At 44.1% G+C, this 60,948-nt stretch overlaps 1 protein-coding gene and 1 long non-coding RNA gene across 4 annotated transcripts; one reads left to right on the forward strand and one right to left on the reverse strand.

Annotated features, from left to right (window-relative positions):
- Window positions 1-17,886: 17,886 nt before the first annotated feature.
- SUCLG1 (succinate-CoA ligase GDP/ADP-forming subunit alpha) lies at window positions 17,887-47,552 on the reverse strand. 3 transcript variants are annotated; one of them, XM_045808808.2, is made up of 10 exons: window positions 47,397-47,503; window positions 43,444-43,488; window positions 37,422-37,525; window positions 32,743-32,859; window positions 29,378-29,590; window positions 29,189-29,246; window positions 25,141-25,224; window positions 23,191-23,342; window positions 19,890-20,078; window positions 17,887-18,127 (listed from the first exon to the last, which is right to left on the reverse strand). In XM_045808808.2, coding segments are annotated over exons 2-10 (945 nt in total). In that variant the 5' UTR covers window positions 43,445-43,488; window positions 47,397-47,503; the 3' UTR covers window positions 17,887-18,100. The 3 variants fall into 3 exon arrangements, with proteins under 3 accessions (XP_045664764.1, XP_045664762.1, XP_045664763.1); XM_045808806.2 differs by lacking the exon at window positions 43,444-43,488 and having other exon boundaries at window positions 47,397-47,552; XM_045808807.2 differs by lacking the exons at window positions 43,444-43,488; window positions 47,397-47,503 and adding an exon at window positions 46,132-46,201.
- Window positions 47,553-47,687: 135 nt separating this feature from the next.
- LOC123799638 (uncharacterized) lies at window positions 47,688-58,067 on the forward strand. Its single transcript, XR_006781669.2, has 2 exons — window positions 47,688-50,282; window positions 54,077-58,067. It is a non-coding gene; the product is annotated as an uncharacterized LOC123799638 (long non-coding RNA).
- The last annotated feature ends 2,881 nt before the right edge of the window (window positions 58,068-60,948 follow it).

Genomic DNA, 60,948 nt, shown 5'->3' on the forward strand with positions numbered 1-60,948 from the left:
CCTGCTGAGAATCAGGGCTTCCTGAAGGTAATACCATTTGTAGGTATGTTTGCTCCTGGGAAGCCAACCTTATTCATCAATTCTAAGACATGCCTGTTTTGCACACACTAATACCTCTGAAATTGTGATGTATCTTATCATCAATGGCTTGTCGCTATTTAAGTGCCAGTGCTTTGCTCTTTCTTCCTTAGTGACATATAAAATAATGTTGTGCCTTGCAACGGATGGTGCCTTTGATTCAATTAAATATGTTAGGACTTCGGCAGGCTCTCTAATGCAAGCATGGTCAATCCATCTTTTTTTCTTATGATTTCCAAATATACATACTCCATCGGCAGCTATACACCCACAGGCTTTGTAGGCAAGCCCCTCTCCCATGTGACCAGGGTAAGGGCTGACATTTTGGTTACTCAACTACTGTGAAAGAGAGACAAGGGCCAAGAAGGTATTTCACAGGCTTTAGGGCTGTCTGTTTGCAGAGCTACACGAAGCAACTTGTCTGACCAGTCCAGAGTCATTGGTTATTAAATGAAGCCATTCTGAGGGGAAAGGCCAGTCCCACAACCATATCCTTCCGCTGAAATCCGTGCTGGGTGCTCTAAATTCTCAGCTTGCGCTTTTACCCATCCTGTTAACCAAGACACTTCTCCTTCCTAAATTGCGAGGGAGCCAGACCCCATCTAAATCTACCTTGAAATTTCCTCTTCATCAGAGAGAAATTAAAATCCAGAGAAGGACTCCACCTAGTGTGACTCATTAACCAAACCAAAAATTCTGGACCTTGGAATTTGCTAAAATGTGTAAGATTGTGGGTGTTCTAAACCAAGTCTCCGAGCTGCACGATATTTTGATTGTAAAATGTAAGGTGATTTCATAAGAAGAAATGTTTGAGAAACAAGAGCCAAATCTCTCTGTTCTTGACCATTTCTAATTTTTCCTGGGCTTCTGTGATGAACACACCCTAGGGTGATCCCCAAGGAATAACCTTGTATAAATCCCTCCCCTTGAGTGTGGGCAGAGCCTGTGACTTGCTTCTAATCAATAGACTATGACAGAGGTGATGGCATTCCCATGCCGGCATTACATTCTGTAAGACTCCTAGCAGAGTGAAGAGAGATGTTCTCTGCCGGCCTTGAGGAAGCAAACAGCCATGCTGTGAATTGCCCATGGGAGAACCATGTGACAGAGGATTGTGGGGCGATCTCTAGAAGCTGAGAGCAGCCTCCACCCAATACCCAGTAAGAAACTCAGGTCCTCGGTTATACCGCAAGGAAATGAGTTCTACCAACAACCTGAGGGAGCTCAGAAGTAGGTATTTTCTCAGATGAGCCTCCAGATAAGAATGGAGCCAGTCAACATTTCGACTGCAGACTGGTGAGACCCCCGAGCAGAGGACCCAGTCAAGCAATGCCTCCCAGGTTCCTGACCCATGTGAAGTATGAGACAATAAATGTGTGTTGTTTTAAGTGACTAGGTTTATGATAACTAGTTATACAGCAATAGGAAATTAACACAGGCTCCCTTCTGTCCCTCCACCTCCCCTGTTTCTATCATTGTATCTATGCTAACATGCATTCATTAAATTAGCACAGAGAGAGAGAGAGCAGACTCTGAGGATACAGCAAGGATCAAAACATACAAATTTTTTGCCCTCTTAGAGTTTATGTTCTGGCAAAAGAAAACAGACAGTAAGCATATAAATAACTATTCTTTGATCGTGGTAAGTAGTCTGAGAAATAAAAATAACCAGGGATGTTATTTAATCCCCCATTACTTTAGATTTGTTTTTAATTTCTATTCCCCTTTCCTGTCTCTTTTTCGATATGGATAACTACCCCTTGGGTAAAATAGCAAAATTCATTCTATTGAGTGGATGAACCAAGGGTCACTAATTTGCCAACAGAAGGATGAATTAATAGATGAAAGATAAATTACTGTGAAAATAAAATGTTCCAATGAGGCTGACAAAGTAACCATGAGCTGGCCCAGGGACTCTTACTAAATAAGAAGGTTTTAATCACATACACTTTCTCTACCCATTTTGCTTTTCCTTTCTACATAAAGATTTATACCAGCATATATTATCGCACTCAGACAGGGTCAACAGTCCCCATCAGGACTAACTAACCCCACCCCTCCTTTCCCCTCCCCTCCCCTCCCCTCCCCTCTCCTCTCCCACTCTCCTCTCCTACTCCTACTCCTACTCCTACTCCTCTCCTCTCCTCTCCTCTCCTCTCCTCTCCTCTCCTCTCCTCACCTCTCCTCACCTCTCCTCTCCTCTCCTCTCCTCTCCTCTCCTCTCCTCTCCTCCTTACCTCTCCTGTCCTCTCCTGTCCTCTCCTCTCCTCTCCTCTTCTCCTTACCTCTCCTGTCCTCTCTCTTTTCCTCACTGCTTGTAGGCAGTGTGGAGGAATCCGGGAACCATGTCACAGAGAAAACAAGTAGAGGAATGAGTTTTTAGCTTGTCCAAGTGACTAAGAGGAAACCAAACAAATGTGCTAACAGGAAACCAAATCAATGGGATCAAGTCACAAGTAGACAGATTCCAGACAACCATAATTTTTGTTTTGATAATTGGAATTTGTTCAAAATGGAATGATTTGCTTGAGAAACATGTCCCTAGAAGGATTCAGGCAGAGCCTATATGCCTTTTTCTTATGGTGGTTATGGGCCATTTCCACAGCAGCTAGAAAAGCTGATGATGAATTGATTTCTTACCTCTCTGTATCAGGGTTCAGCTACAGAGGACAGACTTCACTCTGGCTACTTTAAGCAGAAAGGAATTTATTATATGTTACTAGGTGGCTGGCAGAAATACCTGGAGAGCAGGTTTGAGGCTGAGATGTTAGGAGCAACTTTCCGAACCATACAGCAGAACTCACCTCTGAGGGAGCCTCTGCCATTTTAGAAAGACAGCTGAGGATTCGGGAAGCTGCTGTCATGTCTGCCACCTCCTCATACCGCCTGTGCCACCATCAGCACTACCAGAATGGAGGCGTCTGCCTGCCTGTGTGCACCCGGCCTTCCCCGTCTCACGCGGCCATGTCTGCCTGGTAGAAGCTAGGACATTTGCAGAGCCCAGGATGTAAGGAAGTCTGGAAATGCAGGCTTCGGGTGCAAAGGAAACTCGGTAGGATTTGGGGCTTCTGGGTTCTTGAACATATCCAAATCCTCCCAAATGTGGTCATTTCCGATGTTAAGTTCCTACTCCTTCTCACAATTGTTCCAACTTTCACATGCAATCTGATGAGGCTAAGAGCTCAACCTGCATTGTAATTAATCCCCCCCCCATCAGACTGCATAGCTACTTTGATTGTATCAACCCTACAACAGTAAGAGATAAGAGATTATTTTAGGGCAGAAGAAACTTACTAGGCCTCTGGCTGAGGCTTGAATGATTTTTAAAATCTAAGTTCTCTTTTTTAAAGTTTTCAAATGCTATTATAAAAAGCCCGCACAGGGCTGCCTGGGTGATGCAGTCAGTTGGGCATCGACTCTTGATTTCGGCTCCAGTCTTGATCTCAGGATCCTGGGATCGAGCCTCAGTCGGGCTCCTCGCTCAGTAGGGAGTCTGCTGGAGATTCTCTCTCTCTCTCCCTCCCCTCTGCTCCTCCCTCTGCTTTCTCTCTCCCTCTCTCTCTCAAGTAAACAAATAAATAAGCCAGCCAGCACATTCCCATGGCTACCCCAATACACAGTCACTCAGTCTGAGAGCACCATGATTCTAATAGGCCTTTTATTCCAGATGACCCTGGAATTTCTGTAACTGAAGTAACTTGTGTGTCTCCCTGCCATGGTCTATCAGTAGCCTACCCTCTAATGGTTACCAGCTCCTCAGGGCCTTCAAATCCAACCAAGTCATGTCCCCTACCCCAGATTCCCATCCTTGAGTTTCTGTTGCCTGATTTCGATATCACTCCCAGTTGCATGCAAACAACAGAATTCATTCTAGCTAGTTTTAGTATAAAGGAATTTAATGCTCATTTTTAGGTGACTTACAAAAAACACCAGAATAACTGAGCTGAACTTCCAGAAATGACCCTCAGAACAAAGCAGCATTAGCTCACCAGGGAGCTGCTGCTCTCTACCATGGTTGGGAAGCCACCTATTGGCACCAAGATCACTACACCTCTGCTGTGACCTTTGCCAGCAAATTAGGTACCATGCGTCTCAGTACCCACAAAGCTGGAACCAGACACTAGGGGTTCTGGGACAATTGCTACAGAAAAGTACTAAACACCTCCACAACTATATTTGCCTCGTGATGGTCACTTTGTCCTTCTGGTCTTGCATGGGTGTGTCTGCTTGGAAGAAGCGGGGTCATCTGTGGAACCCGAGTGGAAGGGACTATAGTAAATACAGTATTTATCTTTCTAGTCCCTATCACACAACAAGACATGATGCCTGGGTCTCATCCTCAAAGAATCTTCAGCCTGGCAATTGGCATTTTTAAAAGCTGGCCAGGTGATAATTAAAAGGAAATTAAATGATCAGATTAATTAAATTAATGTTTAAATGTTCAGCCCAAGTAAGAATATTTGCCTCAGCAGATCCCTACTCTGTCCCCATCTAGGCTATTCCCGGCCAGGGACTTAAGAATGAAGTTTTTGCAAAGAATCCTATGGTCTGTGGTATCAAGACAAACAGGAGGTTTTTTTGTTTTTGTTTTTGTTTTTCTGGTGAATAATGCCCAATCTGCATCACGCTTGGCTTCTACGGGGAAAATTAAGGCATGTGTTCTGATTAGAAGATTTGGCCAACTTTATAAAACAGACTGGTTGGATTTACATTACGCCAGTCTCTAGGAAGCCCAAATAGCTCATCCACACATTCTTTACATCCATTACAAAACAATTGCTGGGACACAAAGTGCGTCACTTGCCATGTTAGTGCTGTGAGGAAAACAAAATAGACGATGACATGTCTGTCTTGAGAGCTCTGTAAGCCTTTGCAAGTGACACAATTAGAGAGAAAAATTATGATTAAGTTATCGCAGTTAAGAAGTTTAAAGTGTTTGGGGTGCTCAGATACAAGGGTCAGGACACTATGGCCGAGGGGTCAAATACAGTCCAATCTTATTTATGTAAATCTAGCTGTATTAGAACACAGCTACACCCATTTATTTATATGCTGTCTCCGCTACCTGGGTGCTGTAACAGTACACAGACCGTATGACCTGCAGAGCCTAAACTATTTACTGTCTGCCCCTTTCAAGAAAACTTTATTGACCCCTGTTCTTGTACAATGACCCTGCTGAACGGGCCTCCATCCATGAGTGGCCTACCTCAATTTCCCATCGGAAGGTTTGAGGTAGGAGTGAGGTGGCACCTGACCCAAGAGCATCTCACCCAGCTAATCAAATACTCTCTTTCTTGAGAATTGGAACTGAGAGACACAGACTGTAGTCCAATCGTGATAAGTTCTTGAACTAAAGAGTAATTGTTGAATGAGGACCAGGCTCAGCACTACAGGAAGCCAAAGGAATGAGTAGATGATGGATGGGTGGATGGATGGATGGATGGATGGATGGATGGATGAAGTTGAAGTTCTATGGGAGAAGAAACGCCGTGGTAAACAGAAGAAGCAGGAGAACGGAACACTTGGTTTTCTAAAGAGTTACATGAGATGTTGGATGGGAAATACTTTTTAACTCTACTGAAATAGTTATGGGCCAAAGGACACATCAAGCACTGGGTACTTGCTCCTCGGCTTGAATTAAATAGCCGGAGAAGGTTGGTTCCAGGAAACAAGCCTTGAGTTGCTGGAGAGGATGAAGAAAGGCAGAGTGAGCAGATTGCTGTTTATCCCCGCTCTCCTCTGAGAAAGCCATTTCAATGATGCCTCAGTTATCTCAAAGTGATCAGTCATTAGGAAACCAAAGACAGAATGACCGTAGGATAATAAGCCAAAGGCTGTCCAACTGTGATTCCCAGACCAAGAGCATCATCACCTGGGAACTTGATCTTTCTCTCCTGAATACCCTGACACCCCAAATAATCAAGTTTCAAATCATCTTGGCCCCACTGCAGACCTCGTAAATCCTGCCTGCCCCGCCGACAACAGAAAAAGTATAGGGAATCAAATGAGAATCGCTGGCTCCCAAAGCCCTATTTCCCATCTGAAGTTTTCCAGTTTTCTGAGGGTTATTCCTTCCATGCATGTGTGAGAAAAGAAGTGGATTACAGCCTGGGACCAAGGCTTCTCTACTTGTTTGTCATAAAAAACTTAGACTGGTTCCAAGTGCTTGTCATTGCTACAGTCAAGACTCTATGAATCCCTCTTCGGCCAATACGCTAGCTGCGTCTCCCCCTCCACGCCAGTGGTTCTCAGCCCTGGCTCCACAAAAGAATCCCCTGGGGGCTCTTTTCTCCCCAAGCTTTATGGAGGTTAAATTGACAAGCGAAATTGGATATATGTAAAGTAGACAATGTAATGGTTTGATACATGTATACATTACAGGATAATGACGACAACCGCGTTAATCCACACATCCATCACGTCACCTAGTGACCTCTGTGCTTACGACCTACTCTCTTAGCAAATTTCAAGTACACAACACAGTATTGTTAACTGCGGTCACCATGCCGCACAGTAGACCCCCAGAACTTCCTGATCCTACAACTGAAAGTCCGTTCCCTTTGACCAACATCTCCCCGTCTCCCTCACCTCCCAGCCCCAGCAACTGCCATTCTACTCTCTGTTTCTCTGAGTTCGACTTTGATCTTAGTTTCTGCAAATAAGAGATACCGTGCAGTATTTGTCTTTCTGTCTCACCTGGAAGCTTTTAGAACATCTCCGTGGCGGACCCACGGCCAAGATCCCGCTGTAAGTGCTCTGGTGTGGGGGCCAGACATCGGCGCTCTTTCAGATCTTCCCCAGCAGTTTGAAGACCACCGCTCTGGTGTTTCAGAAGCTCTTTAGGGCAGCTGATAAAGGGAACGTGTTTCTTGCCTCCTCCTTCTAAAGCCTACGGCCAGCAGGGACGGGACGCAGAAAGCCGGAGCAACAGGGGCTCAAAGATTCTCTCTCCAGCTCAGCTGCTCCCTCAGAAAACAAAGCAGGTACCTCGGAGCGGACAGTCACAAAATCACGGCACGGATTCCGCACCAGCCCCAGGGAGAGGGTGAGAGGGTTTTTCCTAATTGTTATTATGTTTGTGAGCACTTGCCTATGTGCCTGACACAAGTAATAAAAACACACGGTCCTCTAAGAACAGGAACGTGCAGTGAAAGAGACAATAAAGACAAAATAAGCAAATAAAAACTAAACCATAAAGCGACGTGATTTTCACTCAGTGCCGAGGAAGCATTTGCTCATTTATTCATTAGTCAATGCGCACGCACTACGTGCCAGGCAGAGTCTAAGACGGCAAACGTGGGTGAACACAAGTCAGCTCTAGTTCCGGCCCTCGGGTTTGCGGGAAGACAGGTGGAGCAGAGAGACGCGTGCAAATCACCGTAAACCGAGTGTGTGTGATGATCTCAAGGGCGGAAGCCTGCAGGTGCTTCTCGGAAAGAGAATGATCAAGGGCAAGGAGGGGTCGATACGGAGTTTGAGGGGCCTGAGAAGATAGACCTGCAGGATGGCTGGGAAGGGCCTCGTCAGGCTAATTGTGTCTATGTGGACCAGGGGGGCACAGAGAGAATAAGAGGTGAGCTGTCCCGGAGGTGACAAAGAGGTTGACGACTTACATAAACTGAAGGAGGTGAGTGTGCTGCTGGGAGCGAGGTAGGGTGGGGGTGGGGAGTTGGGAAGCTAGAGAAGTCTGGGAAATACTCACACCAGTTGCCTCTTTTCAACTGAGGCTTGAAATACATGTTGATCAAAACAGGTCTCATGGAAATCAAAGGATTCCAAGGAGAACCTCCCAGGACAGGTCTGAGTTTTGTGAGGCCTGAAGCTTTTGAAGCTAGGAGGAAAAGAATACAATAAGGGGAACAAAAAAAAAAAAAAAAATGCCAGGGCCCCTAGCATAGGCTTGGAAGGGCAGGGGCAAAGTAGAGACTCAAGGCTTAAGTGTGGTTGGCTCCACGGGAAGTCTTCCAGAAATCTCCATTCCAGTCCTGGGCCTCCCATTGCCTGGAGTCAGGAGAGCCTCTCATGGAGCTCACTAATGAAAACTTACACCCCCGTTTGAGCACTCATTCCCATTCAGGCCGGCATCCCAAAGAAAACAATAATGGGGGCAGTCAAGATTCATTCGATCATTTAACAAATACACATGTATTTGCTAGCTTACACCTAAAGTGTATCACTTTGTGTTGAAAATTATAGGACACTTAATAGTCTATGAGCATGACCCGAGGAGACCTATCTACTTCACATCTACTTTGTACGCAGTTCTACACCGGACTCCAGGGATGCAGCTGTGAATTAGATGCACTTGGTCTCACGGATTGAGCACGTTGCACTTGCCTTAGCAATTCTCAAGGAAGAGAAGGTCTTAGGTCTCCTCTGTTAAGTCTAGGCTAACGACCTGGTTGGTCATGGTGTAATGACCTCCCGGAAAGTATAAAGTCCTATAAAAGTTGGACAGTCTCCAAGAGTCTTCCCGAGAGACTGCCTCATGAGAGCCCTGGGTGGGAGCGATCACCGGCATTCTGCTGCTCGTGCATTTCGCAGGCTCCTTCTATAACTGGCCCTCGTGCCAGATATTTTAGGTGTACTGAGCAATGAGTTAGTTTGATTTTGTAGGGAGAGAGAGAGCCTGGTGAGGAAGGAAGGGGCAGAATTCCACCCCGTGAGCTTGTGGTGTCTGTCTTTTCTACCAGAGAAGTCTGAGAGCAGGATGTCGCTATGGTGGTGAAGGCTGGATGCCCATGGGCTGCCCCGAGGTAACTCAGGGGATAATGAACTTCAAGAGAAGAAAGGAAATGTTAGGTCAGCCCTTATTTTTTTTTTTTAAATGCTTTTAGAGGGAGACACGTCTTCAACAATTATTATTGTCCACTTTGCAAAACTAGCCCGGTGGCTATTTCGAGTTCAGGCTGCAGTTTCAACAGGTGGACTGTGAATGTGCCTGCGGTGAGGTGGGGCGTACCTGAGACGCGGAACATTCAGAATCTGTGTTCTCTCCCTAGCCTCCCTTCCCAGAGTAGAGCAGTCTCTCACATAACATCTGTTCGATGACCTCCAAATAGCGCCTCTATCCGAACGATATGCCATAGTTTCAGGCAGACTAGTCCTAATCATTGTCCTAACTGGCTGAGCCACATTCAACACACCCCAAATTCTTTTTGCTTCTTTCCATTGTGAATTAACTTGATGGTGCACAATTACCCGGTCCAAGGTGAAAGCCTTTAATAAAACGTCTGGTGTGGTCTATTTTTTACATTACTCTGACAGGTTTTGGTATATGACTCTAGGTGACCGGGGGCTCTGTACCCTTACGTGTCACCTCCTGTCTAGATACAACAGAAATATAAGGTAATTTGGACTGTATTAGGGGCATAAAGAATCTAGGAAACCACACCTTAGAGACATCATCAAAATGAAGAATGCAAAAGGAAGCTATTTTGCTGGAGTTTGGCTTTTTATTTCTGAACTTTGCGCATAAAACAATCCCGTCGAGCCCTACAGAGTAGCGTCTAAAAAGTAGCATTTTTTTTCTTGAGTATTTATTGAACACCAAGTAGGTGTAGGGCATGACTCTATGAGACACATGGAGACATAAAATGCCAGCTCTGCCCTCCCTCCAGAAATATACAGTCTGCTTGGGAGGCATAAGATAGGGAGAGAAAAGACAAATAACAGACCGATCTGAACATCGTAAGCAGCACAGACACCTGGGCTACAGAAAGTCAAGCACCATGCACCGTCCCTAAGAGCTTTGGGGCAAATGGGAGATCGAAGAGCCCTGAAGCAAAAGGAGTGGAAAGCATTGAGGTTAAAGTAAAGGACAGATGTAGACTTGTAAGAAGATGGATTTGGGGCAGGAAGGGTGGTCCAAGTGAAAGAAAGAACATACACAGTTTATGTCAGTGTTCAGTGAACCGTGGGTCACCGGCCAAATCCCGACTGCCATGTTTTCGTAAGGGCTGCGAGCGAAGAAAGGGTTTTACATTTTTTGATGGTTGAAAAACCATCAAAGAAATACTTCGTGACACATGAAAATTCTATGAAATTCAAATTTCAGAGCCGACAAATCAAGTGACTGGAAGACAGCCATGCTCGTTCATGCGGTATTTTTTCTGACTTTCTCACCGCAACAGCGGAGTTGGGTAGTCACAACAGAGACTGTTGCTGGCAAAGCCTAAAATATTTACTATGTGGTTCATTACAGGAAAAAACCCTACCTCCTGGCTTAGCTGAGGAGCGATCACTTGAATGGATCAAAGAACAGGGGAACTGTTGGGGTCCAGGTAGTCGTGGGCCTTCTAGGCTGTGGACTTTCAACTCCACTCTCTTAACAGTAAGGATTCATTGAAGATTGTTGAGCAAAAACAGAGGAGGGGAGGCGTGAAGACAAAGACGGTCGAGAGATCTGAGGCAGGGAACAATTATGAGCACTTAGTTGAAGCGTGATGAAGACCTCAACGTGTTGCTTTACTATTCTCCTAAGGGTAGTTCACGTGTTCTCCCTGTTCTTCCAACCAATCTCTGCCACCCCTTCACTGTCAGCTGATGACCTCATCGGCATTCCATCGAGAGTTTTCTAAAAAGAGGAAGAAACAACTATCAACTCCGGCATCCTCCCACGTGGCACCCAAAAAAACCCCGAATTTTGTCTCCCTCCTGCTGAAAGAATGTGCCTGATCCCATCCCTGGAGAGCCGTCCTGGAGCTTTCAGAAAACAGTGCAAATCCAGACCTGTGCCCCAGGCACCGGCTTCACTGTGTGTTCCCAAGTCCCACTGCACTGAACGAGCATGACTCATGGAACATGAACACAAGCAACTTGGGGAGGTGTCATGGATTGAATGGTGCCCCGCACCCCCTAAAACATGTCTGCCTCCTAATTCCAGGAATCTGTGAATACTACCTTATCTAGAAAAAGGGACTTTGCTTAGGTGATTGAGCGAAGGCTCTTGAGATGAAGAGATTATCCTGGATGACCCAGAAGAGCCCTAAATGCCAAGGAAACCCAACAAACACCACAGCCTCTGGAAGCTGGTGGCTGTCCCCCAGAGCCTCTGGGGCCGGGGGTGCAGACCTGCTGACATCTTGATTTCGGACTCCGGCCTCCAGAACTGTGAGAGAATAAATTGCTCTTGTGTTACTGCCCAGTTTGTGGTCATCTGTTGCAGCAGTCCTGGGACGATAACAGAGGGCTATTTCTCTTACCCCTATTGACTTATTTGTTCCCATGCAGAAGATTCAAAATCCTAATACTAACTTAAATCACCAACTGCTTCAGAAATTAATATTTCCAATTCCAAGTAATCATCAATAATGTCCCTTCAGAGGTTGAGCTTCTCACCACTTTCACCATCACTATCCCCACTCCCACTCCCCACCTCGGCGCAGCCTCCACCGGGGCCCAGGGCCTGCCTCAGGCACGAAGTCAGGTGCCCGGCACAGGGCACAGTTGGCTTCTTTCTTCCCCCCTCACCATCTTCCACACGTGTTTCTCACCCTTCCAGCGTCAGAGTAGGACAGCAGGAAAGTTCTAACTTGACCAACACTATCATCAGTTGGCTTTGTTCTGTCCAGTCTTGGATGGTGTTTGCAGGTGACTCTTCCTCCCTTGAGGTTCTTTTGTCCTCACTCCCACCCCATCACCAGAAACCTGTGGCTGGCATCTCTCACACTCTTCTCTGGATCACTGCTTAGTCCTTCTCCAGCCGCTAGGAATCACCAAAGGCCAACCAGATCACATGGAGGACCGCCGTGCTCCCCCGGTGTCAAAATTAAAGTTCTTGCATAGCGAGACATCGTTAATTCCGCAGCTGAGAATGCTTCCCTTCCCGTATCAGAATACTAATGAGCAAAAAAAGCATTATAAGATAGAACTCCTTTATTGGGATAAAAGCCGTCAGCACTGACCTTCACATCGTCGCTCAATTTCCCCGTGGATTGCAGCATACCTTACCAAGATTTTGATCTTGAGCAATTTCAAATCTCGATTCTAGATCTGACAGAGCTGACACCAGATGCCCAGCCCCACAGGGCTTTGATGGAAGTCTTGATAAAGTGCAATTGATAAGGAATCCCGGTTCCTTTTCCGGTCGTGTATCCTCAAGCCTCCAAGTCCGCCTGGAATCTTCCATCCCAATTGTCTGTGGTTGGCTCATTAACGAGAAGAGTCTAGCTCTGTGACACCGAAGCCAAAAACAAGGTTCTCACCCCTGCCCTGTTCTGCATTACTCCATCTGAGGGCCATAGACTCTCCGACCATGCCCCCTGCCAGGCTGAGCCTATCCCACTTGTGGAATATATAAAACTCAAGGAAGCTGGGCCACCGTTGTCTTCACACTGTTTGAATACCTATTTCTGCATGTGCAGCTTCCTTGAAAATGCCGTCTGTTCTAAACACCTCCTATCACCTCTAACTGTTTCATGATGAATGGCTCAGATGCCCTCCTCACGCCCCTTGAGTGAGCCACAGGCCTGGGAGTCCGAATGGGCAACCCGTCCCAAATTTCAAATTTTGGTTTTGCCACCAACTTGGTTGCGATTTTAGTCCTAGGCTCCCTGAATTCACCTGCAAAACGAGGCTAGGTCGATCTTTTTTCAGATCTTTTCTGTTACAGCAGCTCTGTGTCGTCCAGGAGGCAAGGGACGAAGACAAACTGTCCGGAACCCACGTGAAGGGAATTCTTCCTGGGCCAGGGCCACCTGCCTCTGAGCCTCAGGTACAAGTCCGGTCCTGCCTGCTGCGCTCTGGGCAAACCTCTCCATGACCTCTGGAGAACCACTTTGAAAAGTCGGCCAGAGAGCAGCCTGGGACCAGGAAACTCACTCCTGCACCATTGCCTCCAGACTCTGGGAACTACAGAGCATGAGTCCTGGACTCTCTGAAAACATTGCATTGGCCCAGCCTCCTGACTTCTCCCCTCCCGCGTCCCAGGCCCTTCACCTCTCAGGCCCCAGGGTTCTCATCTGCACCTGCAGCCCCCCTTCCTTGAACACCCTAAAGCTCACTTCTCTTGTCTCATGGGACACTCACCACGCCTAATACCATGGTCTACCCACCAAAAATGCCCCTTTATCTTTCAACACCTTACAGAGCACACAAACAATTAACTATTTTTCCCCTGGGGAATACTATTTAGAATAGGGTGAAGTGCAAAATTCCACTAAAGATTTCCCTGGGGCTGTCAGGTGTCGCCTCCAAATGTGCCCATGCTGATCTGCCACAGTACCTGATATCAGCTTCCCTCCAAAATGGACTTGCTGCTGCCCTGACTGGGATATTGTCCCGGTGCGAAGCCAGGGTGGGTAAAATCGTGATTCTCCGTGGACCCCTTCCTATCCCTTCTCCACCCTTCTCTGCCCTGCTCAGCTCCACTCTGTGCCCCCAGGAGGCTGTACTATGCATGGCATCATATGGGTTTGCCCACCCCTGCCTTCCAAGTGGGTCCAGCCAGCCCTCGTACTGGTGAGAGACGAGAGGACAAGGAGGGGTGTGAGATCAGGGCATTCATTCCCCTCACTTCCACCATGTCAGGTCTTGACTTGGGCAGTGGTTTGGGATCCCCTTCTCAAGGCCACAGGCCCTCTCACAAAGCTACAGGTCTCACGTTGGGAAAACAGCTTCCTCTCCTTGCTAATGCAGGCACAAAGGTGGTCATGGCTTCTCGCTCTTTCTGATCCCAGGGCGCTTCACTTTTGAATGTGCCACCTGTCGGCCGCCTCCCAGGGACCACCCAGGGTGCAGAGTGCTAAAAGCCAAAGGGACACCCAAGCCAAAGGGATCCACTGAAGGGAACCAAAGTTCAAATACATGAGAGAACAGGTTCTAATGCCTGGTCCAGGAGCAAACCAGCAATCACAGTAGGAGACGCAGGGCCAGAAGGCCAGGAGCCAGAGAAGACAGGACCAAACGAACCAACCAGGTCAGAAACAAGCAAAGGGGCTTCCAAAGGGCTTGCCAATGGGAATCGTGCTCAACTTTCTAGCCAGCAGGTATGAGCTGCTCGCATACACAGATTGGCTTCAAGGAGGAAGGACACAATGAACTCTGTGACTTCCATGTTAAGTTCCTTCTCCGAGAGCCGAGTATTAAAATACAGGTGCCTCAGGGAAGACTTTAAGCCCAGGGCTCCATCCTGGTGCTCACGGTACACATGTACTCCTGGGCAGAGCGCACAGCATTCGTTGGATTCGACAAGGGGTCTGGGGTCATAAACGGTCATTATCTCCAGTTAGCTTTATCATCCTTTTACCACTCAGCTTTCTCCTGGGGCAAAAAAAAGTCCCACTGCTTTCAGGTTCATCAGTACTAATTTCCCATCGCTTTCCAAATTCTCCACAAGGCCCTGCTCCCTCACCTCCCTACTCCCCAGCCCAGGCCTTGCAATACAAATATGTAACACTTAGAACAAACGCCACTTTGAAAACAGAGGCAAAGCCCAGTAAATCCTCATAGCTCCACAGAAAATGTTTCTGCTCCTGTCAAAACACGGTGCAGGATGATAATGCTCTCCTGGGTGTCCCCTTATATGTCATAGTTGGCATCTGCCATCCACAGGTTCCATAGGAACACATCATCAGCTCAATTTTCCCCTGAAAATTCTCATAAGGTTGTGTGACACGAAGGACGGCACTGGTGGGACGATCACTGAGCTCCGGCTCCCCCACCAGTCTTGGGAGTCTCAACTCTGCACAAGAGGAGTTAGCATCGAAAAGGACCTCCAGTTTACGGCCGTGGCCTCTAGAAGGCATGCTGTACCGTTCTGCGTGCTGTGGGTAGGTTTGAGCTCTGTCTCAGTGTGTGACCTCTGCATGGCGTGGAAACGCTCAGAGATGAAGGGGCCCAGGCCTTTCCTCCTCTTTCCCTAGACGCTCGCCATCATTCCTGTAGCTTCTGTGACTCCTACACAAAGACAAGCCCAGGTGCCCAGAACTTGCGTGTACTGTGGTTTCCTTGTCCCCTGGCGGAAACGTCAAATTCAACACTCCATCTCGAGTTTCCTCCTTTTCTATCAAGCCAGGGCCTCTGCTGTCTCGCTGCTCAAGCTGGAAAGCGACTGGCTGTCTCATCTCTCATCCTCCCCTCCCCCACCCATAAGTCCAGTGACTCACCAGGTACTGTCCAGGTCACTCCTTACAGATCTCTCAGACCTGAGCGTCCACCCTCTTCTCTCTCTCCTGCCACATTCTGGCCCAAGAAACCATCAGCCCTCGGCAGCATTAATGCAATAAACCGCTGACGGCTCTCCTGCAGCCACACAGGGGCCAGAAAGCTTTCTCAAAAATGCAGGTGCAGCTACTTCAAATTCCTCAAGAGCTTTCGCTGCTCTTGGAATAAAGGGCAAAAGTCTCAGCTCGGCCTTCAAGATCTCTTCTCGTCTTAATTCTCCAGCTTCATCGGTGGCACATTCCTTCACCCTGGTCCATTTAAGAAAATAGAGGGAAAAGGGGACACATTGTGGCATAACCATGCGAGGGGGTAGAAGGCAGCAATTAGCAGAAGTGAACTGTGGCCACGTGCCTGGTCTGGTGAACATCACAGAAACTATGCTGAATGAGGCCGACATGAAGGATGCTACACGAGCTGGCCCCCTTCATGTAATGTCTAGGACAGACACAAGTAATCGAAGATGAATACAGTACACCTGTTGGGTAGGCGAGAATGGAACTTTCTGGGACGATGGAAATATTCTGTGTCATGAGAAGGGGGTGGTTACATAGTTTCATCCATTTGTCAGATGTGTTTGGTTAAGAAATAGCCATTTCTTCTTGGATATACGAGTATATCCATGAGTACATTTTGTCGCCACAAAACAACTGTAACAATAGCTCTGGGGGTCCTGAGGGGAGGAGGTGACTAGAGGTAGAGATCATAGGACAATAGCAGGACAAGAGCAGAATGTCGATCATTTTCAAAGCTGGGTGATGAGTAGAAGGGGTTCCTTATTTTATTGTAATTATTTTGCAAATGCTTCAAAGTTTCTGGAATGATAGTTCTAAAAAATGCACTGGGGGAGCACCTGGGCGGCTCGGTCAGTTAAGCGACTGACTCCTGATTTCGGCTCAGGCCATGATCTCAGGGTCATGAGATTGAGCCCCACATGGGCTCCACACTGGGCATGGAGGCTGCTTACGATTCTCCCTCTCCCTCTCCCCCGAGCTTTCCAAAAAAAAAAAAAAATGCACCAGGGTCATGAGTGGAACTTTCATTCTTGGCTCTGTAAAAATGAAATCAGAGAAAATACAACCAAGTATCTCTCCTGCTGCTGTTTGAGCTGCTGGGACCAGAGGTGGGGGAAGTCGGTGGGAGGGGAGAGGGAAGAGATGGTCAGGAGGGAGTGGTTTCACAGGCCCTGGGAGGGGTGGGGAGAGGCGTGGGAGAGGGAGGGTGGGGTGGGAGAGAGAAGAAAGGGTCGAGAGGGCACTGAGTTTGCTGGTGAGCGAAAGCAACAGAGCTGTGAGGCAAGAGTTGTCTTGGGATGGACGTTCAGGGGACAGGACGGGGGGCCGAGCCAGGCCCAGAGCAGCCTGGAGTCAGGAGTGGGCTCTCAAAAGCATCTCTTCTGGTCGGGTCACCTGCCCCTCATCTGAATTGTGTTCCTGTCACAAAGCCTTAGTTAGACAAAAGGATATGTTTGCCTCATAGAGACCTTGGGGTCTGTCACAGGCAGTGCCTTCCTCCCTAGCCATCGGTGTCAGCCTGGGCTGCTCCCCGCCCCCCCACAGCAGGAGGCAAGGTCAGTTTATGAACAATGCCAAGCCCCAGCCAAGCCCACTGTGTGAAGAGTACCCTCACATATCCCGTGAGGTACCCTGTGGGATGGGGGTCATTAACCCACTCTCAAGATGAGGAAACAGCTATGAGCGGGAACTAAAGACTGACCCAAAGCCCATCACCATGTGTCCCTTGGTCCAGGCAGAACCCTTTTGTGCCTGACACCTGCTCTTTGTGCCCTCAGCAGCCTGGCCATGGTCATGGGAGCTCCAAAAGCACCTATCTCCCCTGCTCCCCAATATCTCCCCCACTCCTCCCAGGGCTCACTGCCCCCAAAGACCCAGTGTTCCTTTCCCTCCTCGAGGTGAGCTCTTCCCCTCTCCCTGCCTTTGCCTGGGCACTCAGCCTGCTGCCTGGCTGGTACCTTCTCAGCCTCCAGGCCCCAACTCATAGCCCCTCCCCAGGAAGGCCTCCCCAGACAGTCTATCTTCAGGGCCTTCTCCCTAATATGCTGTGTGTTTCCTTCAGGGCAGTTACACAATTGGAGAATATCCACTGAAATTGCTTCTTGTTAACAAGCTCCCTTTTAAATGAAAGTAGGATGGCTAACCACTTTCCTGGGTTTTTTTGCAGCAGATGTCTTAAATCTCAAGCAAAGAAAAGTAGGCTCTGGATGGGGAAGGGGAGAGCCCTCTGCAGAACCATAGAAAAACACCACACTACTGAAAACCTTCCATTTTTCAGGTGAAACCCAGGTGAGCTTCTGCCTGGAATCCTGCTGCTGCCGCTGCCAGTGGCGCTGACAACGATTAAGTTGCCTTATTACCTGCTCTAATCCTCGACACGGCCCTACAAGAGAGTGCCGTTACACGGACACGGGAGGAAACTGATTCGGAAGAGAACTAAGGTCACTCTGCGTCTAAGATAATTAGGCCAATACCACACTGACATTTTTACAGCCTCATTCTCTCCAAAGTTGGTTACCATGTTCTCCACAGAGCCCATTAAAACCCACACAACACCCCCCCCCAACTCCTTCATTTCTCCCACTCTCCCTCTCCCCTCCTGGTCAGGTCAAGAAAAAGCTCCGAAAGCATATTCAAATCAAATGGTAGGTTTATTGGCCGTTACGCAATGAGGTGGAGACATCTCAGTATCAGACATTCGGAACCTCGTTTTGGCTTCCTGCTGTATGGCAGCCCAGCGACACGCAGCCAGGCTGACAATCACGGACAACAGAAGCAAACCGCGGCTGCTTCACATTGCCATAATGATTCATTCCAGAGGTTTAGGGAACTTCTTGTTTTCTCTTTCATAGCATCTTCCTCTTTTCGAACTCCTTCAGAAACAGAGAAGAGAGACAGGATAAAAAGATTTAAGATTCAGGGGCACCTGGGTGGCACAGTCGTTAAGCGTCTGCCTTCGGCTCAGGGTATGATCCCAGAGTTATGGGATCGAGCCCCACATCAGGCTCCTCCACTATGAGCCTGCTTCTTCTTCTCCCACTCCCCCTGCTTGTGTTCCCTCTCTCGCTGGCTGTCTCTATCTCTGTGGATTAATAAATAAAATCTTTAAAAAAATAAAAAAGATTTAAGATTCAAATTACATTTCTGGTCAAAGTGATTCTGAAACCTCTTATCTTTAGGATCCTTTGAACAACCAAAAATGACAGAAGTGAAATGTACCAGGATGAGAGTGTTGAACACAACAGAACAGCTTTCGAATCAGGCTGTGTCAGCCTGAACTTCACGAAACGAGATGCAGAGCCTCAACTTTCCATCTCCCAAACACAGAGACTGAGAGACTTTGAACTGTAGTTATTTTTCTACAGCAGTATTATTATTAAGAGCTGACAAACTTGACTACTTATGCAAAGCCTTCAAGGCCACACATGAACCACACTGGCCTTTTCAAAAAGGCAATGGAAACAGCTTTGCTTAGTTTCTCCAAGAAAGAGACTAAACGCAGATTCAGTTAAGATTTGAACAGAATGTCAAGCACCTCAGAAATATCTGAAAAGGAAACAATACTGAAAATCACATCTCTCTAGATTGTAATTAGAATACGACCAATGTGTAGTTGCCTGCTGCCACTTACTGGAGCAAAATGGTAATGCATGTCTCCAAAGTGAGTGCAAGCATTCGCTTCACCCCCCTTTCCTGCCCCCACCCCCTTACACACACTCACTAACCACCTGGAATGTGACACATAGTATCTTGCTTCAAAGACAGGATCACGCAAAGATTCAATAAAACAAGGAGCAAGGCGAGGGCAAAAAAGATTGAGCCAAAACATGGTCCCTCCTGGGGATACAGTTTGTGCCTGTTCTCAACATGCTTAAAATGTCTGGGTTTTGCTTTGCTTTTTTTTTTTTTTCCCAAAGCTATAACCATCATAAAAATAAAAAGAAAGAGAGCCTTAAATGATCACTTAAAGAGACAGGCTAAAACTCACTGCAAAGAGATTACAGAAGATACCATCATTTAGAACATTTTAAACCATGATGTCCCATTAAAAAGGAAAAGGAAAGCATATCGTTAAGAAGTCTCTCCTCCAGCCTGCAAACGATGGCATCCCAACACAGCCAGGGTCCGAAGCTACAGGCTGGAAACCCCCACCCTCTTCTTTCGATCCCCCTTGCCCACTCCCCATCAACTCCCTCGTCAGCCAGTTTTCATTTCTTGTCACTCAGCCCCTTTCCCCAGAAACAGAAACCTATGAGATGAGGGTAGCGATTACCCCAAAGGCCCTCCCTCAGTGAAAAAAAAGAAATGTAAGGCAATGCCCTGCAGTACTCCCAGATGAGAGTCCTGGCACTTACGGCCTCTGAAACACTTTCTTGTAGGTTGTATTTTGTCCCCCACAAAAGAGCAAATCCCAATGTTTAAAGAAGTAAGTTTTTTCAAATCAGAACATTATTCCTGGTCATGCCCAATTAGGACCCTGGGACGTGAATGGAGCTGCTACAGACAATTACGCTGCACACCAGAAAGAAAGAACAGTAAGACCCAGAAGAAAGGACCATGGTTTCTGGGCACCGGTGTGGCCCTGCGTGACAAGGCCTATAACTTGAGAGCACCCAGGCCACTGTCAGAACTCACCTTGTAGATGGTGGTTCCCAGCTGTGCAGGAGACATGCTGACCACAACTCCGGCACTCTGGAGGGCAGAGATCTTCTCTTTGGCGCCACCTTTCCCTCCAGCAATAATCGCGCCCGCGTGACCCATTCTCCTGCCGGGAGGAGCAGTTAAACCAGCGATGAAGGACACCACAGGCTTGGCCTTGGGACCCTGGAAAGTGATATTTCAAACATTCTAATGAAGAAGTTGACCAAAACTGGACGTCAAATTCACGACTCTGAAAGTAAATGGCAAATGGCATGGGCAGGGCCCATCACTCATCCTCACGGAGAAAAATCAACACGCACATGAAGCTGTAATTGAAACCCCTGTATTCACCTTTGACATGACTCACCTTTTCATACAAACTCAGGAAAACGATCCTGAGCAAAGCTTTTGTCTGTTTAGATATTGAATGCCACAAGTTATTTTACCAAAATATATGTGATTCTTTCATTCGAAAAACAAAAGCATACTAGAAAACATATGTAATTTGTGATAATAATGAATTAAGATACTAGATCAGGTTGTTTTATTTCAACCTGATTTTATGTCTTAATTCATTATTAGTTTACCCATAATAGATTTGCTAGAAGAAAAAGATGAAGTGGGAGGTATATATTGGAAAAGATGCAGGACTGGAAGTCGCCAGATTCAATTTTCTGTTGACTAAAGCTGGTTCACCTTGGACAAGGCCCATCAGCTCTGTAAACCTCTGATTCCTCGTCTATGAAATGAAGTGGCTAAACCAGAATGATGGCCAAGGGTCCTTTCTCCTCTGAAGCTCTATTCAAGTCTAAGGAAGGTCAGGACTAGTTTTATTTATCCATTCTAATACTCAACCTCTATGTAGATAAAGAGCACTGTACCAGATTCTGAGGTTAAAAATAAAAATCCACACAGGAAATAAAAGGATTCCTGTGCTCTAGACTTAAAATACAGTTACAAAAATAATATCAAATATTATCAATTAGTTGAGATACCAAAAAATTTTTTGAATATATGGCTAAATTTCACAGTGAATGAAATACCATGTTCATCATAGGAATCCAGAGGTTGCAAGGTATACAGAGAGGCCTATAGGAAGCAGAACGTGAACACAAGCGGAACCTGAGTGCCTTCATTCAGGCACCATCACCTTCCCCTCGGCCAGCAATTCTCAAATCATTTGGTCTTAGAACCCCTTACACTCACAAAAATCATTGAGAATCCCAAAGAACTATTGTGGATGTAGATTATATCTGATATTTCCTGTACTGGAAACGAGAACTAATAAATTATATATTCATTTAAAAATAAGAACTTAAAAACTATTTTAAAAAACACTCTAGTAAGAAGTGTGGTGTTGTTTTATATTTTTGTAACTCTTGAATGTCAAATTTAACAAAAGGCAAATGGATTCTGATATCTGCTTTTGCATTCAATCTATTACGATATGTTCTTTTGGCTGAACTAAGAGAAAATCTAGGCTCACACACATACATGGCTGGAAAAGGGGAAGAATTTTAATAGCCTGTCAGATAATTGTGGATATTCTTCTTTGACTCTATATGAACCTCTTCAAGTGGTAATTTCTTAAAGGTTCGTTGCAATGTTGGAATCTGAAACCACAGCAATGAACTTTCCGTCCTTTGTTACTTTAAAATCCATTGAATGGATCTTTTACCTATAATGATTTTGTAACATTCATTGGTCAGATGAAAAATACAGCTTACTGAGTTATGTACATCTTCTAAATGTGGACACGTTTCATTATTCAATACCAACAAATCATGTCATCATTATCAGGTTCAATCAAAGTCTTCAGTAGGAGGAAGTCATCGAGTTCACAGTGGCTGGAACAACTTCTCCAAAATATGGATATTCACTTGAAAGCTCAAATTTTATCACTGTCAACAAATACTATAAGTTGTTTTCCCTGCCATGGCAGGTTCACTCTGTTCATTTTTGAGAAAAGGTCTGCCAAATACCCTAGTCTGAACAACCAGTTTGTCTGCCAGTCGTTCTTGAGAGTAAAATTGGTGTTCCACAAGAAAAGCAGCTAGTTCAGCTCACAACTCAATTGGGAAGGTGCTTTACTTCCCACTTCATCACAAAATACAGACTCATGGGTCAGGATTTAATAAAATTAGTACTTTTTACTGCTTTTACCTAGAATCTTGTACATAGTAGGTCCTTAATAAAAATTTGTCCCATGAGAACTAACCAGGAATAGGAAAACATGTGCCAAATGAAATAAAATATATATGCTTAGCTTTCCCCACTAAATTCTAAGCTATTCAAGAGATCCAGAGTTGGGCCTAAGTACATCTTAAAATTCATTTTAACATAGCATCATGTCACAATAACCTAAATCTTTCCTAAAGTCGATTTTTATTTAAATTTCAAACTTTAGAACTTTTCTGAATTTAAGAGACTCTAGTAACATTTTACCCCAGGCTTCTGACAATCCTACTTTATTCCTCCTTATCCACCACTTACTGGTGTCTAATGTGCGAGGGGACTGGGCTGGGCACCAAGGTACCAGTCCCCATTGTCCGTGATACAGAGGCAATGTTAAGCATGCCTCGCAGAAGGAATAAGTAAAGGCAAGTGAGAATGAAAACAACTGGCAGGTCAAATGGGACACGGGTGTGAAGAAGAGGGTTAGGGAGGTGTGAAGGGACTGGAATCCCACGCTAAGTCCACACTTTATCCTACGTGTAATGGGAAACTGTCATGGTTTAAAACCAGGGGGTCTGAGGCGCTGATGTCTGTTTCAGAAGGGCGGGTGATTTGGGTGGCCGGGAGCCTGATGGCCTGGGAGACAAGGAAGGGGTGGTGGCTGAGGAACGGGAGTAGAGATTATCAGGAAGAAACTACTGACATGGTCCAGGGGAGAGAAGATGGTAGCTTGAACCAGAGCAGAGGGACAAATTACAGATGACGCTCTGAATCTCAACATACTACTGAGGACATTGGTAACTGAGTGGAAACAGGTGATGAGAGAGAAGTACGAGAGGCTTCTGAGGTTTCTGTCTTGGAAACTAAATGAAGAATGATGTTTACATACAAGAATCATTCACACTGAAGGGATAAGCCACAGAAAGTAAATCCAGGGAAAAATTAAGATGAGAAGAAACAGGAGAAAAACCAAGAGGATGAAGAAGGCACGGAGGCTGGTAGCCTCTGCAAAAGCGACGTCAGGGGAGTGGGATTCAACAGCAGCATAGCAGTGACGAGCTCGCGCGGTGCCTACTGTGTGTGGAGAGCTGTGTTTTTCCAAACCCAAACCCAAACTTACTGAATTATGTTGCTTCAAAAATTCTGCAGCATTTTCTTCTGCATTACCACCAATTTCACCAATCAATATGATGCCTTCCGTGGCAGGATCATTCAGAAAGATTTCAAGGCAGTCAATAAAATCCGTGCCATTAAAAGGATCACCTCCAATGCCTGAAAAAGTCAGAGTATCAACACCGGGTGAAAATTTAAGGATTGAACCATAAAAATCAGGCCAAGAAATGTTGTTTCGACTCAGTTTGCCTCCCCCTCTCACCAGTGTTTTAAAATGTATCATCACTCTTGCATTTAACATTTTAAAAAATCACGAAGTGCTACGTTTATTTCTGTTGCTAATTATTCCATGAATGCTAAATGGTGGTTGATTTCGGATATTCACAAAGGCAACCTTATTTTTGTTTTAGCTCTTTTATCAAGCTCCTTTCCTCCCACGAAATTATTCCCAAACAACTTTTTCAAAATGGGCATTTTTTTAAAAAAAAAGGTGTTTATGCTGCAAGGAAGCAAGACTGTCTCTTCTCCGATTAAACACTTTACAAACGTCTTTGCACAAAGTAACCATGAGATGAGGTCCACTGCAGAGAAACCACACACAAGTCCTCACACACAAGTCCGAACGAGGGACAGAGTTGAGGGTGCACTGACCCCTCTTCCCTTATATCCAGGGAGGGTACTGGGGATGTACTGTATGGTGACTAACATAATATAATAAAAAATCATTATTAAAAATAAAAAAATTTAAAAAAAAAAATTAAAAAAAAAAAATATCCAGGGAGGGTGATAACCACTACTTGGATAGTAAAGGAATTGCTCCCAGCAGACCGGCTGCCACTTTTTAAATTTTTACATGACAAAGCTGCCCCCTTAGCACAGCCCACCACGCATCAGTGTCATATTTTTACATTAGAAGCGTTCTGAAAGCAGGATTGACTTCCTACTCTTCAGTGCACCTCTGAAGAACGAAGTTGAGGAAGAGCAGCAGCATTTATTGAGTGCCAGCTGTGTGTCAAGTACCATGACTCAGCACACGTTAGACCTGCCATGTCCTAATTCTTCCAACCTCTCTGTGAATTGGGCTTTAGTATTAACAATTTACAAATTAAAGACAGAGGCTGGAGAATATGAATTCTGCAATTCTGTTTCAAACCTTTTCTGATGCTCCATCACACTAAGTTACTTTGTGGCTAAGATTGTGCTTTGTACGTAGGGAAGCTCAATTACTGTTTCCAGTACTGATTTTATGGATCTGAATCCTAATGAAAATCGTCCAGGGCTTTATTTTATAATTTATTATGAAAAGCTATTTTTGAAAGGCTTTTAAAATTTGAAAAAAATATTTATAAAAATGAGCAACCTGCCTCGCTTCTGGCAACAAATACTAAAATTATTTTAAAATGTAAAACCTTTTTACTTTTAAAAGTGGTAGGTGATAAAATGTGTAAAAAGAGAAGTTCTGGGGAGCTCAACCGTCCTCAACATAGATTTTTCTCACAAATAAAACTATAGTAGTACAACTTTTCAGCTCAGAGGTGCCTCAGAGGGTTGCCTTAAGAATGAGATGATAAATGGCACAGAACTCATAACCAGGAAGCACTGAATGATAGCTTATAATGATAACAAAATGATAATTATAGTATTCAAAGCCCTAACATGAAGAACGATTTCTTCACAACAAGCGAGGGAAGTGATGTTTGCAGGCACCAAGGCTCTTCCGGGGCCACATGTCCCACGATTCCTGTTCCTCGACATGCAAGTCAAACCCTGGACCGTGAATCTTGAAAATATTTATAGTGGTGCTTCGCACTGAAGCAAATTAAATTCAAGATCGTAACATCTGTTTTAATAATGGTTATCAAAACCTCCTGCAAATAACCAAAACAATAATTATTACTGCACCCATTCAATGAAGATACTGCATTATAATAAAATTATTCTATCAAAAATCTCTCACCAACACACAAAGACTGCCCCAATCCAACTTGTGTCGTTTGGTGAACCGCTTCATAAGTCAGGGTGCCAGATCTGGACACAATACCTTAAAGGAAGAGAATTTTAAAATATCAGATTGTGTTCATCTCACAGATTATCATGTTACAGGTACAAGTATATAAAAAATCCACCCCACGACTTGTCATCCAAATCAACAAGTCTACGAATGGTGCATGAATACCTATCTTCTCACTATGAACTCGGGTGTGTGTAACCAGATCCTCTGCACCACTAGGTCAAATGGAAAGACGTGTGTATCGTGGTCACCGCTAGACAGCACCCCACGGAACACCGTCCAACTGCTCTCTTAGAAAACTTCACCAGACAGCAGCCGCTGCATCACTCGGTGAGGACTGCCCATTCCACACAGAACCCTGCACGGACTCCGCAGCCCAGCTCCGTGCCAGCCTACCTCTCCAGACTTGTTTCCCATTACCTCCCTACTCCAGCGAAACCAATTTTTTTTTTTTAAAGATTGTATGTATTTATTTGACAGAGAGAGGGAACACAAGCAAGGGGAGTGTGAGAAGGAGAAGCAGGCTTCCCGCAGAGCAGGGAGCCCACTGCGGGGCTCGATCCCAGAACCCCGGGATCATGACCTGAGCCGAAGACAGACGCTTAACGGCTGAGCCATCCAGGCGCCCCATAGTGAAACCAATTTATTCCCCAATTAGTCAGGTTGGTTCTGCCTAAAACGGAGCCCCTCACCTCCTCAAATGCCACTCTCCTTTCACGTCTTTCCTGATTCCTCAAATACGAATACTGTTCTCTTGCTATCTGGTTCAGTAAGAGACCACCAATGGTGTTTAAGATTCTGTGGCTTCCTTGCTATCCCGTAACCTCCAGGGGCTTGGTAAACAAGACTGCTTCCCCCACTCCTGTGTTCCCAGTATTGAATACAGATCCTGCACAGAAGGAGCTCAATACTTACCTGAATGGATCAAAACTGAAAACCCTTCAATGGAATACAACCATCCTCTTAAGCAAAACCCAATTCCAATAGTTTTAAGGCTAACCAATCACTGGACCCTAATTCACAACAAATGACAATCACTACCACTATCTCCCATCTGTCTCATTCATCAGTTCTTCCCTACTCTCTGAGCTTTCTTTCCATCTACATACTGTCTCCTTACTACAGTCCTTCCTCTGCGGGACCTTTCATAACTGAGAAGGTTGGGTAGGTAATACCTACCTACCTATGTACTCAGTACATTTAGCTTTGTTTAAACAAAGTATAGATGGCAATTTCTTAGTTGTACTTCCTGTGTTCAATTATCTAGTCTCCTTTCCACTCCTTCTACTTGATTCTTGTGGTACGATTATGGTCCAGGTGTCCACCCGACATCCTAGATTACTGGGAAAAACAACTATTTAATTTATTCTAGTCTGGTGATGGATCAGTATAATAGCCAGTGAAAACTAACACCAGGATGTTATCATTCTTTTAAGTGGCTTTCATCTGATTATATAAATGATATGTAAATTATATAAATGCAAACTGCATACACTGAAGGTAATGAAAGCCATGTTTTTAGGGTAGATTACTCCTGTCACTCTTAAAGTATATATAGTAAAAGGCACTATCACTTAAAAATACCTATCACAAGGACACTTCTGCTTCTGAAAAGTCGAAGTACTTTCCTCTATTCTTCCTATTAAGTACAACTAAAAACCCTGGGCATTATATGTAAAATAAATACAAATACAAGAAATCACCAGGAGATGAAGAAGGCAAAGTGGCTGGGATCCTCGAGACTTGAGGAATGATACACTGGTGAGCTCCCTGGGTTTTCTTTTGCCTCATGCATCCCAGATATGGAGCCAAAGAAGCCAGCATCCCAGAAACACAGAAGGGTACAGAAAAAAAAAATTTCCCCCAAAAACCTGCTCACTCTAGCAGGAGAACCAAGGACAGCCTAGCAAAACAGAAAACTTTTTTTTTTTTTAAAGATTTATTTGAGAGAGAGCAAAAGTAGGCATAGTGGCAGGCAGAGGGAGAGGGAGAAGCAGACTCCCCACTGAGCAAGGAGCCCGACTTGGGGCTCAATCCCAGGACCCTGACCAGGATCATGACCTAAACTGAAGGCACACGCTTAACTGACTGAGCCACCCAGGTGCCCCAAAACAGAAAACTTTTGAGACCATAACCACGCCATACCAACCAAGCACTACAGAAGATAACTGTGCCTCCACCTTCGCTCACATGCAAAGGCCAAAAGGGACTCCTAGACTTCCACATGTAGGAAGCCACACTGAGGCACCCCAACATGCCGGCCAGACTGGTGAAAGAGAGGGCCAAGCAGGCGGTCAGGACTTTCATCTCTGCCAGCTGATGATGAGTTCCTCTTCACCCCCACAATGTTAATTTGGTTATTTCCTCGAGGAACTAAACAAGAAGCAGAATTTTCACAAGACATTTTGAGAGAGGTTGTGATATCCTAGAGGGCAAAGTCATCTGAAGACAGGATTTTAGAAAGACTAACAATAAAAATCTTCAAAGCACATATGTAGCACATACAAAGGACTTATATCCAGAATATTTATAGAACCCCATGCCTTGGTCAACAATAAAAAGACAACCCAATAAAAAATGTGCAAAAAACTTGAACCAATAATTACAAAAGAAGATATATAAATAGCCGATAGGGGGCGCCTGGGTAGCGCAGTCGTTAAAGCGTCTGCCTTCGGCTCAGGGCGTGATCCTGGCGTACCGGGATCGAGTCCCACATCGGGCTCCTCTGCTGTGAGCCTGCTTCTTCCTCTCCCACTCCCCCTGCTGTGTTCCCTCTCTCTCTGGCTGTCTCTCTGTCACATAAATAAATAAAATCTTTAAAAAAATAAAAAATAAAAAATAAAAAAATAAATAGCCGATAGCACACGCGCCAGTGCTCTTCACCATTAGCTGTAGACTGAGTAGAGACTCAGATGAAAACCATGAGGCACCATTTCACTCCTAGCAGAATGGCTAGAGTGAAGGACTGAGAACACTTTGTGAAGATGTGGGACTGAAACTTTCATCCACTGATGGTGGAAATGTAAGCTGAACAGCCACTTCACAGAACTATTTGGCGATTTCTTAAAAAGTTCCACATACGGGACACCTGGGTGGCTCAGTCGATGAAGCATCTGCCTTCAGCTCAGGGCACGATCCCAGGGTCCTGGGATCAAGGCCCGCATCGGGCTCCTTCCTCCGCGGGGAGCCCACTTCTCCCTCTGCCTGCAGCTCCCCCTGCTAATGCACTCTCTCTCTCTCTCTCTCTCTCTCCCCCCCCCGACAAATAATCTAAAAAAAAAACAGAAGTTGCACATACTTCAAACCTATGACTTAGTGATTCCATGCGTAAGTATTTTACCCAAGAGAAATGAAAATGTGTGCACAGAAAGACCTATACACAAATGTCACCTAGCCTTATTCATGATTCAAACCTGGAAATAACCCAAAAATTTTTTTTAAGATTTTATTTATTTATTTGACACAGAGAGAGACAGCCAGCGAGAGAGGGAACACAAGCAGGGGGAGTGGGAGAGGAAGAACCAGGCTCCCAGTGGAGGAGGGAGCCCGATGCGGGCCTCGATCCCAGGGTCCTGGGATCACGCCCTGAGCTGAAGGCAGACGCTTAACTACTGAGCCACCCAGGCGCCCCCCAAATGTTCATCAATAGGTGAATGGACAAATTGTGGTAGAATCACACAACAGAATATTACTTAGCAGTAAAATGAAATGAACTATTGATACATGAAAACACACGGAAGAATCCACGGCATGCTGAGCAGGAAAAGAATCTTTAAAAACTCCAAAAAACATCTTCATTGACTCTGCAGAATTATTATAGATTCTTAATCTCATCCAACTCAGGATACAAAAGTGATTCACTACAGAACTCCCTGGTAAGTTCCACCACAGTTAATTAAAATGAATGAGATTTGCACAGTCACAAACTCTCTTGGCGAGTTCTGAGCTTAGGGCAAAGAATTTTTCTTTTTTAATCTATAAGAAAAATACTCACCAATCCTTCCTTTCTTGTGAATATGGCCAGGCATGATGCCAATTTTACATTCTCCAGGCTGAAGGAAAGGAAATCACGGTTTCAGAAAAATGAAAAAAACCACAACCGGTAACTAACAGGTCATACACACAAACACACTTGGACTGACTGAAAGCCAGCTAGCCAGGCCTGTTTGTGTCCTCCACTCACATTGATGATTCCCGGGCAGTTGGGCCCAATCAGCCTCGTCGTCCCCTGGCGCAGCAGTTTGTGCTTGACCCGCACCATGTCCTGCTGTGGGATGCCTTCTGTAATGCACACGACCAGCGGCACTTCCGCCTCGACAGCTTCATTGATGGCAGCAGCGGCGAACGGAGGAGGGACATAAATGACAGAGGCTGTCGCTCCTGTCTCTTCTTTGGCCTGAAATATTACCCATGAAGCACTTTATTATGGGTTAAGTTGTAAACACTGTAAAATGCATTCAATACCATGATTTTAATAATGTCTTGGGATCAGGAAAGGACACCACCAGGAGACACTGGATGTCTTCATTCTTCCCATTAGCAAGTTCACTGCGCCGTCTGAAAAGAGCAGAATCAAGCAGGGCCTCCTCTCTGCCCCCCGCCCCGGGACTGCCACTCTGAATTGAAAGGTTCTATGACGCCCTGTTCCCTCAGGCGAGGGCATGGCAGGAAAGCGGAAGGCACTGCCTGATTCAAGATAGTGTCCTCTCATTCCTGCGGCCGTATTTTTGTTGCCCTACAAGACACTGCATCACCTATTCAGTACCGAAGACCCTACAGCTCCCCAGGAGAAAAGGGGTGAGTCAGCTGCTGAGCTGCAGAATGCAGCTCTCAAACACCGTTCAAAACATATCATACTTGATAAATATGATTAAGAGATGTCAAAAGTGATGTGGTTTTTACGCTCACAATTTTTACTCTAAATGCAATGTTAGTTAAAAATAAACTAAAATACAAATGCATCAATGGCCATAGAATGAGAATGTGGGCCAAATAAGCATTAGGGTCTACTCTACCTCACCCCCCACAAATGCAAAGCACTTAAGACCATCAGTTTGACCACGGTTCTCTCCGTGGTCTCCACTTGCCCTCCACACATATCAATACGATGTCTCCTACCCACCTCCATGTGTGTCACGTCTCTTCCAATGTAACGGAAGCTCCTTGAAGACAGAGACTATCAGTGATCTCTGACTCTCCAAGAGAGACAGTGCCTGTTCTCTGAGAGGCCCTGCAAGAGGGCTCAAGACAGGTCTTGTTAAGGCCTCACCACAACCCTGAATGCTTAGTATCCCCATCTACAATCAAGACGCCGTGGCCAAAAGACAGTAAATAACTTACACAAGGTCACATAGCTAGGAAGTGAGTGGCAGAGCCAAGATTCAGATCTAAGAATCTCTGATTCCAAAGTGTCTGTTCTTTTCAGTGACAGCAGGGTGCCTCCCTATAAATGTTAAAATATAACTTAATCAAGATATAAATCAAACCTTCAGGAAGGCTGTGGCATGGGCTTTTACAATGGCGAGAGATACTAAGCTGTAGAGCATACAGGTACACCTAGAAGGGACCGAAGTAAAAGGCCGTGTCTCTCCGAATCATCCCTGAATGACGCCCCAACCCCCAGAGACCAAGGAGCTTTCTCTACAGTATCCCAAATAAAAAGAGGTATCTTGACGCTGACAGAAGAACAGAGTCAAAGGATGCTGACAGATCATCAACAAACAATACCAGGGGTTAAAAATAATTTTTTTTTCAAAACTCTGTTCAAGGTGATAACAGAGACGGGGGTACAAAAACAAACAAACAAACAAACAAAAAACCACCTAGGTTGAACCAAAAGGAGTTAGATCATAGGCATGAAGGTATTTTTCTGGAAAATATATCCTGCAGTTTTCTACCTCTTAAGGCTACGAATACTGCCAGAAGCCGACTATGACAACGGGGTCTGTGCTAACAAGCGACACCAGATGAAAGGTATCCATCCTGCTCATTGAGAAAGCTCTTTGTATGTGCTGAACACGTGAGTAATATAGTATCTGTCAGAGAACTTACAAAACACTGCAAATGTCATATCTATTTGTATCATGATGAATAATAAATGAGTTGCTTAGCAACAAAAACTTTCTTTAAAAGAAAGCAAAAAAGGCTCATGAAAAAGTCAAATCTACCTAGAGGAATTATGAAAACAGCTCTTCTCCGTATTTTGAGGTCATAGGAGAACTTAAGGGGTGCAGGGAAACACCAAGAATTTAAAGCAAGAAGACTTTAAATGTCTCTTTTATAGAACATATGACCTTAAATGATTCTTTTATAGAACATATGATTTTAACTTTTTTTTAGTCTAAAATACAGCACACCTAAAACATACATACACACATATACTACACCCTATTGTCAAGTTTAAAGTAAAGTGAAAATTCCACATTCGAATATTTGTTTTATCCTACATTTTAGGATCAAGAATACAAATCAACTTCAATTTGAAGTTTGTATTCTAAAAAAGGTATTAAGTCTGTAAATTGTACTTTTAAAAAAATGTGATACTTTAAAACACGCCTCAAAACTTTAAAACATGCCTTTAAGAAGAGGGGGAGGGATACATCTTTTTTCATCAATACATCAGTCCCAAGTACCAAGTTTATTTCCTAGATTCTTTTTTATTATATAGGCAAGATTTTTGTACCATAGTTTTTTTTATAATACTATTATTTTCCTATATATTCATGCAAGTATAGAAAGAGAATGAAGGAATACACCCGGAGCTTAAATGAGCTCTCTAGAAAGGCAAAATCTGAGACGTGAAAGCACTATAAAATTTAACTTTACATACATTTATATCATCTGAGTTTTTACAATAAGCACATATTAATTTTGTAACATAGAATTAAAGTTTTGTTCAAAATACTTTAAAAAGTATTAACAGATCCGCAATTTGGGGAAGGGCTCTGTGATTTGTCCGTCTGACTTCACGGCTCAGTTTTTTCAGGCAGGATCTTACTACCATCCTACTTACCCTGAGCCGTGCTAAGTCTGCCACTTTGCAGCTATGAACTATGGGCAGGACCCTTGACCTCTCTGCACGTGTAGTGCCCTTGTCTTCAGAATGGGGATGGTGATAGCACTGCACCTCAGGGGGCCATGGGGAGGCCCGAATGAAGCAATGTCTATAAAGCACCTGGCACGGTGCCTGGCAAACAGCCCGTTCTCAGTCAGGTTAGGGGCTGGATGTTGACACGTGCACTGCTAATATCCTGGAAGAAGAAAGAGTACGGAAAGGAGAAGAAGCCAATGGAAGCCAAGCTATAGCACTTCTTCTCTTCACGCTGATCTATGCCTATAAACAAGAGGACACAGGCGTGGGAAGGCATCCTGACTGTGTGTGACTAAAGTGAACCCAGAGGTTTTTACTGGGATTCAAATTTCTTTATGTTACTGGATTTTAAAATAGCAGTGACTCTCCCAAAAGGGACACAATTAAGATCTCCAACCCAAATATGCTTGCTCTTCTCCTGCTTTTCTTTGCTTAACAAACTCAGTACCATTAATTACCTCTTTCACAGTATTAAAGACTGGTAAGCCCAGATGAGTCTGGCCTCCTTTCCCTGGAGTGGTTCCTCCAACCAGCTGGGTGCCATAATCCAACGCCTGCTGGCTGTGAAAGGTGCCCTGCGGGGTGGGGAAAACACAAGGCTCAGGAGAGAAGGCAGGCTGGGAGGCCTGAAGGCAATCTTCAGCAACTTGGAAAAGAAAAACAAATAGGTTAACTATTTCACAAAATGTGACAGACACATATATCCAGCAATCTCAACAACTTGCTAAACCTAGCTTTGAACCTTGAAACAGTATAATCCTCTGAAAAGCCAAAATAACTTTTTTTTTTAAGGAGGATCTTTTTTCATTCCATCTTCAAATTTGACTGATGGTCTGAAACACTCGTGTTTACTTAAAAAAAAACAACCCTCCTTTTCACTGCTCCTCTGTCAACTCCTAATGTCCTCACGTCCCTCTTTCATGGACTATAAAATCCATGGTCAGTCATTATAAACACACAACGACACTGGTTCTCTCTCACTTCAACTTCCACATCTGGCGAAACCACAGTCTTGGTTAAATCCAGTCACCTACCTACTCTAAGACTGCACACGTGCGGCCAAGCAGAAGCTGGAGAAAAAAACAGAACCATGACAACCGGTCTTTAAATCCATGATCACTAACCTTAGGTGAGCTTTTAATGCTGCCCAGCCAATACCCTGTAGTTCCCTATCCATTCACTCTCCCTCCTCAACCTTGGCACTGCAGACATTTGGTCACATGGAATCGCTGTCATGGGAGCCTGTCCCCTGCTTTGTACGGTGTTTAGCAGCATCCCTGGCCCCTACTCAGTAGACTCCAGTACCATGCCCTCCTCTCCACCCCAATCAGCTGCTGTGACAACCAAAAATGTCTCCACAAATTGAAAGATTATTTTTCACTAGGCTTCAAGGGCTCTACCTCCCCTTCTCTTTTTCTCTCCTTAGACTTCTCTTTTCACCTAAATTTGTGCTCTTGGTGACCTCATCCCTTTTCACGGCAATAAATATCATCCATATGGCGACCCCTCCCATTCTCTCTCTCTCTCTCTCTCTCTCTTTCACACACACTCATACCCAGCCCAGATCTTTGCTTTGAGCTCTAAACTCACACCGTCGACTGCCTATATCACATCTCCACTTGGACAACTAGTGGGTATCTCAAACTTAATGTGCCCAAAACCAAATTCCTAACCACTCCTCTCCACACTCCACACTTGGTTAATGACAATTCCACTCCTAACAGACGTTCAGACCAAAAACACTGAAGTCATCCGTGATTCTGTTATATCTCACACCAGATACACTACTGCCCTACCTTTAAAATATAATTGACAATGTCTCAATCCCTTCCTAAGGTGCTACCACCTTAGTCTAAGTCATCATCAACTCTTGACAGAATGTTGCCCCTGGCTCCCTTTCACCTATTCCCAACACAGCAGCCAGAGTAACCCTGTTAAAACATAAGCAAGATCATATCATTCCTCTGATCATACCTCTCAAGTGGTTTTCCACTTCGTTCACAGTAAAAGCCAAACTCCTTATACTGGCTCATAAGTCAATATTCAATCTACACCCTCACATCCAAACTCCTTACCTGCCTGGCCTCATTTACTGCTCTCCCATTGCTCATTTCACTCCAGTCACACTGGCCTTATGGCTTCCACACAACAGGCACATTCCTGCCTCACGGCCTTGCTCTCCCCTTTGCCTTGAATGCACTTCCCTTCATATCCACCTGCTTTATGCCCATATCTCCCTTAGATCTTGACTAAGGTCAGGCTTCCCCTGACCACCTGACACAAAATCTTCCCTCCCCCAACCCGGACACCACCACAACTCCACACACAGTCACACGTTTCTATCTCTGGTTTATTTTTTCCATAGCATTTGTACTTTCTAATCTACCACGTAATCTACTCACTGATTTTGTCGCTATGTTTCTCTCCCTCCCACGACTAATGCGTAAATTCCACGAAGGCAGTGATTCTGTCTACTGAGAGGTGGCACCTAACCCACGACCTGACACACAGGAGACACTCGATAAGCGGTGTTGACACTGAATGGATCTATGTGGTCATTCTACAGGGACCTACACATGATGACCCGACTACTCAAGTTCTATTAAACGCATAAGAGTTGGGGTTAAGAGGGACTTCAGAAATTTTTGTTTTGAAAGCTAATGTTCTCTCTTTAAGCAGTGCTATTCAAACTGTAGTCTGTAGACTCTAGATTTCAAACCTCATTGTTACCTCTACACTAAGAGAATCTTAACTAACAAAGCTGAGACAAGTAAGACTCTCAATTACTTAAAAAAAAAAACAAACAAACAGTGAATGAGAAGCAATGTACTTGCAGGTAACTGAAAGACACTGAAACCAACCTTGGATTTCAATATTTAGGCAAACCATCACTTAATTCAGGAAGCAGAGACAGTTCCAAATATTGCTTACACCATGGACAATGGTTCTTTTAAAAAAAGGTCAGAGGTGAAGATGTCACAGGATCATATGAAATTTAGCAAACAAACAAAAACATCACATATAATAAGCTTATGTGGAGAATTTGGATTAATCAAACATTTGATTATATGCCAACACAATTAATATATAACCAGAAAGGGACTGAATATGATTTTAATTGGCAGAGGAATGATAAAATGTACTTCAAATCTTAAATGAGCATCAATTTTCTTTAGAATATACAGATGTTGAAGTGATACTCATAAAATATATGGCTATCAAAATAAGTAAACCAATTTTACCTAGGAACAAAATTTCAAGGTTTTGGGTGTTCCTTTTTTTGTTGGTGTGGATTTTTTTTTTTTTAAGATAGCAGAGGACTAGAAGAAGAAAAAGGTCTAGTTATTTCAGAAAAATAACACATTTTTGTGTTCAATTACTTCAGAAAAAAGTCAAAAAGTGAAAGGATATTTTATATGAAACAACCTTCTAACCAAATTCATAAAAAAAAAAAAAACCTACAGAATTTTAAAGCAATTTAAAAACAAAAGCTACAGAAATTTGGATATTTAGGTATTATTCTATAATCAAAGTGTGGAAAACTATGGCCTAAAGGTCTGGCCTGCCACTGGTTTTATAAACTGTTTTATTGGTATACAATCACTCCCATTCACTGACATATTGTCTACAGCTGCTTTTGCTGTTACAATGCTATTGAGTAGTTGACACAAACTGCATGGCCTACTAAGCCTAACATTTACAGTCTGGTCCTTTCCCAGAATAAAGTTGCAGACTCCTGCCCTAGATAACAAAATACCACAGAATGGACATGACAACTCTTGTAATTACAGAAAAATCATTAACTTTTACATCACACACAAAAGTCATTAACTGTTTTTATTTTGTCATGTCTTCTTTTAATAATGAAAGGGATACTCCGGGTTAAGACTCAGGGCATCTTCTAATTGATTTGGTAGCATTCCTTTGTTTTAAAAACATCCGAATCTACATTGGTGGAACAACAAATTTATATAAATATTTTAAAGGGTAACTTAGCGATAGCTGTTAAAATTTTAAATACACAGAACCCTGACATTCATTTTTCTTTTTGAATCTACTTTATAGATTATATATAAATGTAGCATATACATTATAGAGTAAAATGATAGATATGATCATTTTACTGTGTTACGTTGTATTCTGTGGAATCACATTGCAAATATACTTAAAACTTAGCAAATTCTACGATGTAAGCAGGGATAGGGAGAGAATGAATATAAGTGAATGAGAACAAATTAAAACACTTCAGGCAATTTTGCCGGCTAGTCCCCTCAAAGACCATTTGCCTAGAGAGAGTATAAGATGAGAAAAGTCAGCGTGCTGCTGCTACTGCCCATCTCAGTTCCCAAGAGCCTCTCTGGGCTGGCGCATTTCCCCACACTGATCTGTGTTTTACTGGGCACATTTTTGCAAAGGGCCTAAACGCAAGCCATTTACTTTACCTAGTTTTTAATTAACCAAACAGTAATCTACTCCAAAGCTGGAGGAAAACCCGTGGTGTTAAACTTGCTGAAAGAGAGTATGTGGGTTTCCAACATAACGGGCTCCAAGAAGGGATTTTCAAGGTAAGTTTAAACATAATTTTCTTTTTTTTCTTTTTTTTAAATTTAATAATATTTTTATTATATTATTATAAATTATATATTTATTATATATTAATATTATATTTATTATATTATATGTTACTCACCATACAGTACATCCCTAGTTTTTGATGTAAAGTTCCATGGTTCATTATTTTCATATTATACCCTGACTATCACACCGAACCCCCTCCTAAGATACAACTCCATCGCTGTACCGGTACTTTTCTACAACAATCGTGTAACTTCTGTGATTATTAAAAAAATAGAAAATAGGGGCGCCTGGGTGGCAGAGCGGTTAAGCGTCTGCCTTCGGCTCAGGGCGTGATCCCGGCGTTATGGGATCGAGCCCCACATCAGGCTCCTCCGCTATGAGCCTGATTCTTCTTCTCCCACTCCCCCTGCTTGTGTTCCCTCTCTCGCTGGCTGTCTCTATCTCTGTCGAATAAATAAATAAAATCTTTAAAAAAAAAAAAGAAAAAGAAAAAAAAAGAAAATAGTTAAATGTTTCTGTATCTGTAAGATGCATCTTTACAAAACATCTTGACACATACCTGCTTACCAGTGAAACCCTGGCAAATAACCTTCGTATTTTTATCAACATAGAGATGTTTCCGGGAAGCTATATAGGAACAATGCCGAATTCCATTCTGTTGCACTGAAAAGTGAAGAAAATATGACACATTATAATTTCCCCAAACTTTTGGACCATGAATTGAACTTAGTGACACACACACACAAAATCCTCTAATAGAGGGGCTATCTTGTGGTCATGGCAACTTCAAATGAGACACAAAGACTACAGAAATAGAAAAACAAAGACAACTTCCTATTCTCCAGAAGCCCCCCTTTACCGAGAACCACAATATTGCAGCTTGTTCTAAATGTACAAAGAAAAGCTTAAATTTATAATTGTCATTCCTCAGAAGGAAAACTGGGGCTTGCCAACAAATGGCTCAAAATTAAACCCAGGGACAGGAAACTAGGTATCACTTGTACTAACAATGTTTACAAAACAGCCACATCCTTTGCCCATTTTACTCAACCTTTTTTTTTTTTAAGTTATTTATTTTCTTAGTAATCTCTACACCCAGTGTAGGACTCAAACTCACAACCCTAAGATCAAGAGTCACATGCTCTTCGACTAAGCCAGGCAGGCGCCCTTTACCCAACCTGTTTCAGTTCAACATCTACAAATAACAGGTGAGCTAAGAGGTACACTTTGTTAAGAGAACTTGTAGGAACTACTCTGCAACTCATTCCCCAAAATGATATTAAATGTTAATATTAAATATTAAGATTAAATCTTAAGTCAGAGAGAAAGCTTGTCTAATATGTATAATCCAAAGTTACTTAATTTGGTATCCTCTGATATAAGACACCAGACCTTACATATAGATGAAATAGGGAAAATAAAATAGATGAGGGAAAGACATGTAATAAATATCTTATTTTCAGCAATCTACCTCAGTGAAAACTGAGAAATCTGTGTAGTTATTTACTGCCAGCTCACCGTATTTCAAAAGTCAGTAGAAAGTAGGGCATGATGAATTAAAATTGTGGGCTACTTTCTACTTTTAAACCTTCATTCCAGCCCCATCTTGCCGTCTCTGTAGCCCATCCCTGGCCCTTCTGAACTGTCAGGCCTTCCTCCTACCGCTGAGGTAGCCCATAAGAGCTAGCTCCAGAAAAGAATCTCTCATCACATATTTGTCCAGGGTCCATTCATACTTTCTGTCTTGAATCACTGCCTCATGGCCTCCTAAATCCTCAGAACTGAGGTTCCATCATCGATTGTATCTGGCCCTCTGGGCACCTCTCAAGTTGTCTTCCACTCCCGTGTTGACGTCAGCTCCTAACAACTTTGAATTTTGGAATCCCCTGTACCTCTAGGGAAGAGACAGGCCAAGATGTCACCCTTACCAATTGGAAGAGGAGTGTTCTGTGTGCACACAGATCTCCTGGGTAACAGACAGCTGAATTCCTGGACTAGATTATGCTGAACTAGGGGCCATGAGGGGGCACTGAGGGTCAAGTCCTGCCACAGTGGGCACAGCTAAGCACTTGAACCTGCGACAAGAGACACTACAAAGTGAATTTGCAGCATCAGGGCCCACCCTAGCCAGGGTTGTCACCTAAGGCTCATTCTTGCCTGTGGCTCCCGCTTCTCCCAGCTGGAAGTATCCCTGCTGCTATCCCTGGCAGAATCTGTCCACCTGTCCTTCCCATTCCTGGAATCTTCAATACATGATCCATCTATCAGTTTTCAGACAGGGTAGCAGATTTGATTATAAGATCCAATTATAAGATATCTGGAGCCCACACTTGCTAAAAGGAAATCCCTGCTTTTTGAAGGTAAAGTTGGGCCTCCACAAGTATTCTTACACTCACTCTTACGAAAGGAGCAATCAGACAGTTCACCTCTCCTTCCACAGGGGCAGGAGTGGCCTGGTCATCCTGAGAAAAGACAGGTCTGCCTACATCCATAAAGCATGGCTCAATAGCAGAACAGCTAAGATCACTCTCTCCTACTCTACTCCAGACCTCCTAGATCAACCCTATGGAGCTCAGGAACTCACAACCCAAGATCTCCAGTACCCGCAGGAACCGCATCAGGAAGTGTGATGACTAGCATTTCACCTGCCAGTTTCCTAGCCATTTGGTACCACTCAGCCTGTGCAGTGACCCTGCACTCTAACCCTCTGTGGAAGTCGATCTGGGGAAACCTGACACGTGTATGTGTGTGCACATGTGTACAAGTGTGCATGTGATCTCCCATCTACCATATCAGCCCAGGGTCATAAGACTTAGCTGCAGGGAAGCTAGCACTAATAGACTACCATCACCTTTGGGCCAAACCCAAAATCTATATTCAAACATAAGAAATTCCTGATCATATTCCTGACAAGAAACCTACATGATGCCAGACCAGGTACCACTGGTACTGAAATGAGAGGATGCTAGAATAATCACGCATATCCCAGTTCTTGGAGTTGTCATCATTCGTTTATTCAATCAACATTGTGGAACACCTATGCCAAGTCACAATGCCAGGTATCAAGGATAAAGTGTTGAATAAGACAGTCTCAGCCCTCAAGGAACTCACAATCTACCTGAACTGACATAAAACAGGCCTAAGTGCACAGTGCGAAAAGTACTGTGGTGGGAATAAGCTGTGGACACTTGGGGCAGGTGCACTCTCCTGCTCCAAGTAAGTCTGTATATGTTGGGGGTGGGGAGGGTTTGGGGAATACAGCCCCAGAGTGGGTAGGATTAAAGGATGGATTCCTTACTGGGGCTTCGTCCAAAATGAGCCCAGAACTTCCAGCAGTTCACTCCTAAAATCCCTGATACTTGACCTCCAACCTCCTAAAGAAAGTGAAGAGGGTTGTTTGGTTCCTGGCCATGGCTGTGATCTCTCCACAACTAAAAACTCTCTTCACCTCTGCCCTAGTCCCGGCCCATGCAACCCAACTTGGCCCCAGATCAGCCAACCGGACACCTGCACCTGTATGGTAAAGATCAACATGTCACAGGAGATCCTAGATAAGGAACCACTGATTACAGTCCTCTTTTTCTGAAACGCTGCTCTAGGACTGAATGAGAAATGCCGCAATCAAAATGGCCTCTGGGGCACCTGGGTGGCTCAGTCGGTTAAGCATCTGCCTTCAGCTCAGGTCATGATCTCAGGGTCCTGGGATCGAGCCCCAGTCAGGCTCCCTGCTCAGATGAGTGTCTGCTTCTCCATCTCCCTCTGCACCCCCCACTCCTGTGCACGCTCTCTCTCTCTCAAATAAATAAATAAAATCCTTTTTAAAAAATGGCTTCTGAAACCCAGAGGAAAACCTGAGGCACCGCCAGCAAGCCATGATGGTACTCTATAATCACCACAAATGCTCTTTTAATCCCAGAAACTCGCCCCATAGCAGATGAACCTACCCTGTCCCTGGCCCTTACACCAAGCACACTCTCCCAGCTACCATGGCTGTGAGGAGGACCTAACTATGCAGGCTGACTGTACACTACCATTCTCCTCACCTTAATTTCTGCCTCCTCTACAGCTTTAGGATGGAAATAATGCAAAATATGCTTATACTCCAAGTCAAATCACCAAATTCTAACTTACTTGTACCATTTTCCTCATTCTTCCCTACTTTATAATATCCAAGTCCAGAATCACAGGTTGGAGGCTCCCCATGAAAGCAGCCTGTCCTCAACCCCACCCTTGCACCTGTTCACCTTCCCTCCCACAATCCTACCACTCTCTTTCATGTGGGCTGGTAGACTGTAAACTCCTAGCTGCTGTAAACATTAAATCTGTCAGAGCAGCTCTTTGCATTTTCTTTCCCTACTTGATTTCCTCTCCACCCAAACCAAATGCCTTAAGTAATGAAAAATGGCCTCTTCCACCTCTGCTGAAGAATGCTAAGTAGTTCACGGTACAAACCTTCAATTGTCTGTCCACTGCTAAAAGATGTTCAATCATATTTTGGTTTTAAATACAAACCCGATTCTATGATAAAACTACCAAGTAACCAGAATAAATTATTCTGTAAAGCCAAAAATCAAGAACACAGGGCATACAACAGTGGTCAAACCATCTTGCAAATATCTCTCACATTTCAATGACAGAGTCAATGTACTCAACAACTCCCTGAGAATTTCACTGGCATTAATTCATATAAGTTCACATTTAAATAAAACACTGCACAGTGAGGAATCCTTAAATCCTCACATGACATTCCTGACTTGTGACTATAATGGGGGGTGTTTAGGGGATCTGAGATTAAGAAGAATGGAACCTGCAAACACTCCCACGTGGTATATAGTACTATGCCACACGCCGTATGTAAAGGGGTGCACACATTTTGTTACTTTGTTTACTCCATTATTTCTAAGAAAAATTATTTAAGTTTAGTTCAAGATTATTTCAAGTATCATCTCAATACTCTAGAACTTCTAAGTGAAAATGCCACGGCTGTAAGGCCCACGTCGTGTACATAGTGGTGTCTCCCATATGGTACAGTGCCTTACAGAGCTGGGGTACAAGAAATGTTTCACTGAATTTTAGGCCAAGAGATAGTCTATAAAAAACACACATACATTAAGCTAAATGTCATAAGTTCCATCTCTTTTTTCCCACTTAGGAGAAAAGCCTACATCCAGTTTTGTGTATGCAAAGATCATAGGTCGCCCTAAAATTCTTAGAAAGATTGTACAGAAGTCCAGCCCTAAATGCTATTAGCAATCCTCAAAGCCCTTATCTTAATCTAGGGGCGCCTGGGTGGCACAGCGGTTATGCGTCTGCCTTCGGCTCAGGGCGTGATCCCGGCGTTATGGGATCGAGCCCCACATCAGGCTCTTCCACTATGAGCCTGCTTCTTCCTCTCCCACTCCCCCTGCTTGTGTTCCCTCTGTCGCTGGCTGTCTCTATCTCTGTCGAATAAATAAATAAAATCTTTAAAAAAAAAAAAAAAAGCTCTTATCTTAATCTAGTATAAATTCTATACAAACTTTTTTTTAAAAAATAAATAAAATCCAGAAGCACTAATGTAATACAAATGGACTATTTCACAACAGGAGAGTTAAGGCGGTGACAGACCAGGAAGAGTGTTTTCATAACATGTAACAGACAAGGAATTAATTTGGGCAACATGAAGCGCCAACAAGGTAGAGCCCGAACCCTAACGGAAAAGCGGGATAAAGGCCATGAACGAGAAACAAAGCTAAAGACAGACAAATGATAAATCAATAGATGCTGAGATACCTAACTTAACTAATATTAAGAAAATGAGCATTTTAAATTAAATATTATGGCAGCAGGAAGACCTGAGGTTGGACACCAGGAAGAATTTCCCAATGATGAAGGTTGTTGCTGCCACACCTTGGGCCACCTCCAGGGAATGTGGTGGTGTCGCCTTCTCTTCAGGTTCTTAGGAATCAGCCGGCCTAACCTTGGGACTGTATCCCAGGAGCATCTGAGAACTGCTCTGAGGAATCAGACAGGCCTGGGCCTGAGTTTATGCTCTGCTGCTCACCAACCACTGAGCTGGGACAGATCTTTCCATCTCCCTTAACCTCAGTCTTCCCATCTATAAATGGAATAACAGCTGCCCACAAGGATTCTGTGATGTTGATATGAGATGAGGCCTGTAAATTGGGTAGCAAAGTAGAGGGTATGCTCCCAATATTGGGTTCACATCCTACATGAACAAAAAGGTAAACCATTTCCTAAAAATAGAGAACATATAATTCATATTTTAAAATAAGTTCAACGTTGAGGCGCCTGGGTGGCTTAGTTGGTTAAGCGTTCGACTCTTATTCCGTTCAGTCATGATCTCAGGGTTGTGAAATGGAGCCCCGTGTCGGGTTCTGAGCTGAGCATGGAGCCTGCTTAAAATTCTCTCTCCTTTTCTTTTTGCTTCTCCCTTCCTTCCCTTTCTCTCTCTCTCTCTAAAAAAAAAAAAAAAATCCAACGAGAAATGTTTTATATAGTCTTCATGCATAGCCTATGTTTATCTATAAATATACTAATCCATGTCTACATATAACATGTACACACATGTACACACATACTTGTAAATTTTTACCATATGAAACATTTTTAAAGGTGCAGCCTCACTGTAAAAAAAAAAAAAATGGGGATATTTATACTATGTACCTCATAGGTGATATGAGAATTAAACGAGTTCATAATATAAAGAGCACATAGAACAATGCCTAGAGTACAGCGAGTGCTATTTCACTATTTCACAGCTATCTATTATCATTATGATTACCAATGCAGAATGAGAAAACCATACTGCTTTGATGTACTCTTTGTGCCAAGCTATCTGCCAGGTACTAGGAATTCATGAGCAAACAAAATGAACTCAGGTCCTACCCACGTGAAGCACCCTACCCTGTAAGACTGCTAAATATTAAACAAAGAAACATGAAACTACAAAAGTTGCAAACTGTAACAAAGCCTAGGAAGGACAAGGCCTTCAAGAAGGGTGATAAATTTGTATCAGTTAGCTACATGCTGAGTCCTCTTCCCCAAAGAGAGCAACAGCAGCATTTGTGAGATAGCTATGGGATGCACGTGAGGTATGGCCAGAGAGCGCATGCCCAGATGGGACTCAACCCACAGCCTTATATGACCAATACCACACTCCCAACCAATAATCTGAGACTCTGTTCATGAAAATACTCCTCTTCCAACGTCACCTCGCAAACTGTGTCCTTGTTACTCATTTATTTGTGCATGCACTCATCAATTTAATAAGTGGTTATTTATTAATCACATGTATTATATATACATAATATATATAGGCTATCGCAGTCCCTACCTATAGAACCTTATAGCAGAGTAACTCAGCAGCCACTTATTACCAAACAATCCACTGTTCAAAGGCAAAATTATATATTCATTTAATATTTACTTACAAATGAAGCTTAGTTGGCCAAAAGTGTCATATTTCATCAAATCTAAAATATCACTTAAGTACTAGTAAGTACTAGTAAGAAAGAAAAAAAATGCTGCCAATTTATTGTAGATACTATCAATTGCGACACATCCCAATTTTAGAAATGTTATAGTGTTAAAAAAAAAAAAGGTGCATCCATAGCAACAACATCCCCTTCCTTTAGTAAAATGAAACTGTTCTCCTATACTTACAGAAATTATTTTGAACATCCCCAATTATGTTTCTATAATAAATGAGTCTGAGGTGAGAAAGTCAAATTGCCTTCTCATGGCTACACTGGTACATTTAGATCAAGACCATTCTGTATTTCTGAAATTGAGATTTGGTTCTTGGATGCAATGGCAACAGACACACTGTTGAGGGTCCCCTTTTCCCAACTACACTTCTAAATGCCTGATTCCAACAGTGGCCTACAAAACTTGGCAAACACATGGAAAAAGCAGGTGGCACCTTTGAGCAAAACAACAAGGTGGCCAAAAAGAAAAAAAAGAATGAAAAAGAAAGGAAGAAAGACCAGAGCTTCAAAAAAGGAGACTCACAGTATCACACAACGTGTAATACCAGCAAGGACACTGAAGAGTCAGAAGATCTGAGTTCTAATACCCATTCTGATATTGGCCAGGAAACTTTCTGGGTTTATTTCCTCACTTGCCAACAGATATGAGACCAGCCGGATTGTAAGGTTCACTTTCTGGCATTAAAACACAGAAATTCAGAGGCTCAAAAATACTGGCTCCTGTTCCCTACTTACTCTACAAGACCTAATTTATAGGAATTCCTGGCTTATGTTTAAAATGACCTCACGTAGCTTTATATTTCTTGAAAAACTTTACTATCTTAACTTCAAGTGTGCTTATAAAATCCTTAAACTTTCTCATGGACGAAATCTTCCCTACTTTTCATTTTATTTTCTCTCCCTACTTCAACTGGATTCTTTCCCTTTTTTCATAACCTATAAAACTGGTTTAGTTTGTTTTTTTGGCTCAAAAACTTCTAAACATTCCAACAGAGCTCTGGAAGACGTCTACAAGCGTTTGAGTTTTGTTTTTGTTTTTTCTAACTCAAATCAATATTGCAACACTTGTGACCTTTAGCACAAATGTACCATCAACTGAAACTTAATAAAACAGAGGTAACAAAACTCCCTAGCCATCTCCAAGTCTATTACTAACCTTAGAGCCTAAATAATTTGTGACCACCCTTTTAAAAAAAGTTTGTAAGGTGATATTGTTGTGGCTGTTTTCCTAGTAGGAGTGGAAATGGGCTTAAACGTGTGGCATGAGAAAGAGAAGATTTGGGGATTTAGAGGCTTTTCTGCATTAAACACTATAGTCTGTAACCCCTCTACAGGAGATAACTTGGTTAGATCTCAGACCTCTCAGACCCTTAATAACACATTAATCACATGACTAGGATAAATGAAGAGCACTCCAGTATCAGAAAGCTAAACTAGATGACCCTTTAAGGCCTCGTAGTCCTGAGAGTCTAGAAAAAAAATCAAAAAACAAAAAACTTCTAGTTCTGTAAGAAAAGGATTGCTAAATATTGAGAAGGGCAGATTAAAGATTCTGATTCTTTAGACACTTAGCTAGACTCTTCTGCTACTAAGAGAGCAGACCTATCTGAGGGTAGGATTTTTCAGAAACTCGGATGAACAGGACCCCAGGCAAGAATGACATGGTTGTAACAAATCCCTTTTTCCCTTCTGCCTAGGACACCTTCAATTGTCCTTTAAATTATACAATAAGAATCTCCAGAAAACTTTCCCAAATAAACCCAACTTCTTCCTACTTGCCAAAGTTATCTAGCCAGATGTTTGTCCTCATGTGGTCTGGTAAGTAAGTGCAGCTATTGAGTGCACACTTCTCCTTGCACACTTTTGGAATTTGATCTTCTCAAGAAATAAATTAACTCTTGCCCAATATTCAGTTCAAGCAGAATTGGGAGTAAAGTGTAAGAAAGGAAGACAGAAGAAAATGAGCTTTAGTTGAGTGTATATTACATCCCCCATGCCTTATGTAAATTGTTTCAATTATTCTGTACAGGAACCCAGATTATCCTGTACTTCACCATTTCCAGGATGCGCATTTTTCTCACTTTTTAACATCTCTTAAATCTGGATGCATCTGACAACTAATGGCGTCTCACAATTTGAATTAGAGACCATTTTCTACTGTTAGTAGTACACAAAATAATGGTGCACCTTACAAATGATGGTGTCTCAGATTCATTAAAATATTATTTTTATGGAACCGGAAACAGAAATTGAGAAACGGATTAAGAAAAGTGCCCAGGGTTATTACACAGACTGTAAGGGACTAGCCAGACTTCAAACGTGATTTGGTTTGATTCCAAAGTCTCTTTCTATACAGCCTTCCTAACACAGAGACTTTGAACATAGCAAGAATTTTCAACAGTCAGCGTTATTCAAAAACTAGCAACCTTGGGTATTCTTAAGTTTTCAGGAACTGAGGAATTCACACCGCCTGGTGGAGACACTGCAAATAGTTGGTTCAAGTCCCAGCCAACCCTAAACTTCTAGGAGTCTTCTGGGCTATGCTGACTCTGGGGTGCAGAACCCACCTTTCTGCTAAGCCTACAATCTGCAGGAAAAACCGCCTTACCCTCTCCCCTCAATTTGCTACTGAGACATTCCTCCTCCTACCTCTCAATCCAGACACTCACTCTCCCAGCTGAGTTAATCCTCGACCACCCCACCTCTCACTCCCAAATAGGGACAGTCTAGATGCCGCCCCCATCCGGCCAGTCATCATCGCGGGGGGTAGACCATGCCCCCAGCTCTGCAGGGCTCCCACACCCGAATCTTGGCTCGGCCAAGCTACTTAGGCCAGCTGCCCAGATCATGTCCCCATCCCACAAATCCAGCAAAGCTCCTTCCACCCCAGAAGGTCCCCGGCTTGGAGCCGCACTCTCGCGGCTCCCAGGCCCCCGCCAAGGTCCGGTCCCGGAGGGCCCAGCCGCGGCCTGGACCAGGACGTTGGGCCCGACGAGGCCAGGAACTCTCGGAGGCCTGGAGGAGAGAGTCTCGGCTGGACTCACGGAGGAAGGAGCGCGATAGGAGGCGGGCGGCTGCCAGGCCGCTGCTGCCACAGGCCATGGTCGCGGTGACAGCGGCAGCAGCAAGACCTGCGGTCATCCACCAATGACACTCCCAAGCCCCCGAGGACCTAGCAAGGACCGAGGCTCGAAGAGGAAATGGGTGGCCATAGCAGTTGCCTGAATGAATTTCCCGCAGCGGAGGCTTCTTCGCCGAACACTGGGGATCGCAGGTGGAGGAGAAAAAAGGTATCTGAACGCAGAAGTGGATAACAACTCAGCCGTTCCCCGGAAATGTGGCTTTGATCTAACATTAATTACAACGCCAGCTTAAGGAAAACTCTACGCGAGGCCGGTCGGCCCTTAAGCATTATGGGAAATGTAGTTTGGTGACCTCGACCTGTTTGTAGTTTAAGTGGAGGTTTGCGGGAGGCGGAGCGAGCCGCAAAGAGGTTACGCATACCCAGGGGATGGGGTGGCAAGAGGAATGAGGAGCCCGTGGCGTGGTGCGAAGAGCAGTGCAGGACTTTCCGTGTCCCTAAACCAATCTGCACTTTCATTTAGCTCGGCTGGCACGTGGAGAGGCTCATACTCCTCACCGGCCCCGCCCTGTGAGGACCTAGAAGAATTACCGATGGTAACAAAGTGAGTTCATGCTATAGTCCGATGAAGGTAAGGAAGTGACGAGAAAGATCAAAAGCTACCTTACTGACAGTTAATTTCTTGGAATTAAGAATTGGAATTTGGGTTAAACAAGCTATGATACAGCCTCTGAGTAGCACTAAGTGAATGAGTGACTCTTTCCTGCGGATCCTGGAGAACTGAAGTTATAGATCAAATGTGACTGCTCCCTGTTTAAACAAACCGCCCACTCCTGTAAGAGCTTTAGAAGGAATCTCAGAGTCCCAGAGTCAAAGGGTAAACAGGAGATAGAGTAATCCATCTCCCTGCCTCCAACCATGTTCCTGAGATTCCTCATCATACTCATCAGTGGAATTATGATCCTAATTTACTGAAGTAGTAATTATAATTTACACTGAGCTGTCTGATGTGTGAGTAGGATTACCCAACAGAGATTGCCCAATATTTCCTCTATGGCCCAGATACTGTCAGCCCCAGGTTGGACTTGACTAGTCAGAAATCCCTCCTTCATCTAATGTATTGCGTCCTTGCAATCATTTATTTAAATACTATTAGTGGTTTCCACACAGGCCCCGTATGAAGACCCATTTTCAATAGCAAAGTTCTTCCTGAGCCTTCACATGATAATAGTTATATTTTCAGTTTTAGTTAACTGGTAAAATGCATGATGACAAAAAAATATATAATTCTGGTATGATTTTAATGAATTTTTATTCCTGCAAGGACAGGGATTTTAGTTTGTTTTGTGTACTGGTGTATCCCCACCTGGCACAAAAAGAGAACTCATTATTTGTTGAGGTATTCGTTGAGCATTATTTGTTGAATTGATGGATAAGAAATAGTATATACATTTATTTATTGAATCCACACACAATGTTTGATGGACCTGAGGGTATTTCAATCACTCACAGTAACTACACCTCCACCATAATTCTATAGCTCATTAGTGGGAGACAGTTGCAGTAGATACAATTATACTACCCATTTTTATATGCAGATTGATTTTGGAGTCAAACAGATCCGGATTCAAATTCCAGTTCTGATGCTGATTTATGTGACCTTTGGGTCTCAGGCTTTCTCACTGAGATGGGCATGAAAATCCTTATCTCATAATAGTGTTGTGAGCAGTTAATGCATTAATATGTAAAGCTCTTTGTACCTTGTAAACATTCAGTAAATGGTAGTTATTACTATTAAAGATAAGAACTTTCTTCTTCACATGGCAGGATGATGTTTTGAAGTTTTTACTGATATGAGTAACCAGATGTGGAATAGGACATTTCCATTTATATCAAAACTTTAGCTAAAGCCCCAAAGCTGAGGACAACAGGACATAAGTAACTCCACATTCTGAGGAGGGCAGCCTAGGAGCCACCTCCCTCCGGATTTTGGTAAGAGGAGGTCAAACTTGTCTTTGGATTCTCACACTCACACCCTAACAGCTCAAATAAGCAAAAGACTGGAATTCATTGAATGAGGGAATTCTGGGTCATGAGTTGTCCCCTGAATGTTCCCCTCTCCCCTCACCCCCAGACAAGTTGGTGGCAGAGGCTCCTTACAAAAAGGACTGGCATTAAATCCAGGCTAAATCCCTGCAGAACCCCAGAATCCATGAGCCTACCTCAGTGCCCGAGAGCAGATAAAGTCAAAGAGCACTCAGGAAAACCTGAGTTTGGATGTCAGACTTAAACATACAGACTGATGCCTGGTTCCTGACTGGAGAACTCAAGGCTGGAGGCTGGCTAGAGCAACCTTGTTTGCAGGCAGGGCATTGTTTGGTATGGCAAGATGTGTAATATTCCCATGGGTAAAACTGATTCCAGAAAAGAAAGCTGAGCTTCCGTCTAAGCATCCTCTGCTGGGGCAAAGGACTATAGCATAAAAGACCATGGAAGATCCCCCAGAGACAGGAGGGAGATGATGGTGGGGAGGGGTTTACAAGAGGTCAGCCAAAGAGCACGTAAGTCATCAGGATACTATTCAGATGGAATTTCCTAGGCAGGGTGGGAGGAGAGGAGCCACTGAAAAACCCACAAAGAGCCAGCAATCCAGAGTGTAAGGACCAGAGAGAACCTCAGATTGCACCATTCAAGAGATTTTATCCAAACCATACCCCACCCCTGCTGGAGCCAAGAGCAAGGAAAATGAAGAGGAGGAGGAGGAGTAAAAGAAGAAGGAGAAAACAGACCTTGACTCCCTCCCAGCTGCAGGTTGAGGAGCCACAGATCATGCCAAACATCGGAGAGGGTAAGGAGCTTTGAATTAGGTATAAGATTTATGTTTTGAATTGGATTGAACAGGACTTAGAATTATTAATTTTTAAAAGAGGCTATTTTTCCAATGAATAAAAAATCAAAAGTTACAAAAAATGTGTATAGTGAGAAATCTTCCTTCTACCTGTTTCCCCACCATCCAGTTCTCCGTGGGTGAAATCAGTATTATCCAATTTCTTGTGCAGCCTTCCAGATCTATTTTGTGTATATACAAGCATACATATATATCCATCCTCCTACCACATCACTCTTTTGTGTTGCCACTAATGTGGGAGGAAAAGGAGACAACTGGGACTTAAGAACAGGGCTGGTGGAGGAGTTAGGAGCCCAGCAGTCAAGGCAACTGGTGTCCATGCTGACTACCCCAGGGTAGTGTCTTTTTCTGCTTAACTTAACCTGAAGTGGTCTCTGCTCTTTGCCACCAAGAATCTTGACAGGTCTGAGCTAAGTAAAGAGATTCAATCTATTGGAACAAAGTCTCTCATTTGCATTGTTTTTAAGGAAATAAATCATCTATAGTCTGATATTTATAATCAGATCAGACCAGAAAAGAGCATCTGACCAAGACTCGGGTGGAGTCTCTACTTGGTAAAGGAAATATGATTTTTTTTATATATATAAGAGGAGTTATAATTCTGTATTTTACCTTGATTTTATTATGAGCCCCCATTTTGCCAGGATTTCAGATCCATCTCCTTTCACCAGAGTTTTGTCTAAATTTTTGGAGTAGTGCTGGGGCAAGGTGGGTGGATGAGGTGGAAGAAGCATTTGATCCTCTGTCCACACAGGCAGCCCCTCATATGTGCATCCTTCTAGCTTTTTCTCAGCTACTGCTATATCATGCCTTCCTCCTATTTGCAACACTCCTTTTGGTCTAGCTCTATCAGCTGTCTCTGGGTTCTTCTCGGATACGTGAGAACCGCTCAGCCCCTCTGGTTCTGTGTTGGACATAGTAAATATCCCTGCTTGCCTAGACACATCATTTAGCAAAATCTTATAACCAGTTGGCGCGCTCTCTCTCTCTCTCTTTCTCTGTCTCTCCATCTCTCTCTCTCTCTCTTTCTTGGGGGCTACAAGTTCCTGGGCTATGGACCAAGTTATCTCCCCCCTCCAAATTCACATTTTGAAGTCCTAACCCCCAGTTTGACTGTATTCAGAGTAAAGAAGTAATTAGGGTTAAATTAAGTAAGTTAGAATTAAACACCAATGTTATTAGTGTTCTTATAAAAAGAAATACCAGAGAGCTCTCTCTTTCCACCATGTGAGGACATAGTGAGAAAGCAGCCATCTGCAAGCCAGCAGGAGAATTCTTACCAGGACACGAATCAGCCAAGACCTTGACCTTGGACTTTCAGACCTCAGAACTGTGAGAAATAAATCTGTGTTGTTTAAGCCACCCAGTCTGTAACGCTTTATGACAGACTCAACGCACTAATACAGCCTGCTTCATATAACCTTTTCGGTGATTCTTTTGAGTACTCACCTGTCTCCACCTTCAAGCAGAGGGGCTAGGGGGAATCAACACCTAAGCTCTCCTGCTCCCTGCCTCTTTCCTAGCCTGGGATCCTTTTCTGGTCTTGGAAACATTAACTCACAGTTTTGGCCTAAATCTAAGTTGTTTCTGTCATTCTCAGGGGCTTTCAGAAGGTACACATTCCTTTCCTGGGGCAATGGACTGAGAAGACCAAAAAGAAATTGATGAGGGGAAGGAGTAGAAATATCAGGGAGAAGAGGGTCCCAGAATAGAAGATGCTGGAAGGAAAAGCATCAGTTAATATTACGGCTTACCTTCCTGCTACAATGTGGACGTGCCGAAGCTTTGTATGTGCTCACCTAGGCAGTCTGACTGCCCCGTGGAAATGGAACAAAAAGAACCTTCTCTAGTGCCTTAGTTCAGGCTGCTGTAGCAAAACACCACAGCCTGGGTAGTTTATAAACAACAGAGATTTATTTCTCACATTTCTGGAGGCTGGACGTCTAAGATCAGGGTGCCGGCATGGTGAGGTGCTGGCGAGGGCCCTCTTCTGGGCTGTCCTCTTAATAACCTCACCTGGCAGAAAGAGGGCAAGACAGTGCTCTGAAGTCCCTTTTATAAGGACCCTGGTCCCGTTCGTGGGGTTCCACCCTCATGACCTCATTACCTCCCAAAGGCCCCACCCCCTCCTCCCATCACATTGGGGGCTAGGTCTCAACGTAGGAATGGGGGTCTTGGCCTACTTCTGCCAACTTCTTTCTGGGGAAAAAACAAAACCTCCAGCTGCCTTCCAAAAGGAGAAAAGCTGCCTCATCCTCAGTGATACGGGCACGCTTGAAGAGAGACATATTGTAGCCAAGAGAGGCTGGGGGGGCCTTTGGGGCCAATGATCCAGCCTGAGCCCTCAGACGCCACTGTCGGTATGACTAATCCCTTCATAAAACAAATGTAGAGAATAGGAGCTTGTATTCTTGCCCTTACTTATTGAAGATGGTATAGCACAAATCAGAAACACGTGACCTCAGACACAGCTTCAGCCTTTGGAAATGAGGCAGAAAGACCGGGGATTATTTTCAACTCAAGTGCAGCTTCAAAGAGAGGCAGAATGGCACAGCACAATCCTAAGAAAGAACCAGCTAACACCGCAGGCCGACTTGAGCAGAGACAGGCCCTTTCCCTCCCCCTTTACAGGGACAGGCAGTGCCACCATGGCTGTCCTGAGGGCAAAGAACTTTCTGAAATGCACTTGCATGGCCCTCCTGAAAGCTTCTTACACTTCTTTGAATGACTGATCCACTCAGCACCTGCAAAGGGGAGATTTCATCTGCACTGGATTCTTACAGGAGTGTCAAGAGCTTTGACCTCCCCTTTAGAGGAAGTGGTTTCCAAATAGAATTTCTTTTCCCCATACTTGAGCCCTGTTGCAGAATTCGTGCCCTGAACACCCTGGACAAGAGTATCCTGGGGCCCAGCTCCTGCAGAAGGGTAGGGAAGAGAACAAGGTTGGCAAGAGGGAGAGGTCCAGCTTTGTGCAGGTCCAATAATAGTCTTGGCAAATGTCCTTCAGAGTGGCCCTGAATTGGGCAAGATGGTCAGGCTTCTATACCCCTGCATGGATTGTCACCAAGGGGTGAGCAGCTCTGGGAAGGGTATGATCATGTGGTATGGTTGAGGCAGCCGTCTGTGTTCAGGAAATTCCTGAAAGGGTTGGGGGAGCTGAAGACTCCCTACCAACAGCATTCCCATTAGGAGGGCAGCGTGTCCTTCACTGAAGGGGCATCTGGGTGGTGCATCACAGTATCCACCAGAGGCCCCTTCCAGGAGAAAGTCTGATAGGAAAGCAAGAATCAGTCCTCAGCAAAACCATAAAGAAGACAGCTTGGTTTGAGTGTCCCTCTTTTCCCCTTCTTTTGAAGGCTGACTCTTCTCCTTTTCCCTAGATAGCCAGTGCTCTCACGCTGCCCAGTGCGGGACCCGGCCATTCTCTCACCACCTCTAAGAACTTTTCAGGGCAATGCTGTCTCCTAGGGATTAAATACACTAGGACTTTGGCCTCCTTTGATAATCCCTCCCAAATTACATGTTTGTTGTCTATTTTAACAGAGATTGCCAATGTCTTCACACAAATGAGCAATTCATGTTGAGCATTTCTGGAATTATATCCAGGAAAGCTGTTTTTCCACCTGCCTCTGATCCTTCTAGAATAACTTTCCTTCTTCATCAAGTACATCTTCTGTAAGTTCTCTGTATGTGTGTGTGTGTGTGTGTGTGTGTGTGTGTATTATTTTTTGTAGCAGATGAAAATCCGGAGTACCAGGAGAGAACAAGATTCCCTGAGACTCTGGAATGTAGCTGAAGACATTGTGACACGTGTCCCACTCTGCAGCCTGGTAGAGGGGCAAAGAAGAGTCCCAGGAATTAGTGCTAAAAGGAGAGAAAGCAGGGCTCAGAGATCTATGGAAAGGAAAGAAGAGGATTCTTGGGAAGCTGGTTGTGGCCCGAGAAAGGAGGAGATCCATGTTCCTGGAAGACCAAGCACTCCACAAAAAAACAACTCCAACAGCTACCAGGTTATGGTGGCTCTGGCCCAGGCTCCATCACTCATCTGTGGTCAGCATTATCATTGCTTGGAGCTACGAAGGCTGCCTTTTCCACCGGGGTTTCATATATTTGTGCAATAAGAGAGAGTGTTGGGCTTTGAAGTCTGATATCCCGACAGAAGTTGAAGGGAACTACGTGGACCCAAAAGGATGCACACCTTTCAGTCCATTCTGGAACATTGTCTAACATGCCCTCCAAATTATTCCTTCATTCTCTAGAAAGATGAACCTTTATTTAACTTCTTTCATGGTTAATACAAAAGTAATATACTTGTTCATTACAAATTTTGCAGGTAATTTCTACTTTGGGATTTATTCTTTTCAATATCTTCCACGTGTTCTCCAAGGTTAACATTATTTTTATAACCAGAAAAAAAATCGATAGTTTTTGTTTTTTTATGGATGAAATGATAGGATTAGGACCCAAACTGTGTGAAGTTCTCTGTTAACTTGTAGATTTTTGTCTGGTAGGGATGTAAATAGTTTCTGTCTGGCAGAAAACTCATCCCTCAAAGTTTATGTTGTCATTACCCTGTTGGATATTTCCCAGTTGTATATGTCACTTGGAAATCTCTGTGCCTCACTTTCTCTTATCAGTAGGGATAATAATAGTACCTATAGGTTTGTTGTGTGGATCAAATGAGATACTCCACATAAAGTGCTTAGAAAAAAGACTATAATCAATAGTAAACACTCAATGAATGTTGCCTGTTATTAGAAGTTCATTTAACTGGAAAATCTAGGGTGTATCCTTTAGGTATAGTGTGAGTAAGTCATGAGGTCTTGTATCCTCAGAATTCCAAATGAACCCTTCACTAAGAGCGTGCGTCTGTCCTGGTTCCTCTAGCAAGAACACTGGGACTACGTGATTGGACAGCCGTGGGTGCGGTCTTCAGTGCAGGGGCCAGTGGGGCGGGCAGCAGCGGGCAGCAGGTGTTCCAGGTAGAGGCAAAGACACACAAGGGACTCCATACCCTGGAATCTGTGTCCCGCTAGCATGGATTAAGACCCTAAAGTTGTACACAACCCCAATCGTCCTGCTTATCTCTGCTGCATGATTTTAGGCTAAGACTTTCAAATGCTTAATAACAACTAACATGGTATCTTTCCTTAAAAATGAGTCTCTATGTACTGAACCCAAAGACAGGCAAGATGAAATGGTAAACAGGAAGGAAACAAGATTTAGATTGAAGAACAAATGAAAATATTCCTATGTGTCCATCCAGTTCTGGTGCAGGGGACACAGCTAACAAACACAGGGAACAGAATATACATGGGCTTCCCCGTCAGACAGTCCAGTGCTCTGCCCTGGCACTCACAGCAGTATCAGCTTGGAGAAATTGCCTCCTCTCTCTGAATCTCAGATTCCTCGGTTATTTTTAATGAAGTTCAAGGAGCGACTGCTAAGGTCTGCTTTGTTCCCCATATGCAGAGAATAGCAAGGAGATCTGATTTTCTGTTCCTCTTGATGCTTATGACAGTCTGAAGGGGGCAGAAAATGCCCCAGCTGGCTGTTTCTCTGACAGAAATAGGTGACAGTGGTCCAGGCTGTGGAAGTCCATGTTCTCAGGCAACACCGATTGCCAAGCCCCCCTTTCCTCCCAAGCAGTGTCCCAGTGACCCTGGAGTACTGGTTCAAGACTAGTCCACCTTACAGATCCACCACCCTCTGTTGCTGGTGACCTGCGATTCCTAAACAACTGTCGTTCCTCTACACCTGCCTCTAAGAGAGGTCCCACCCTGTGATCCCGGGGAGGTCCACCCTACTCATCTAAGGGAAGCTGATTTCAAAAGTCCCCAGGTGATTTCTTGCCTCTGCTTTTGCCGTGACGTAGGTGGCAGTTCTCTTGCTAAAGAAGGGGAGAATACCACCCCCCGTACACATGCATACCTTCACAGATTTAATCTCTGGGGAGTACACCTCTTGTATGGCTTCCACAAACCATACATTTTTTGTGTAAAATATGGATCGTAACACCTACCTCCCAGGGTTATCATAAGGAATAGAAGCGACAATATGTACAAAAAGTACATGGCACACTTCCTGGCACATATAAGCTCCCTGGTACTGAACTGTTAGTTCACCTCCCCTCTGATCCAACTAGTTATTTTTATGATGGTAATGCCTCTGGGTAAAATAGATGACCAAAAGTTTTGGATCTTCCTGAAAGTGACATAAAACCAGTCAGGCACTTAATGTATCAAGCTATTGAATATGATCAACTCATTTTTAAAAAGGTAGAGAGGGGCACCTGGCTGACTCAGTTGGAAGAGATGTAACTCTTGATCTTGGGGTTGTAGGTTTGAGCCCCATGTTGGGGATAGAGGTTTCTTAAAAATAAAATCTTAAAAAAACAAAAAGAGAGAGTGCAACCTGTTGCCTCCTGAGGAAGCTGACAGTGGGTTGTCTTCCTGGAGCCTTAAGCCCACCTGGGGGATCTGTGCAGCCCAGTTGTCCTCACTCATGACAGGAAGCAACCCCAGATCCACAGCTGTTGTTTCCAACAACTACCGTCTGGAGGCCGCTCCTCGGAACAGACTTGAGTGTCGCTGTCAGGGCCTGGCCGGTGCGGCTCCGAACGGCACTCCAGGTTTCGCAGTGAGTTTGTTCTTGCTGTCAGAGGCAATCACAGTGTTCCAAGAGTACAGCTTCGGTGTAGAGGCCGAGGAGAGCTTCCATACCTCCCTGCCTGGCTGGCTGGCTCCTGCCAGCAGGATCCAGGCCCCCAAGAGGAAGCAGTTAAGAACGCAGGTGTCAGACACAGGAGAGGTGGCCAACACAAAGCAGAGAGGGCAACAGGTTTCATTGAACTCCAGGTTCTTCTTGCACTCCATTTTATTCCGAAATTTCGTCAGAACTGGGGAAGCAAAAACTCTGTCATCAAAAACAATATGCGAACGCGAGTGAAGAGAAATGACATGCCCTAAGTCATGTATTTAGAAAGGAACAGATCAAGGATTATCACAGACATCTCTTAACCTTGTCCACTCTGAGTCAAAGCAACCGTTGGAGCCAACAGGAACCACTGGGGCACTGGCTCAGGGATGCTTCTTCAAGATCTAAGCTATCAGAATCTCACAAGTGAGGCATCTCAGGAATTTATATTTTTATTTTTATTTTATTTTTTTAAAGATTTTATTTATTTGACAGAGAGAGAGACAGCCAGCGAGAGAGGGAACACAAGCAGGGGGAGTGGGAGAGGAAGAAGCAGGCTCATAGCGGAGGAGCCTGATGTGGGGCTCGATCCCATAACGCCGGGATCACGCCCTGAGCCAAAGGCAGACGCTCAACTGCTGTGCCACCCAGGCGTCCCAAGGAATTTATATTTTTAAAAAGCTCCCCCAATGCTCCTCATGTAGCCCCTGGCATGTGGCAGCTCCCTGGTTTTGACCAGCAGTCCTTAGGAGTTCATACTTAACACCTTGGTTGTACTCTTTGTGCCATACACTGGAGCCCGGTGAGCTGGTACTGAGGACAACAGAATGTTGCAAAGAGAAACAGTGTTTCAAAGTATTTACCTATTGAGAAACAATTAGATATTGGCTCAATCGTGTTGCATTATTCTCTCTCTCTTTGATGCCCTCCCCCCACCCCCATATACAGTCATCTGGCATGATCATGAGATGTCAAGAAAGAAGACAGCAAAGTCTTTAAGTTGTTTTTTGTTTTTGTTTTTAACTTTTGTTTTGAAAGAATTACGGATTTATGGGAAGTGCAATGATAGTTCAGGAGGTGGAGGACGTCTTGTTACTACTGAATGGTGGTGAAAGTTCCGGCTTCCCACTTGGCCAATTCTGACACCATCCAGGAAGGGAGGGGGAAGGGTGCCTCACTATTGCTGGGTAGGGATGGAAGTCCAGCATACCACATGGCTTTCACCGATACCCTTTTGGGGGAGGGGGGAGCTTTATTATTACTGAGTAGGAATGAAAGGGCCAGCTCCCCACCAGGTCTTCTTTGAGGGGGCAGGGGGTACCTTGAGCAAGGATTGAAGTTTAGGTCACCCCCTTGGCCTTTGTCGACAGGGGTGGGGACGGGCCCTGTTTTTTCTCCATGTTGTTTGGCTGGGGTAGAGTGGTGTCTTTGTTCAGAATACTATAAAAGAATACCATAGACTGGGTGGCTTACAAACAAGAGAAATTTATTTCTCATAGTCTGGAGGCTGGGAAGTCCAAGATCAAGGGGCTGGCAGATTCACTGATGAGCGCTCACTTCCAGGTTCATAGACAGATGTGTCTCCATGTTCAGAAATCTTCAGTCACCATAGGATAAATATTTGTGAGATACTAAGTGCTAAAAAAGAAATTAAAACTGTGTTTTTACACAATATCAACTTGGTGAGATAAAGTAAAAAATATTTTATCTTAACTGCTAGCACCTCACCTCAAACTCTCTTTTCTGCCTCATTTTCCATTACAGACATTAGCTTATCCTCTGTATATCTTTACACTACTCAATCTCTCAAGCATATCCTAACATTTTCACAATTCTGTGACTTGTACCTTTGCTTCAATTATAAAATAAAAGGATACCTTGAGAGGTCATCAGTGGTGAATAAGCCTTAAATGATACCAAAATAAACGTGAAGTTTTAGAAAAATGTAAGGAGCTATTGAAGTCTCCCCCCTGACGTGGGAAAGAGGATACGAAGCCAAGGGCCAAGAAAGAATTCTTGAGATGTCTTTGGTGCAAAAAGGTGGTTGTATTAAAGCGTGGAGATAGCACCCCTGGGCAGAAAGAGCTGTAGTGGGGTCAGAGGGAGTGGCCCATTATATACTTTCAAGTTGGGAGGGGGTTAGGGATAGCACAAGCCTCCCAGGTATTTTGGCAACAAGGTTTCCAGGACCCTGAGGGGGCTAGGTATTGTTGAGAAAAGGTCATTTTTTACTGTTTGGTAAACCGTTAGTCAAGAGACCCTTCTGATGTATATCTGTGGGTTATATGCTTGGGGGATGATTGCCAGCATGTGTCTTGAAGGGTAGAGATAAAGGAAGTTTCCAAAGGAATTTTTGTATGTTAAAGTAGACTTACAAGATCCTGGGGGTCTGGCTAAAATTGCCTATTGCCCTTAGCAACGTTTTAACATGGAGCTGAGTCCCTAGAGGAATGTCACTCTGCCTGTTTCAAGTACTTGTCAATGGGCTGTCGCAGTAAGGAAATTTAATAGTTTTTCTTCTGCCTTTGTTTCCGACATCACCCCAACCCCTTTCCAGCTATCCTCACCCCTCAGTCTGTAGACTGCTTGCCTGTCTGTTACTTCCTACACCTCAAGCTTCCTGCTGTTTACTATAACCTCCTGCCACTTGGGTGCAGTGGGGGAAGGGAGGGAGGGGAAGAGCACGCTGTGATTGCCCAAGGCCTTAATCTGCCTCACCACTTTGAGCTGGAAAAGTAAGGAAAGGGCTTCCAGAAGGAGGTGCCTAGCTTGATACGTAGCTGAATCATCTTGTCTCCTGGTTAATAGCTAACTGGCTTGCCTCCTTTATTGCCCAGGCGGCTCGGCTATCTTCCAGGGTTGCCTGGCTGTTTGCCTTTCCCATGGCAAGAAAGGAGGAGTTTTCTGTCACTGCAAATGCAATAGGAGAACAAAACATTGAGCAGATAAAGGACAAAGATGCCAAAGGAAACCTGTTCTACAAAACTATCTGGATTCAGTGGTTGAGAAGGAATAAAATGATTAGAACCAATCAATCATTTGTTCGTTCATCAAATATTTATTCAGGATCGCCTCAGGGTCTGGGATCAACACACGGTGGTGAGTTAGATAGTGAGCAAGGAGGCTTTCTGGAAAGGCTCCAGCTGGGGGCGCCAAAGGAGTCAGTAACAGCCAGACCACAAGTCAGACATTACCCTAGCTTCACACAGGTTTTCGTTTCTGTTTATTACTCCTTCACCGTGGACAGAAGTAGCAGCAGATAAGGTCTGGGGGTTAGGAGACCTGGGATTTTGGTCCCGGTACTGATTAGAACTTTTAAAGGTATAACTTCTGTATGCATTAAACTTCCCCTCTGTCAAATGGTAACATGTTTTGTGCCTCTCCTATATTGTTCAGCACTATTTTGAGGATCAAATGTGGACAATAATAGGAGATGCTGAGTAAATAGATATTATCACATTAGCTAAGTGCCTCCAGTTCAGTCACGCCAGTTGTACATGGCACTGCCTCAGCTTTATAATGAATGAATGAGAAAACCCAACTTATCCCTGACAGCTTGAGAAACTGCGATGTTATTCATGCCTCATAGCCACATGGAGTCCGGTTCATACTGTATCCCTGGATGACAAAAAGCAATTCTTGCAGAGCCAATGAGCCATTGCCTCTGATCCTTGGATGGTGCAGACAGAACCCAAATTTATTTCCTGCATTAAAGCCGTAGACAACGCAGGAAAGATTTGTTGCTCATTCCCAAGCACTTGCAGACACTCAACAAATGATGCTAATGATACTGGCCATGAATTAGGGGCCTGAAGTCTGCCCTTGATGAAATCCTGCCAGACTTTCACAAACGTGATTTGGGCCCATTGGAAGAAGCAGCCAGAGAGCAAAGAACAAACAGCCTCCTTTC

Source organism: Ursus americanus, chromosome 7 (assembly GCF_024610735.1).
Source record: "Ursus americanus isolate L20-20 chromosome 7, mUrsAme1.1.p, whole genome shotgun sequence".
NCBI classification, from domain to species: Eukaryota; Metazoa; Chordata; class Mammalia; order Carnivora; family Ursidae; genus Ursus; species Ursus americanus.

What these genes read in the sequence shown, in the direction of transcription:
- SUCLG1 (XM_045808806.2), bottom strand. Translation starts at nt 47,493, where the DNA reads ATGACCGCAGGTCTTGCTGCTGCCGCTGTCACCGCGACCATGGCCTGT. An exon ending in GGGGCAGTCTTTGTGTGTTG is followed by an intron (nt 23,343 to 25,140) that starts GTGAGAGATTTT and finishes TGACTTTTTCAG; the next exon opens with GCATTGGAGGTGATCCTTTT. An exon ending in TTTTGAAGCAACATAATTCA is followed by an intron (nt 20,079 to 23,190) that starts GTAAGTTTGGGT and finishes ATCACTTTCCAG; the next exon opens with GGTCCCAAGGCCAAGCCTGT.